General features: G+C 50.5%; 3 protein-coding genes across 10 annotated transcripts; 1 reads left to right on the top strand and 2 right to left on the bottom strand.

Moving 5' to 3' along the window:
• Positions 1-4,684: 4,684 nt before the first annotated feature.
• Positions 4,685-5,977, bottom strand: PRR19 (proline rich 19; the record flags this gene model as incomplete). Its single annotated transcript, XM_080703109.1, has 2 exons — positions 4,685-5,157; positions 5,251-5,977. 2 exons carry the CDS (start codon positions 5,975-5,977, stop codon positions 4,685-4,687), a joined length of 1,200 nt encoding a protein of 399 aa, XP_080559235.1.
• A 9,401-nt stretch (positions 5,978-15,378) lies between these two features.
• On the top strand, positions 15,379-18,912 carry PAFAH1B3 (platelet activating factor acetylhydrolase 1b catalytic subunit 3; the record flags this gene model as incomplete). Its single annotated transcript, XM_080703117.1, has 5 exons — positions 15,379-15,456; positions 15,644-15,733; positions 16,412-16,528; positions 16,605-16,727; positions 18,625-18,912. The coding sequence occupies 5 exons, from the start codon at positions 15,379-15,381 to the stop codon at positions 18,910-18,912; spliced, it is 696 nt and encodes a 231-aa protein (XP_080559243.1).
• Positions 18,913-21,671: 2,759 nt separating this feature from the next.
• CIC (capicua transcriptional repressor) lies at positions 21,672-50,027 on the bottom strand (the record flags this gene model as incomplete). Of its 8 annotated transcripts, none has more annotated exons than XM_080703082.1 (20): positions 21,672-22,036; positions 22,119-22,250; positions 22,473-22,604; positions 22,681-22,835; positions 22,934-23,190; positions 23,449-23,774; positions 23,871-24,164; positions 24,265-24,431; positions 24,522-24,643; positions 25,171-25,358; positions 25,452-26,685; positions 26,938-27,041; positions 27,444-27,669; positions 27,761-27,963; positions 29,033-29,198; positions 29,281-29,463; positions 29,559-29,688; positions 29,780-30,014; positions 30,102-30,251; positions 47,240-50,027. In XM_080703082.1, 20 exons carry the CDS (start codon positions 50,025-50,027, stop codon positions 21,672-21,674), a joined length of 7,557 nt encoding a protein of 2,518 aa, XP_080559208.1. The 8 variants fall into 8 exon arrangements, with proteins under 8 accessions (XP_080559208.1, XP_080559210.1, XP_080559209.1 ...); XM_080703084.1 differs by having other exon boundaries at positions 22,681-22,832; XM_080703083.1 differs by having other exon boundaries at positions 23,449-23,771.
• Positions 50,028-70,139: the final 20,112 nt, after the last annotated feature.

The raw sequence follows: 70,139 nt of genomic DNA, 5'->3' as shown, positions 1-70,139 counted from the left end.
GACCTGTGCTATATGGCCAATTGTAGCCAGGAGAAAATGTAAATCTGCTGCCAGATGCTTTTTTTTTTGGGGGGGGGGGTAATTGGAGGTTGGGCCCAGAAGCATTCTACCTCCAAGTTATACCGCCAGCCCATTTTTTTTTATTATTATTTCTTATTTGGAAACAAGGTCTTTAGCAGAGGGCTTCGCTAAATTGCTGGGGCTGACTTCAAACCTGCAATCCTCCTGTCTAAGCCTCTCAAGTACTGAGATTACAAGCCTGCGCCACCACACCTGGCCTTTTTTTTTTTTTTTTTTTTTTTTGGTACTGCGGATGAAACCAACCCAGGGGCATGCTACCTTCAAGCGACACCTCCAACCCTATTTTTTATTCTTTATTTTGAAACAGGGTCTCACTGAGTTGCAAAGGGCCTAAGTAGCTGAGGCTGTCCAAGAACCATGCTCCTCCTGTCTGTCTCCCAAATGCTAGAATTACAAGCATGTGCCACCACACCCAGCTTTTTTTTTCTTTTTAAGAAAAACCAGAAATGCAATTTTTTATTTTATTATTACTATTTTTCGGTACTAGGAATTAAACCCAGAGGCATTCTACCTCTGAATTACACTACCCCCAGTCCTATTTTATTTTTATTTTTGAAACAAGGTCTCACTAGGTTGAGGAGCATCTCACTACTTCCTGTGTTGGGGGGGGGGACTAAGAATTGAATTCAGGGGCATTCTATCTCTGAGCTACACCCTCAGCCCTATTTAATTTATTTTGAAACAAAGTCTAAGTAGCTGAGAGTCTCATTACTTGCTGAGGCTGTCCTTAAACCTGTGACCCTCCTGTCTCAGGCTCCCAAGTACTGGGATTACAGGCATGTGCCACCCAGCCTGGTTCAAAATGCACTTACCCCCAACCCCGCCCCCGCCCCAGTACTGGGGATAGAACCCAGGGACATTCTACCTCCTAAGTACACCCTCAGCCCTATTTTTTTATTATTATTATTCTTTATTTTGAAACAAGGTCTCACTGAGTTGCAAAGGGCCTAAGTAGCTGAAACTGTCCACAAACCCAGCTCCTCCTGTCTCAGCCTCCCAAATGCTAGAATTACAAGCATGTGCCAACATGCCCAGCTTCAAAATGCACTTAAAAAAAATTTTTTTTTCAGTACTGGGGATGGAACCCAGGGGCATTGTACCTCTGAGCTACATCCCCAGCCCTATTTTTTATTCTTTATGTTGAAACATGGTCTCATTGAGTTGCAAAGAGCCTCACTAAGGAGCTGAGGCTGTCTAAGAACCGGGATCCTCTGGTCTCCATCTCCCAGATGCTGGGATTACAAGCGTACACCACCACGCCAGGCTGTACTTTTTTAATAAAGCAAAACTAAGTCGGTGTGGTGGCACAGGTTTGTAATCCCAGTACTTAGGAGGCTGAGACAGGAGGATCACGCAGGTTCAAATTCAGCCTCAACTACTCAGTGAGGCCCTCAGCAGTTTAGTGAGACCCTGTTTCCAAACAAAACCCAAAATAGGTCTAGGAATGTAATCCAGAGGTAGAAAGCCCTTGAGTTCCATCCCCAGTACCATTAAATAAATAAATAAATACATAAATAAATACATAAATAAATACATAAATAAATACATAAATAAATACATAAATAAATACATAAATACATAAATAATAAAGCAAGCAAGCAAACACAACTAAGCCAGGCACATGCTTGTAATCCCAGTACTAGGGAGGCTGAGACAGGAGAATCACCTTTGGGCCAGCCTCAGAAATTTAGTGAGGCCCTCTGCAACTTAGTGAAAACCTGTTTGAAAATAAAACAAAATAGGGCTGGGAGTGTATTTCATTGGTAGAATGCTTCTGGGTTCCATCCCCAGTAAAATACACACACACACACACACACACACACACACACACACACGCAAAACTAGCCATAGTGGTGTGTACTTGTTGTCCCAGCTACTCAGTAGGCTAAGGCAGAAGGATCGTAAGTCTGAGGCCAGCCTTGACAAACTAGCAAGACTTTGTCTCAAAATAATTTAAAAGAGCTGGGCATGGGGCACACGCTTGTAATCCCCGCACTTGGGAGGCTGAGACAAGAGGATCGCACAGGTTCAAAGCCAGCCTCAGCTACTTAGTGAGGCTCTCAGCAACTTAGTGAGACCCTGTTTCCAAATAAAATATTAAAAAAAAAATAGGTCTGGGAGTATAGCCTGAAGGTAGAAAGTCTCTGGGTTCCACCCCCAGTACCACCAAAAAAATAAAGAATAGGAGCTGGACACATACACTATTCCCTGTGTCCACCAGACTAGGAGTCTTTCCAGGGAAGGTCCAGATGTGACTTACTATAGATTCCATTGTGATGTAGGGGTAAGAACTCAATGAAAATTATTTCACATCCATTTGCCCTCCTCCAGGCCTCGTTTATACTTTTGCCTTTTGCTTTATTTTTGTGGTACTGGGGGATTAAACTCAGTGGCATTCTATCTCCAAACTATACCCCAACCCTTTATTTACTTATTTTTTCTGTGTGTGGTACTGGGGGTAGAACCCAAGGGCTTTCTACTTCCGGGCTCTTCTCCCAGACATTTTTTATACTTTATTTGGAAACAGGGTCTCACTAAGTTGCTGAGAGCCTCACTAAGTAGCTGAGGCTGGCTTCAAACCTGTGCGATCCTCCTGTCTCAGCCTCCCAAGCGCGGGGATTACAAGCGTGCGTCACCAGGCCCGGCTCTAATTTATTTATTTATTTATTTATTTATTTATTTATTTATTTATTATTTAATTTTTGGCAGTACTGGGGTTGTAACCCAGGGGCATTCTATTCCCTATGACCCAGCCCTATGTTTTTTTTTAATTCTTTATTTTGAAACAGGGTCTCACTGAGTTGCAAAGGGCCTAAGTAGCTGAGGTTGTCTGCAAACCCAGATACTCCTGTCAGCCTCCCAAGTACTGGGATTACAAGCGTGCGCCACCACGCCTGGCTACTCCAACCCTTCATTTTGTGTGTGTGGTATCGGGACTAGAACTCCAGGGCATTCTACCTCCAAGCTACACCCTCAGCCCCATTTTATTCTTTTTTATTTTGAAACAGGATCTCAGTAAGGCCTCAAAAAGTTGCTGAAGCTGGCCTTGAGTCTGCAATCCTCCTGTTCCAGCATCCCAAGTACTGGGATTAAAGCATGTGCCATCATGCCTGGCTCCTATTTTGTGTTTTTGTTTTGCAGTACTGGGGATGGAACCCAGGGGCATTCTACCTCCGAGCGACACCCCCAACCCTATTTTTTATCTTTATTTTTTTGTGGGTCTGGGGATGGAACCCAGGGGCGTTCAACCTCCAAACTACACCCCCTGTCCTATATTTTTATTTATTTTGAAACAGGGTCTCACTGAATTGCAGAGGGCCTCACTAAGTAGCTGAGACTGTCCGCGAACCGCGATCCTCAGATCTCAGCCTCCCAAATGCTGGGATTACAAACGTGCACCACCACGCCCAGCTATATTCTTTATTTTTTGAAACAGGGTCTCACTGAATTGCAGAGAGCCTAAGTAGTAGTTGAGGCTGTCCTTGAACTGCAATCCTCCGGTCTTAGCCTCCCAAATGCTGGGATTATAAACGTGTGCCACCATGCCCAGCTTCCTATTTTGTTTTGAAACAAGATCTCACTAAGTTGCTCAGGGACTCGCTAAGTTGCTAAGACTGGCCTCAAACTTTCAATCCTCCTATCTCAGCCTAGGAAGTAATGGAATTATAAGTGTTACACCACGTGGCCAGCTTTATTTGCTTTGCTTTTCTTTTTTTTTTTTTTTTTTTTTTTTTGGTACTGAGGGATTTAGCCCAGGGGCATCCTCCAAGCTACATCACGAGCCCTTTTTTTTTTTTTTTTTTAGCTGGTACTGGGGTTCCTGGAAGCCCTTCTACCTCCGGGCTACACTCCCAGACCTATTTTTTACATTTTCATTTTGGAAACAGGGTCTCCTAAGCCAGCGCGCGCGGCTGGCTTTGAACCTGCGCGATCCTCCTGTCTCTGCCTCCCAAGCGCGGGGATTACAAGCGTGCGCCACCACGCCTGGCGAGCCCTTTTTATTTTGATACAGGGTCTTGCTATGTTGTTGACAATCTCACTAAATTGTTGAGGCTGGCCTCAAACTTGTGATCCTCCTGCCTCAGCCTCCCAAATACTGGGATCATGGGAAAATACCACCACACCCAGCTTCCCCTTGCCTTTAATGTTCTTTTCCAACTAACAATGGTCTGTGTCAGCAACTCTATGAGGTTATCATTCCTCCTTGGACTCCCCAACCCTTGAACCTCTGCCAGGTACAACCCCTGGAGCTAAGATTCTATATCCCCACCACTGGAGTCTCATGAGGACAGGTTCTGGGTCTTACTCACTCGGGGGGCCACCATCACCAGAACTCAGAGTTGGGCACCTTGTTGGCCACGGTGGGTGTATGTGTTGGAGTGACTGAAACCCCAAGTTTCTGCATTCTCCTGGCTCCTTAGGCCCCAGGAAGGTGACAAGTGACAGTATCTTTCTCTTCATCTTGGCCACCTAGAACTCAGAGCTAAGGAAAGCTGCTCCCCTAGCTCAGCCATTCACTGAAAATCAAGAGGATCACGAAAAGGTGTTTTATTAAAGTGACTATGAGTATAGGACACCTGCCTCAGCCCTCGCCTCAGTTCCCTCAGTACAGTCTCATGGGTGGAAAGGACCAGGCTTCTGGACTACTCCGAGCCACCACCCACGAGAGGCTGGGCAGTGGGGCAGGGGGGCTGGGGCTCCAATCCAGGGCAGAGTTTCGGGGTAACAGGGGTGATGGTGCCTGAGGCAGCGGCTGAAGTGGGCCAACACCCCAGGGTCTGGGAGGGGGTGGTGTGGCTACAAGCCAGATGCTTTTCAGCAGGTCAAAGGCTGTTGGGGGACCCCCAGCCACTCCGGATGGTGAAGAGAGGGAAGGTAAGGGAGGTGGCCAGGGACCTCCTGGTGGTGCCAGGCTCACCCTGTGCACAGCAGGAGTGCTGGAGGTCTGAGGCACAGCAGAGGTGAACTCCTTTGTCCCTTGCTGCCTCCTCTGCCTCCCTTCCCTTGGGGCCTGCTCTAGGCTGTTGATCCAGGAAGGTGTCATCCTTTGTCTCTCGGGAAACCCAGGCTTGGTCTCTGATACAGAAAAGAAGCATGGAGGGACAGGGTGAGCGATAGCAGAGAAGAGAAAAGGGAGTAGGGGAATGTAGGGGCAAGAGGTAGGCTCACCTGGCAAGGGTGACTGGCAGCCTCGGAGCACCTGGGCAAGGTCAGGCACACAGCCATGGGAGGCCTGTAAGTTTCCCACAATGGCATCCCTAGCCTCCTGTACCAGATTCCTCCTGGGGAAGGCCTGTGGCAGAATCAGCTGGCACTGCAGTTCCCCCAGCAGTTGCCCCAAGACAGGGAGCTCTGAAGAATTAGGTGGGCATGGGCTGGAGCCTTCAAGCATCTGGTTCTCCTTGTGTGGGCCCAAGCCTTCAGGCACCTGGTTCTCCTTGCCCTCTGACTGTGAGGCTGCTTCCTGGCCCCTGACTGGGCTAGGGGAGGGGTTGGTGGGGAGCAAGGGGGTTCCTGGTTCCAAGGACCCACTGCTAAGCAACCGGGCCACGTCCAGGGATTTCACCTCATGGTTGAAGAGACCTCGGTGCTCCCGGCTCAGCCGGCCCTGGGTTATGACCACCAGCTTGGGGGCAGAAGGGGCCACAGGATCCCAGAAAGCCACAGGTGGATCCTGATGTGCCAATGGCCGCCGTTTCCCCACTACAGCCTTGTTCCGTTCCTGTGCAGAAGGGGCCACAGGATCCTGAAAGGCTACAGTTGAATCCTGATGCACCAGTGGCCTCCGGCTCCCCACTAGGGCTTCATTCCGCTCTCGCCTGGTCTTCCTACGGCGGGCACGACCAGGTTTCTCAGACTTCTGGAAAGGTTGAGGGGCTGGCCCACGGGGGTCCATGGTGTCTTGAAAGATAAAAGATAGAACGGTCAGAGCCAGGTGCGGTGGCACATGACTGTGATCCCAGTACTCAGGAGGCTGAGACAGGAGGATCGCGGTTCACAGACAGCTTCAGCTACATACTGAGGCCTTCCATAACTTGGTAAGACCCTGTTTCAAAATAAAGAATAAAAAACAGGGCAGGGGGTATAGCTCGGAGGTCGAATGTCCCTGGGTTTCATAGGCTTGGGGTGTAGCTCAGAGACAGAATGCCCCTGGGTTCAATGCCCAACACCACACACACACACAGAGTATGGTCATCAGATGCAGAAAAGTCAGACTGAACAATTAAATGAGAAAGAGGTGTTTGAGGTGAGATAGGAACACTAGAGAGAAAAGACTAAAGAAAATAAGCAGACAGGAAGCAATTGGAAATAACTTGGCCAGGGAAGGAATCTGAGATGAGACTGAGGTAGTGATGGTTAACAGGAAGAGATATCAGGGAATAGAGAAAGGATAATTGAGAGCAGGGACGTGAGAAAATGATTAAAAGATGGAGGATGGGAACAGGGTCATGAGGCTGGAGGGATCTAAAGACCAGAAAAGGACTTTGGACCGAGAAAAAAATCCAGGAGCTGAGGAGGAGGTTGGGTAGGATGTAGTAAGTGGAGAAGGGCGTCAGAGGAAAAAACGCGGGAGCGCGAGCAACAGAAGTTGGAGAGCCTCAGACACCCTGGGAGGACACCGAGGGGGCTGATGATGGGGGAGGCCGGGGGCCGGGCCAGGCGGGCAGACAGGCCGGAATGAAAGGGGCTGGCTGAGGTGAACTGAAGGAAAGGCAGCTCACCCTCTTCTGTCCTAACGAACCCGCCCCTCACTCACTCCACGTGGCTGTGGAAAGCAATGGTTTCTTTTTTGCCCAACACCGGAGGCTCGAGGCCGCCTCACGCGCTTCAGTCACCGGCACGTTCTTCCGGGCCTCAGGTGCACGACACGCACTATGCGCATGCGCACGCCTCTGATGCCACACACTATGCGCATGCGCACGCCCCTGACGCACTTTGACGTTCACTTTACGTAGTAGAGAGTCACGAGGCCCCCGGAATGCCGGTTATGACCCTGCTCCTCCCAGCCTTATTTATCTTTGAAGTCTCCTGTTCACCAATTGGCTGTGAGGTACCCTAGGCCCGCCCCCTTCCGAATGCTGATTGGTCGAGGTCGCTAATGGCATGCTATCTGGAAGTCAAGATCCAGTGAGGTGCGAGGAGAAGAGCCACATCCCTTCAGTTTCCAAGCCCAGACTTCTCCGTGGGGACTCAGTATACTACTCTCCGTGGGGACTCAGTATACTACGGTGTCAAATATACAAATGTATGGAGCATACTATAGTGTCATATATACCATAGTGATTCAGAACTGGGTCTGAAGCTAGACTAGGTTTAAACTTCCAAACCGAACGTGGCATGGTAGTACCTATGATCCCAGTACTTGGAAGCCTGAGACAGGAGGATCACAGTTCAAAGCCAGTCTCAGCAATTTAGTGAGACCCTGCTTCTTTCTCTCCCTCTCTCTCTTTTCTTTGTGGTACCAAGGAGGGAACTCAGGGGCACTCTACCTCCCAAGCCTTATTTATTTTATTTTATTTTTTATTTTATTTTATTTATTTATTTATTTATTTTTGCGGTTCTGGGGATAGAACCCAGAGGAATTCTACCTACAAGCTACACCCAGCCCTATTTTTTTCTTCTTTATTTTGAATCAGGGTCTCACTGAGTTACAAAGGGCTTCACTAAGTAGCTGAGGCTGTTCGTGAACTGCGATCCTCCTCTCAGCCTCTCATATTCTGAGATTACAAGCGTGCGCCACCACGCCAGGCTACTGACACCCTATTTAAAAATAAAAAGGCCTGAGGGTAGCTCAGAAGTGAAATGTCCCTGGGTTCAATCTCCAGTATCCCCCCCCCAAAAAAAAAAAAAAAACAATTGCCCAAATTGCACATTTGAGCTATGTGACCTTAGAAAAGTTTGTAAATGCTCAGAACCTTGGTTTCCTAATCTGAAAAATTAGGTCAGTAATAGTACCTCTTTCAATTGGTTGCTAGAAGAATGGAATAAACCAATACATCTAACTTGAAACAGTGCCTGATGAATTCAGTGAATGGTTGGAAGCTTTGTTTCTCCCTAATTTATCTGCCTACATTTGTTCCCTCAGATTTTAAAATCAGGCTATGCCAGGATAATCCACATGCCCTAATAAATAATCAACTAACCTGTGTGCCAACAAAAGGGGAGGGGTGACCAATCTTCATTCTCTCAAATCCCATTGAGATACTACTTCTAAAAACCTCCTAGCAGCCAGGCGTGGGGGTGCACACTTGTAATCCCAGCATTTGGGAGGCTGAGACAGGAGCATCTGGGTTTGGGTTCGCGGACAGCCTCAGCTACTTAGTGAGGCTCTCTGCAACTCAGACCCTGTTTCAAAATAAAGAATAAAAAATAGGGCTGGGGGTGTAGCTTGGAGGTAGAATGCCCCTGGGTTCCATCCCCAGTACTAAATAAATAAATAAATAAATAAATACCTCCTAGCTAGCTGGGCGTGGTGGCACACGTTTGTAATCTCAGAATTTGGGAGGCTGAGACAGAAGGATCTTGGTTTGTGGCCAGTCTCAGCTACTACTTAGTGAAGCCCTTTGCTACTCAGGGAGACCCTGTTTTAAAATAAAGAATAAAAGCCGGGCGTGGTGGCTCACGTTTGTAATCCCCGCCCTTGGGAGGCTGAGACAGGAGGATCACACAGATTTGAAGCCAGCCTCAGCTACTTAGTGAGGCTCTCAGCAACTTAGTGAGACCCTGTTTCCAAATAAATTATAAAATAGGTCTGGGAGTATAGCCTGGAGATAGAAAGCCTCCGGGTTCCACCCCCAGTACCACCAAAAATAAATAAATAAATAAATAAATAAATAAGTAAAAAAAAATAAGAAAGAAGGAAAGAAAGAAAGAAAATAAGGCTTGGGATGTAACTCAGATATAGAATGCCCCTGGATTCCATCCCCAGCACCCATGAACAAACAAACAAACAAATAAACAACATAAAAAAACAGCCTTAGCAACTTAGCAAGGCACCTGCAACCCAGTGAGACCTTGTTTCCAAATAAGAAATAAAATCAGGTTGGGCTTGTAGCTTGGAGGTAGAATGGCTTTGGGTTCAATCCTCAGTACCAATAGAAAAAAAAAAAAAAAAAAAAAAAAAACTTGGCCATGGTGGTACATGCTTGTATACTCAGTACTTGGTCAGCTAAGATAGGAGGATCATAGGTTTGCAGCCAGCCTCAGCCACTAAGGCCCAATTTAGTGAGACCCTGTTTCAAAATAAAGAAAAGGAAGCCAGATATGGTGGTGCACATTTATAATTCCAGCATTTGGGAGGCTGTGACGGAGGATCGTGGTTCGCACACAACCCCAGCTATTTAGTGAAGCCCTTTGCAACTCACTGAGACCCTGTTTCAAAACAGGGCTCCGGGTGTAGCTCAGAGATAGAATGCCCCTGGGTTCCATCCCCAATACTGAAAAAAGAAAAATAGAATAGAATAAGGCTGGAGGTATAGCTCAGAAGTAGAATGCCCCTGGGTTCAATCCCCAGCACAAAACAAAAACCAAAACAAAATAAACAGAACAAAAAAATCTTCCTAGCTTGGCACAGTAGAACAGGTCTGTAATTCCAAGTACTTAGGAGGCTGAGACAGGAGGATAGCACAGCTTTGAAGCCAGCCTCATCTACTGAGTGAGGGTCTCAGCAACTTAGTGAGACCCTATTTCCAAATAAAGTACAAAATAGGCCTGGGAGTATAGCCTGGAGGTAGAAAGCCTCTGGGTTCCACCCCCAGTACCACAAAACAAAGTCAGCTGCTGGCAATTTAGCAAGGCCCTCAACTGTTGGGGTCTGCTCAACCGCCTGACAGAACTTCCAATGAATCAGCTACATGTAGCGTCCAGCGCAGGTCTGCAGAACCTCCTGAACTTCCAATGAATGAATCTGCAACATGTAGCGCTGAGCGGATATGGAGGGCGTAACTACTCTTCTTGCCCTCACTAGCCCAATTTGGTAATGTTGAGCCTTATTGGCTCAAATAATGCTTCCGTGCTCGAATAATGCTTCCGTGCTCGTGAACCCCTCGTGCATTGGATAATGATCGGCTACAAGTTATGTGCTTTGCGCATGCAAGGGTGACCTTTAGCTTGATAGGTTAGAATAGTTTCCTGTAGCCGGGCGTGGTGGCGCATGCTTGTAATCCCCGTGCTTGGGAGGTAGAGACAGGAGGATCACGCAGGTTCGAAGCCAGCTGCGCGCGCTGGCTTAGGAGACCCTGTTTCCAAATAAAAATGTGAAAATAGGTCTGGGAGTGTAGCCCAGAGGTAGAAGGGCTTCAAGGAACCCCAAGACCACCAAAAAAAAAAAAAAAAAAAGAATTAAAACTTGGGCAGTGGGTGTAGCTCGGAGGTCAAATGCCTCTGGGTTACATCTCCAGACCCGCAAAAAAAAAAAAAAAAAAAAAAAGTTTCCTGTTGGAAATCCCCCTTGCAGTTTTTTGCTTTAAATTGGGTTGCCTGAGAGAAATAAAGGAGAGATCCTGCTTGACTCGACTCCCGGCTCCTATGTTTCTGTTCAGCCGTCGGCACTCACTTTCCTGCTTGCCCCACCGCTGACGGTAATTACAAGTGGGTGCACACTTGTAATCCCAGTACTTGGGAGGCTGAGACAGGAGGATCAGGGTTCAAGGACAGCTTCAGCTACTTAGTGAGGCCCTTTGCAACAGTGAGACCCTATTTTAAAATAAAGAATAAAAAATAGGGCCTGGCATGGTGGCACACACTTGTAACCCCAGCATTTGGGAGGCTGAGACCAGAGGATCACAGTTCGCAGTCAGCCTTAGTTACTTAGTAAAGCCCTTTGCAACTCAGTGAGACCCTGTTTCAAAATAAAAAATAAAAATAGGGCTGGGGGTGTAGTTCAGAGGTAGCATGCCCTAGGGTTCCATTCCAGTACCACAAAAAAAAGGGGGTTTAGGGGTGTAACTCAGAGGTAGAATGTCCCTGGATTTCATCCCCAGTAACACACACACACAAAAATTACAAATACAATAAGGCTGGGGAGCCAGGCATGGTGGCACATGCCTGTAATCCCAGTGTTTGGGAGGCTGAGACAAGAGGATCTCAGGTTTGAAGCCAGCCTCAGCAACCTAATGATACCTTACTTTGAAATAAGAAATGAAATCAGTCTAGGGGTGGACCTCAGAGGTAGAATGCCCAAGTTCAGTCTCCGACACCACACACACACACACACACACACACACACACACACACACACGGCTAGGAGTGTAGCTCAGACGTAGAATGCCCTGGGTTCAATCTCCATTATCACACAAAAAATAAATAAATTAGGTCGTAGCTGGGTGTGGTGGTGCATGCCTGTAATCCCAGTACTTGGGAGGCTGAGACAGGAGGATCATAGGTTTGAAGCCAGCTTCAGAAACAGTGAGGCTTTCATCAACTTAGTGAGATCCTGCTTCCAAATAAAAGTAAAATAAAATAGGGCTGGGGATGTAGCTCAGAGATAGAATGCATCTGAGTTCAATCCCCAGTACAATATTTTTTATTTTTGTTTATTTATGAAACCCAATGGCATTCTACCTCCAAGCTACAGCCCCAGCCTGAATTTTTATTTATTTATTTATTTATTTATTTATTTATTTATTTATTGTGGTACTGGGGATGGAACCCAGGGGGATTCTACCTCTGAGCGACACCTCCAGCTCTACTTTCTCTCCTCCTCCTCCTCCTCCTCCTCCTCCTCCTCCTTCTTCTTCTTCTTCTTCTTCTTCTTCTTTGGTGGTACTAGGTTTCCTGGAAGCCCTTCTACCTCTGGGCTACACTCCCAGAAATATTTTATACTTTTTATTTGGAAACAGGATCTCTTAAGCCAGCGCAGCTGGGTTCGAACCTACGAGATCCTCCTGTCTCTGCCTCCCAAGGGCGGGGATTACAAGTGTGAGCCACCATGCCCGGTTCCAGCTTTAATTTTTTTATTCTTTATTTTTGAAACAGGGTCTCACTGAGTTGTAAAGGGCCTCACTAAGTAGCTAAAGCTGTCCACAAAACGTGATCCTCCTAGTTTCCGCCTACCAAATGCTGCAATTACAAGCATGTACCAGCACACCCAGCTTATTCTTTATTTTGAAACAGGGTCTCACTGTGTTGCAAAGGGCCTCACTAAATAAAGTGTGTGCTGCCACACCCGGTGTATGTATGTGTGTGTGTGTGTGTGTGTGTGTGTGTGTGTGTGTGTGTATGTATGTATATATATATATATATATATATATATATATATATACATATATTGCAACTAGGGATGGAACTCAGAGACATTCTACCTTTGAACTACATTCCCAGCCCTATTTTTTATTCTTTATTTTGAAACTGGGTCTCACTGAATTGCAAAGGGCCTCACTAAATAGCTGAGGCTGTCTGTGAACCATGATCCTCCTGTCTCAGACTCCCAAATTCTGGTATTACAAGTGTCTGCCACCACACCCGGCTCAATATTTTTATTTTGAAATACAGTCTCCCTAAGTTACAGAGTGCCTTGCTGAATTTTCCTGAACATGAACAGGGTCTTGTTAGGTTGATGAGAGTCTCACAACCTACTGAGGCTGTCACTGAACCTGTGATCCTCCTGTCTCGCTCTCCCAAGTACTGGGATTACAAACGTGTGCCACTGGTCCCAGCCACAAAAATTTTTTTATTGAATATTTAGAATGAATTCAATTAAAAAAATATGAGCCGGGCGTGGTGGCGCACGCTTGTAATCCCAGCATTCGGGAGGCTGAGACCTGGAGGATCGTGGTTCGCGGACAGCCTCAGCTACTTAGTAAGGCCCTCTGCAACTCAGTGAGACCCGGTTTCAAAATAAAGAATAAAAAATAGGGCAAGGGGTGTAGCTCAGAGGTCAAATGCCCCTGGGTTCCATCCCCAGACCTGCAAAAAATAAAAATAAAAAAATAAAAATATAAAAATAAAAATATAAAAATATGATACTAGGATTGAATCTAGACACAGTCTACCTACAAGCTACACACTTAGCCCTTTTTATTTTTAATTATTTTTATTTTTTTATTTATTTACTTATTTTGTAGTACTGGGTATTGAACTCAAGGCCTCATGCATACTAGAGTACTCTACCACTGAACTATATTCCGAGCGCCATTTTTATTTTTATTTTAGTGATACTAGGAATTGAACTCAGGGGAATTCTCCCTCTGAGGTATATCCCCAACACTATTCTTTTTTTTTTTTGGCGGTTCTGGGGATGGAACCCAGGGACATTCTACCTCTGAGAGACGCCCCTAGCCCTATTTTTATATATATTCTTTATTTTGAATCAGGGTCTCACTGAGTTTCAAAAGGCCTCACTAAGTAGCTGAGGCTGTCCTCCCGTCTCCAGCCTCCTGAATGCTGGGATTACAAGAGTGGGCCACCACGACTGGTTTCCCAACCCTATTCTACTTTCTTTTGTTTTTTTTTTTGTTTGTTTGTTTTGTTTTGTTTTTAGTACTGGGGATTAAACCCAGGGACATTCTACCTCTGAGCTACACTCAAAGACCTAATTTTATTCTTTAATTTGAAACAGGATCTCACTAAGTTGCAGTGGGCCTCACTAAGTAGCTGAAGCTGGCTATGAACCAACCTGTGATCCTCCTGACTCAGCCTCCTAAGTACTGGGACTACAAGGATGTGCCACCACGCCTGGCTTATTTTTCTTTTTTCTTTTTCTTTTGGTGGCACTTGGGGTGGAACCCAGGGGCTTTTCTACCTCTGGGCTATACTCCCAGACCTATATTTTATTTGGAAACAGGGTCTCACTAAGTTGCTGAGAGCCTCAGTAAGTAGCTGAGGCTGGCTTCCAACCTGTGTGATCCTCCTGTCTGAGCCTCCCAAGGGCGGGGAATACAGATGTGCACCACCACAAAATAAATAAAAATAAAGACATCCAGCTCTCACAATCCTCCTTTTTGGCCTCCTCTTGAGGTCCCCTGAACCTCCCTAAGCCACAACCCTCACTGCCCTGTGCCTGGATCTGTCTCCTCAGCACATGGACGAGGCCAGGATCTGACCCATTCATGTATATATTCAGCAAGCATTGTATTTGTTGGGCAGCCACTGTGTGCCAGGCCCAATTCCAGGAAAGTGACTAAGGCAGAATATAAACACAATAAACAAAACTCATCTCTATGTCCCAGTGTCAATCTATCCATATGCGATAAATATCTGGAAAGGTTCGATTTGGAGGCTAAAACAAAACAAAACAAAACAAAAATGATAAGAATGACCAGGACGTGTAGGGCAAGGTGAGACCCCCACCTGATCCCACCGGGGAAATCTGAGAAGACATTGACGTCTGAGATTAATTTGGAGCAAGAAAGAAGAGGGTCACGGCCCTGGGTGGCCTTGGCCGTGGATGTAGATTTCTGAGCCCAGACACACCCAGCTGAAGTTGTGGGTAGGCCTCCATGTTTAGAGAGGGGAGCAGAGGCCACAGATCTGCAAGATGATCTATCTGCAGGAGGGGTGCCAGGCTGGACCTGAGTCCTGCAATCATCTCCAATTTCCTTTCTCTTTCTGCACCTTCCACGCAAGTCCTGCGGGTGTCTTGAATGCAAAGGCATGGTGGTTTCGATTTTACGCCATAAAAAAATTCCTGGTGCTCTGAGTGCGGAGCTCACACAGAGCAGACACAGGCTCCCTAGAGCTCCGGCGCTGCCTTAGAGTATTCCATAGAACTGTGCCTCTTATTTTCACGTTTTGCCATTTTTCTTTTCTGTCACCCACATCAGTGGAAAATGGGTGCGTCCGCTACTAGCCAGGTGCGTACTAGCCACCCCCCCCCATAAAAAAAAAAAAGATCCAGGAGTGAACTCGTCCACTCGCTCTCCCCGGTCTCCCACGTGAATAGGCACACCGCCCTGCAGTAGGTGGGCCTTTTTGCACTTTCATCTCCTTACGGCACATGGTTTCTTCCCCCAAGAAAGAAGCTTGATTTTTTCTCTTGGCCGGTAGCTCGCCCTCCCCCCGCCCCGGCGCCGCATGGTCTCGCCCGCCCCTCCCCCAGCGCCGGGTGGGGCGCCGGGCGAGTCCACTGCGCGGCCGCGTGGGGGAGCGAGGCGCCCAATTCCACTCCCTCCGAGAGAGGGTCCCGCCCCTGGAGAGGAGGCGGCGCCCTGAATCAGCCCGGGTCCTCAGCCGCGGTGAGGGCGTCGGGACCGTCCATTGTTGCCTGGAGGGGTGGGAGTGGGCGTGGCGGGGCCGCCCCCTCCCGGAGCTCTCGCGGGCCGGCCTCACTCGCTGACCTGCTGGAGCTGCGCCGCCAAGATGGGCGGAGAGGAGAATCCTGCCAGCAAGCCCACGCCGGTGCACGACGTGCAGGGCGACGGTCGCTGGATGTCCCTGGTGAGCGGTCCCGCCCGGGGTACTCGAGTCCGGCAAGGGGTGGGCGGCTCGAGAGAACCGCTGGTTCGTGCCGTTCTCGCCTTCCAACTGGGGAAGCTGAGGGCAGTTGGGGTCCTGCTGCCCGCAGGAGCAGGGTGGGTGAGGCCTGGAGAGAGTCCCTTGGACGCCCCCTCGTACTTCCCCGCAGCACCATCGGTTCGTGGCGGACAGCAAAGATAAGGAGCCCGAAGTCGTCTTCATCGGGGACTCCTTGGTCCAGCTAATGCACCAGTGCGAGGTGAGGCCTGTCCCCTTCCTCTTGCCCTACCCAGGCCTGTGCCCTCTCTGCTACTTTTAAAGCCCAGACGAGGCACGGGGTACCTATGGCTGGAGACAGCCGAGCACCGAGAATCTCCATTTAAGTGCAGCGACCTGCGGAGAAGGGAATGTATGCCCTGAGTTTGTCACAGAGGGTTTGTGTATACCAAGAGTTAAAACGAGGCTTTCCTAAAGGAGATTGCCTAAGGTGAGGCTCTTTATTGTTTGCTTCTAGGAACGCACAGCCCTATTGGGTTTATACTGAGCTATAATCGTTTTACACAAAGTGAAGGTCAACCGTAATGATGCTTCACAAAAGAGGCTCCGCTCATGATCATATCTTTCCACTAAGCACTTACCACTGTGATGGCTTTTCTCAAGAGAAGGTTCAGTCGCAATGCTGTTGGCTCCATGCATGGCCCAGGCAGACTGGACTTCCGTAAAGCCTTGTTTCTGTAGGGTTTGGTTTAAAGTGAGACTATAATAGGTTTTTGTGAAGTGAGGTTCAAAGCTACTGGGGGTTTGCTCAAGGTGGGATTTAACCACAGTGTTTCCATAGAGCAAGGCTCTTTCATAATGGCATTTGGATAATGCCCGGGTAGAGGACGGTCGGCCATGCTCAGGATGGCCCTGTGTCCACCCCACTTCTTGCCCACAGATCTGGCGGGAGCTCTTCTCTCCTCTGCATGCACTTAATTTTGGCATTGGAGGTGACAGCACACAGCATGTTTTATGGCGGCTGGAAAACGGGGAGCTGGAACACATCCGGCCCAAGGTGAGTGGGAGCTGGGTGGGGAGTTAAAGCACCTTCCGCCTGCCCCTCACCACTGCACGCTGCTCCTCTTTCGCAGATCGTGGTGGTCTGGGTGGGCACCAACAACCACGGACACACAGCTGAGCAGGTGACCGGAGGCATCAAGGCCATCGTGCAGCTGGTGAACCAGAGGCAGCCCCAGGCCCGGGTCGTGGTGCTGGTGAGAGGCTGGGAGGGTGGCAAAGGAAGAATGGTAGGGGTCCGGGACCCCCTAGATGTGGCCCAGCTGGCCCAAATTCTGGGCAGTTTGGCAGAAAGCAGTGGCTTTAGGTAAAATGTCACATGGAAGCTTGCTCTTATCCATGAGTGGTTGTGATTGAGGACATGTTCAGAAACCAATTTGCAGGCCAGGTGTGGTGGCACACATTTGTAATCCCAGCATTTGGGAGTCGGAGACAGTGGACAGCCTTAGCTACTATAACTTAGTGAGGCCCTCTGCAGCTCAGTGAGACCCCGTTTCAAAATAAAGAATAAAAAATAGGGCTGGGGATGTAGCTCAGCGGTAGAATGCCCCTGGGTTCCATCCCCAGTACTGTGGGGAAAAAAAATTAGCGCCCTACCCCTCTTTTCAGTACTCTTTGCAGCCTTTATTATTGTTTTTGTTGCCCTTACCATTGTTGTTGTTGTTATTGTTATTATTTTTGGTACTGGGGATTGAACCAAGGGGCATTCTACTTCACAGCTATACCCCCAGCCCGATTTTAGTTTTTATTTGGAAACAGGGACTCGCTAAGTTGATGTGAGTCTCACTAGGTTGTGAGCCTATGATCCTTCTGTCTTAGCCTCTCAAGGACTGGGATTACAGGTATGTGCCATTTTATGTGCTATTATGCCTGGTCCCCCATCCCTGTGGTTTTTTTTTGTTGTTGTTTTGTTTTGTTTTGTTTTGTTTGCGTTGCTGAGGATGGAACCCAGGGGCATTCTACCTCTGATCCATATTCCCAGGCCTATTTTTTTATTCTTTTTTTTTTTTTTTTTTTTTGCAGGTTTGGGGATGGAACCCAGGGGCATTCAACCTCAGAGCTACACCCCCTGCCCTATTTTTTTATTCTTTATTTTGAAACAGGGTCTCATTAAGTTGCAGAGAACCTCCTAAGTGGCTGAGGCTGTCCACAAACCATGATCCTCCAGTCTCAGCCTCCTGAATGCTGGGATTACAAGCGTGTGCCACCACACCCGGCCCCAGCCCAATTTTTTATGCTTTTTTTTTTTTTTTTGGTACTGGGGGTGGAACTTAGGGGCATTCTACCTCTGAGCAACACCCCCAGCCCTATTTTTTATTCTTTATTTTGAAACATAATCTCACTAAGTTGCAAAGGGCTTCACTAAAGTAGCTGAGGGTGATCCTCTGGTCTCAGCTTCCCAAATGCTGGGATTACACGCATGTGCCACCATGCCAGGCTTAGTTTTAATTTTGAAACAGGGTCTTGCTAAATTGCTGAAGGTCTCATCAAGTTGCTGAGGCTGACCTAGAACCTGTGATCTGATCTTCCTGTCTCAGCCTCCAAAGTACTGGGATCCCATGTGTGCCACCACACCTGGCTTCCAATTAGCCCCTTTTGCTAAAGGGATTACTGGAGATACTGGGATTGTTTAAAAACTCAAATACTCCTTATATAACCAAAAGTTGCTAGGCATTCCTAGGTGAACTTAGGCTTCTTCATTTCTTTCTGGGACATTTTCTTCTCTGAAAAAGGGCAACGTCACAACTTGTCATGATGTGAACTTTTTTGTGTGTGGGGGGCACTGGGTCTGGAACCCAGAGGCATTCTACCTCTGAGCTACACCCTTAGCCTTTTTTTATTTTTAATTTTGAAACAAGGTCTCACTAAGTTATGGAGAGCCTAAGTTACTGAGGCTGACCTGGGACCTGCGATCCTCCTGTCTCAGCCTCTCAATTACTGGGATTACAGGTGTGCACCACCATGCCCAGCTGCTATGCCTAGTGTATTTTGTAGCTGAGAACTTTATGGTGGGGGTGGGTACAGCTTCTCACAGAGAGCAGGGGAGCTTGATGCTGGTAGGAAGTCTCCTTAACTCTTGGTTTTCCTTTTCAGGGCCTGCTTCCAAGGGGCCAGCATCCCAACCCACTTCGGGAGAAGAACCGACAGGTGAATGAGCTGGTACGGGCAGCATTAGCTGGCCACCCACGAGCCCACTTCCTGGATGCCGATCCTGGCTTTGTGCACTCTGATGGCACCATAAGCCACCATGACATGTATGATTACCTGCATCTGAGCCGCCTGGGCTACACACCTGTCTGCCGGGCCTTGCACTCCCTGCTTCTGCGTCTGCTGGCCCAAGACCAGGGGCAGGGCGTCCCTCTGCCTGAGCTCACACCTTAGATATCCTGCCTTTTCACAACATTAAATTCTTCTTCAGTCTCTTTTTCCTGCTTTATAGCCAAGCCTGTCTGAGTACCATCACCATATCCTCACCGTGATCCTTGACCTTGGCAGTTCTATAGGCTGGTTCAAGTTCTGCCTGAGGCAGGCATCACTAATCAATCAGTCTAGGCATTCTGCTTCTTGCAGTCTCAGGTGAATTTTCACTATCACAATAGCATGCTTTAGCTGGGGGTGGTGGTACTTGCCTGTAATCCCAGTCTTGGTGAGACTGGAGGATCACAGGTTCAAGGACAACCTCAGCAAGTAGTGAGACTCTCATCAACTTAGACCCTGTTTTTTTTTTTTAAAAAGCAGTAAGTTGGGCATGGTGACACATGCTTGTAATGCCAGTACTTGGGAGGCTGAATCAGGAGGATTGAGTTCACAGACAGCCTCAGCTATGTAAGGCTCTCTGCAATTTAGTGAGACCCTATTTCAAAAATAAAAAATAAGCTGGGCGTGGTGGCGAACGCTTGAAATGCAGCATTTGGGAAGGCGAAACAGGAGGATTGTGGTTCATGGTTCACAGACAGCCTCAGCCTTAGTGAAGCCCTTTGCAACTCAATGAGACCGTTTCAAAAAATAAAGAATAAAAAAATGGGGCTGTAGCATGGAGCTAAAATGCCCCTGGGTTCCATCTCCAGTTCCGGGGGAAAAAGAAAGAATAAAAAATAGGGTTAGGGGTATAGCTCAGAGGTAGGATGCCCCTGGGTTCAATCCCCAGTACCTCAAAACAAAAAACAAAACAAAACAAAAAAAATAGAAGCCAGGCATGGTGGTGCTCCCCTATAATCCTAATACTTGGGAGGCTGGGACAAGAGGATGGCTGGGTTGTGGCCAGCCTCAGCAACTTAATGAGGCCTCACTTAGTAAGACAGCAACTTAGACTGTTTCAAAATAAAATATAGGACTGGGGGTGTAGTTGAGAGGTAGAATGCCTCTGGGTTCATTCTCCAGGGGGGGGAAAAAAAAAGCCAGGCATGGGGGCACAAGCCTATAATCCCAGTACTTGAGAAGCTGAGACAGGAAGATCTCAGGTTCGAGGACAATCTCAGCGAGTAGTGAGACTGACTGAGACAGTTTCAAAATTATAGTGCTGAGATGTAGCTCAAATAGAATACCCCTGTGTTGACTCCCAGTGCCAAAAAAAGTGTGCTTTAGGAAGGCTCTAGCAATCAGTAAACAATGAGTGAAACCATCTTACCAGCATTTCCTTGTATCAAGGTCAGGCAGAAATTCTGGAAATGTGGTACCCCAACAGTCAAAGCCCATACCAAGCTGCCCGTTACTCCAATAGTTGGAACTTCCTGGCACTGACCCTAGCTTAGGTACCACTTCCTGTGGAGGCTTCCAGACCCTTCCCCCCAATAGCGGTCCCTCCACAATGCCAGTGTGTCTGACTGGCACCTTATCCACAGGCTGAGGTGGGAGAGGTGAAATCCCAAGGTTGGACCTGTCTGCAGTGCTAGCTCTGGCCATGTGGGGGCAGCAGCGGTCACTGAGGACAGCTCAACACTCTTGGCTGGACTGGCCTCAAGTGTCACCTCTAGGTTCCTTCTTGGGAAAATCCTCACTGACAGAGTGCAGCCTTTCTCCCACACTTCATCTCAAACCCTCTCAAGCTTAAGCACATCAGGTGGCTGAGGACGGGATGGTTCCCTGAGCAGCCTCATCCAGAGGAGGGATTCAGCACACAGGGTCCCTCTGATGTTGGGGTAGTCTTTCTGCAGTGCTAGCTCTGGCCATGTGGGGGCAGCAGCGGTCACTGAGGACAGCTCAACACTCTTGGCTGGACTGGCCTCAAGTGTCACCTCTAGGTTCCTTCTTGGGAAAATCCTCACTGACAGAGTGCAGCCTTTCTCCCACACTTCATCTCAAACCCTCTCAAGCTTAAGCACATCAGGTGGCTGAGGACGGGATGGTTCCCTGAGCAGCCTCATCCAGAGGAGGGATTCAGCACACAGGGTCCCTCTGATGTTGGGGTAGTCTTGGAATGCTCCCCCAGTACGTGCTAAGTGCAGTGCTCCTTGGCCATCTGGGGACCAGACTGGTACAGTCAACACCCCTCCCACTTCAAAGTGAGCAGCGACACACAGATGTGTTAAACAGCTTTAATCTCGGTCATTGCGGCTTATCAGCACAGTAAGAAATATTGCACATGATCAACATGTTTTGTTCTGGGGGTGGGGTAAGGGAGGGGGAAATCACCTTCTTAGAAAGTACAACCCAAGTTGGGAGGGCAGAGGGGGTGGGGAGAAAACCCCATGCCTGTGGCAAAGTGCAGGAGCCCCCACCCCCAAACTAACCTGAGTCCAGCCCCTCTGGGGAAAAAAAGGGGTGCATGAACTCCCCCTACTCCACAGGCACCTCCCTGTGGCCCAAGGCCCACGCTACCCTTCAGCTTGCAGCCCTCATGCGAGCCATTCTGCATAAAGTACAAGTAAAAGCTCTGGAGGTCACATACTCCAGGTAACACAGGCGCTCAGTGGAGGGAGACTGTGCCCCTGCTTTCCCTCAGCTGCCCCCCAGCACAGGGAGGGAGCTGTGGAGAAGGGAGTATATACAAGAGGAGCAGGCCTCATCCCGCCCCAAGTCAGAAAGGACGAAATGGCTTTACTGGGGAGGAGGTAAGCATCCTGCCACACCCCATTCCTGCCACCTACATACTGTCCATGTCCTGAGGGGGGTACTGTGGGTCCTGGAATCTCAAGGGTCCCTCACCTGGCTGTGGCAGCTGGGGAGGGGCCTGAGGGTGGGGGAGAGGGCTGAGGGCCCTCCCAACCAGGCTGCCCCGGCCCTGGCTCTGGGGGTGGAGGCAGTGGCGGGGCAGCCTGAGCCATGCCAGAGTCCGGGCCAGGTGAGGAGGGGGCAGGGCCCCCGGCAGGGCTAGGAGTAGGGGCAGGGGTAGCAGCGGTGCCAGTAGGGGGTGGTCCAGGGAGGGGGGCCTCAGCTCCAGGGGTTTGCTCCGTGGGAGTGGCTGCCTGCATGATCTTCTGGCGCACCTCCCGGATCTTCAACTGCAGACAAACCTTGGACGGGAAGATGTCTGCATAGCGGGCCTGAAAAGCTGCTGTGGCCTGGGCTGGGGACAGAAAGAAAGGACAGAGTAAGGTGTGTAGGCAAGTACTATCCAAGTGACCTCCAAGACTCCAAGACACACTCACCTGATGGGAAGAAGCCATGATCCTGAAAGAGCTGCATGACCAGGGCCCGGCGCTGGTCCAGGGTGCGCCGAAGGGACGAGTATGGTACCTTCTCATACTCTAGCTCCCCAAGCACATCCTCAGCCTCTGTACCTGCACAGACACATGGAGCATGCCCTCGGAATTCTTATCACGGGGTTGGGGGGTCGGTAGCAGGGACCCAGCCAAGGTCACATGGTGCCTCAGAGGCCTGCTAGTCTCCAGAACTCACCCTTGACTTGCCGTGCTTCCTCTTAGTAACACCCATCCCACTGCACCCACACTGCCCTCCTGCCACTCTTCCTCCAGACCCTCGGGTCCCCACAGCGCCTGCACCTGTGCGGTCAAAGGTGAAGATATCCCCCTCGCACTTCGCACTCTTGGGGGTGTTAGGCTCCGAGCTGCAGCTGGAGCGTCTCCTCATCTTGCGCTTGGGAGAGGTGGGGTCCTCAGGCGCTGAGTCTAGGTCTGGCCAAACAGAAGCAGGCTCAGTAAAAGAGACCCCAGTCGGCTTCCCCTTACCCAGCAGCCAGTGCTTGCCTACCAGTGGAGTTCTTCCTCTTCTTGCGGTAAGAGCCCAGGATGGCTCTGGGAGAGGTGGCCAGAGACTGCAGGGTGGGTGAGGGCAGCACCTCCTCTGGCCGAAACTCTGGCAGTTCAGCAAAACGCTCTTCAAAGTCCACCTCTGACAGGACCCTGCTGAAAGGCCAGCAGGGTCACCTCCCCTGCCTGGGTTTGCAGCTGCCCCCTCTCCCACCAAACCTCCACAGCCCACCAAGGCCCCCAGCCCTGCTCACTTGTCCACAGAGTCAAAGGTCTTCTTCAGGGGCGGAGGCCGCACCTTCACCTTTTTGCCGGCACTCGCTGCTTCCTTGCGCTCTGGGGTGTCCCCTGCCGCCCTCCCACTGCTGCCCTCGTTGCTGCCACCATTGCTGCCACCGGGGGCTGCAGCTGGAGCTGGACCTGGGCTGGAAGGAGTGGGAGGCTCCCCAGGACTCTCCAGGCCCAGTCCAGAAACACGCCAGTCTGAAGACGAGCTTGGGAATTTACTGGCCTGGGATGTGGATGGGCAAGGAGAACAACACTAGGCTCAGATGCACTGAGGTTATCTAAATGCCGAGACAGCCCCACACACGCACCCTTGAAGAAGACCCAGTCCCTGGCCTCAGGAGGGTCACAACAAAAACCTCAGGGGGAGGAGACAGAGCAGACAAGCAGGAGTCAGAAGCAGGCAGAGAGGAGCAGCAGGACAAAGAGCAGAGTGACAAGAGAGCAGAGCACCAGGGAGTCCTGTGGCCTGCTGGATGCTCACCCCGGTCTCAGAACCCTTGGAGCCAGTCCGTTCTTCGATAGGCAGGGGTGGTGGGGGGCTGGTCCGGGCTGTGGGAGGCCAGGTCTCTGGGGGCGGTGGAGGGGCCGGTGCTGTGGGGTGCCCATCAAGCTCAGACTCTGGGGCAATTGGTTCTCGAGCTGGGCCAGGCTCCAGAGACTGCCGGGGCACGGGGCCAGGCCGCCCAGAGGTACCAGCCTCAAAGGAACCCACAGGAATGCTGGCAATGGCTGCTTTTACTTTCTGGGGGGCCTTTGGACTGGGCCGCTGGGCCTTGGGGGCCACTAAGCTGTAGGTCATGGAGCCTGCTGGTGGGGAAAAGAGCATTTGCTGAGCCAGGCCTGACTGGAGCCCATTCCTTGGGTCTCCCAACTCACCATGCCCTCGGTTGGCCTGACACCCACCTGTGGCACTGGGAAAAGGGCTACTGGGGCCTGGGGTGGCAGTGGCAGGGGCCGGTGGGCCCTTGGGCAGAATGGTGGCAGCAGGTGTGGTGGTACTGGTGGCTACAGTGTAGACCAGGCTTGGGGGGGCCTGGGATGGCTGGGCCAGGGGTGCTGAGGAGGTGGGTGCAGGGCTGCCAGGGTAAAATGCCGTTATGACAGGACCTCCGGGGGCTGCACAGGCTGGAGGCAGCTGAGGGCTGGGCACAGGTGACACGCCCACCTGGCCAGGAGCCAGCAGAGGGGCTTGGCCTGCTAGATGAGAGACAGAAAAGGGAAATGTGACCAAGTTAGGGCCCAAGCTGTTTCAGTCCCACCCTGAGTCCCCAGCACTGACTGTCAGGTCACCCCTCACCTGAGAGCAGGGGCTGCACAAAGGCAGGGCCACTGGGCCCCAGTGAAGTGAAGCCTAAAGCTACCGAGCTCGTGGGCCCATAAGAGGTGACCGTTCCAGCCTGGCTGGATGTAGGACTGGTGCCGAGAGGCAGCGTGTGCCCGCCTGCCGACTGCACGTAGGTGATTCTGCCACAGAGAGGAAAAGGTAAGAGTGACGTTGAGTGGCCTAGCCCCAGCCCTCCCTGGGCCTCTGGGAAAGGCCTCAACTGTGCTCACCTGGTAGAAGAGGGTAACAGGACCTTCTGGGGCTGTGAGGTGGGTCCAGGAAGAGAGGCTGGGCTTAAGGGTGGCACCAGGCCACTGGGTGTGCTCACAGGTACAGGAGTGAGCTGGATGATCTGTGGATAAAAGCACCCCAGGCTGGGGTGAGCTACGACTGCAGAGGGGAGGCAAAAAGGCCTGAGATCTAGAGGGGGGTAAGCAAAAGCTGAGAACTAAGACTTAGGACCAAGCTAAGATGGGAAACATGATTGTAAGAGATAAAGGACACAGAAGGAATGAGGTCCACACACAAAAGACTTGAGGAAAACAGCAGAATACGTAAACGGATTTTTTTGAAAAGGGAGAACAGGGCGTGGTGGCGCAGGTTTGTAATCCCAGTATTTGGGAGGCTAAGACAGGATTGCAGGTTAGTGACCAGCCTGTTAGTGAGACCCTCTGCAACTTGGTGAGACATTGTTTCAAAATTAAGAAAAAATAGGGCTGGGGGTATAGCTCAGAGATAGAATGCCCCTGGGTTCAACACCCAATCTCATACACATACACACACACACACACACAGACTGAAGAAAAAGCAGACACAGAAGCCATGGGATATAGGCACAAACATGGAGCAGAAGAGGGCCCAGAGCCAGAACACCCTTACCTTGCTGGGTGGCTGGGCACCATTCTGCACAGGTACTGAGAAAGGTGGGCTCACCAAGGGTAGTGGCTGGCCAGCCCCTCCACCCCGCACTGACATGCTTGGGGCTGCCAGGGGCACTAGTACCTTCCCAGGCAGCAGCTGGGTTGAGCCACCTGGTGCCGGGGCCTGCACGGGAGAAACTGACTGGGCTGGAAGTTAAGAGGCAAGAAAGGAAAAAAGTTACAAGAAAGCCAAAACAGGGCTGTAGCTCCAATCCTTGTGCTGCCCAGACCAGGCCTCACCTTTAGGGGGCGGGGCGGAGGGCACAGACTGCAGGATGGGGATGCCAGGAGTGGGTGCAGTAGCGGCCAGGACTTTGCCGTTGGTTGAGGTGCCCGGTGGAAGGGTGAAACGGATGCTGGTGGTGGGTGCAGGGCCACCGGGAGCTGCTGCCTTGGTCCCAGGGGCTGGTGCTGAGGCAGGTGCCACCTGAAGCTGCTGGGGCAGCGTGGGCAGGATGTACTGCACCTGGGTGATTCCCCCAGCTTTGCCTAGGGTACCTGGTTGCAGGATGCCCAGGGGTACTGGCCCATTGGGGCCACTCCCAGCACCTGCTCCTGAGCCCACAGTGGACCCACTACCAGGGGCCCCCTGGGCAATAAACTGAACAGCAGGGGGTGCAGGAGCCCCATAGCCTGGGGTGCCCACCAGCAGGTTGGTGACAGTGGCAGGTGCCTTTCCCACAGTGCCCAACAGGGGCCCAGCCACCAAGTGTGGAGCTGGTGAGGTGGCTGCTGCTGACTTCTTGTCCGAATACACTAAGCTAACGCCCAGTGGGGAGCCCCCTGGTACCCGAGACCCAGTGCCCATTTCAGTCCTGGCATTTGCCGTGTCATTTGGAGATGCCTCAGTACGGCCAGAGGCGGGGAAGGGCTTAGAAGCAATGGGCACAGGAGTGCTGCTGACAGGCCGCACCACATTGGTGACCATGGTGGCGGCAGGGCGAGAGAGGGGTGCTGCTGAGGCTCCATAAGCCAGTGATGGGGTTGGGGCCGAGGGCACTCGGGCTCCACTGCCCTCCCGCTCCTCCTTGTTCGGAGGCAGGACCAGTGTCTGCAGGATGTTTCCTCCTCCACTGGGAGGTGCCGCAATGACTGAGGGGCCTGGTGGCTCCAGGCCCCCAACGCTTTCAGGTCTCTTGCGCCGGAAAGAGGCAGGATCCGTTGAAAGAAACCGTGTGGCCTTGGAAGGTGTGGCCGGTCCCCCAGCCCCAGGAGGTGGGGGCCGTAATGAGCCTGCTGTACTGCTCTGACCAGACTCCTGGGCCTTGAAGGGTCCAGAGCCCAGTGAGAAGGAGGTGGGTGCCGAGGCTGAGGAGACACCAGGTGAGGAGGAGGAGGAGGATGGGGTGGAACCATAGCCTTTGCCAAAGGCTGCAGGTGGATCCGGGGGCCCTGGTGGCTCAGGGTCCAGTGTCGGACGGCAGTGAGTAAAGGAGGAACGGATCACTGGTGAAAACACCTTACGGTTAAAGCCCTGGGTTGAAGAGAGACACTCAAGTCAGGAGAGTGCAGGCACCTGGACACCCAAAGCTAGAGGCTCCTACCACCCTGTCAGCCAGGCCAGCCTAATGCACCCCTTTAGCCAGCTGGAGGCCTCAGTTCATCCTGGCTGCAACCCAACTCCCCATGAGTCAAGTAGCTTGCCCTCTCTGGACCTTCATCTCTCTCTTCTCCTCCTAGGAGCGTGATGGTTCGAACAGCACCACGTCTCAGTGCCAAGCCTCACCTTGTTACCCTCTGGGTCCTCCCCAGAGCTATCTCCGCTCTCGCTGTCAGTCACTCGCTCCTTGCACTTGAGATCAATGTCAGTGGTGTTGAAGCCATCATCAGCTGAGGGAGCAAAGGGAACAGCATGAACAAGGCTTGGGACAGGGCTACCCGAGGGAACAGTCTGGAACCTGGGTGCTAGCCTCAGCTCTGCCCCAAGTGGGCAGTGGGTGTTGTCCAAGAGGCTAGTCCCAAGCCCAGAGCTATGTGTACCTGCCCAATGCAGGAGCCTAAGAGTGTGCGAGTAGGAGCATCTAATGCTGTGCATAGGATGCATGTCCTCAGGTCTCCTGCCTATTTGAGAGCTTCCTCAAGTGCAGGGCTGGATGTAGTCGGCAGGGCCAGAACTGAGGACATGCAGTCATAAACAACATGGAAAAGAAGAAATAGAAGGAGTCTAGCAGCCCACCCTCCAAGCCTTAGCTTGCTGGTATCCAGCAGGATTCCGGGCCCTGTGCTGCTCACCAATGACATCATCATCCCCTTCCTCCTCACAGATGACCATGCGTTCCTCATCACTGGTCATGTCCTCACTGGCTGCACGCTGGGAACGAGAGGCTCGGGTAGGAAGCAGTGGAGGCCGCCCACTAGCAGCCAAGGCACCTCCCTCACTAGGGGCTGCAAAGGAGCCTGGAGTCCCATACTGGGTTGTAGGCTTTGGGCCAGAATACGATGTGGGGCCAGACACCATCTGTAGGACAAGTGGCAGGAAAGACTCAGCCAGGACTGCTACTCCTGGGATAACCCTCCCTGCCTGCCCCCTGGTGGTATGCACCCCAAACCTGAGTCAGTTCTTGTAGTGCTTGGCTGTCTACTTCCCCACCATCCAGGCTGTGTACCCCACTGTGGGAGAAGGCTCGGGGCCGGGCCGAGCCAGGTCCCCCAACTGCGTGCAGCCGTTCTGCTCCACAGGAACCACTCCCTTGAGCTTTGGTGTCTGAGCTCAAGAGGGTCTGGGCTGCAACAGACAGGAGCTCAGAGGACACTGTAAATCAGAAGGGGAGGTGGCTGTCAGAGTCAGGAAGCCTCTTGCCAGCACCTACACTGGCCAAATTACCCACAGATATTTCTAGGTACTGGGCAGAAGCAGGCTGGAGTTCCTGGGCCACCTGGTGGGGAAAAAAAAACCCACACACACCCACCAGCCCAGCATCTCCTTCCCACTGGTTCCTGCCTCTGGGGCTGCAGGAAGCATCCCATTCCCTGAGAGGCAAACCTGAGAGTGAGCGAGTATGGAGACTGGCTCATATGATGTTGGACGGCTACCCACTGCCTGTCTCAGCTTTACTTCTCTCACCTCAGAGAGGCAGTAACATCCCCCACCCTCAGAGCTGGACGGTTGTATCTCCAAAATTATACCAAAAAAGTGCCCCAGAGCATGATGAGACATGCCTGTGGTCCCAGTATGTGGGAGGCTGAGACAGGAGGATCGCAGGTTCTAGGACAGCCTCAGCAAGTAGTGAGACTCTCATCAACCTAGCAAGACCTGGTTTCAAAAATAAATAAAATTAGGCTGGAGGTGTAGCTGAGGTAAAGTTCCCTAGGGTTCAAATCCCTAGTACAAAAGGGAAAAAAAAAGTGCCCCAGAACATTGCCAGGCACCTCATATAGATCCGCTCAGTAAGTAGGAGTTCACAGGAATGTTGTGAACTGCAACAGCTGCAATTAGGACCTTGGGAGCCAAACAAGCTGGGGTTTAAATTCCAGCCACTCCATTTCCTAGTTGGTGATTTTAAGCAGTTACTCTGTCTCTCTGAGCCTGTTTCCTCATATGCAAACGGGGTGTGGTTTTGAGTTAGAGAATACATGCCACATAGTGACTGGCATATAGTAAGTGCTCAGTAAATGACAGTTGATGATGCAGTTTCTACTTAGATCTCTAATCTGTATCTCCTGCACTTTCACACAGTAATCGCCATTTCCTTTATGGAGCCTCAAATAAAAGCAACAAAGCAGAGAGGAGCTACTGGGCAGGGGGTAAGCAAGCAAGGGGAATAGCTGGCAGCTCTCAGGGAGAGAGGTGGCAGGGTGGGAGAGCCAAGGGGCTGACTAACCCCCAGGGGCAGCGGCAGTGCCCGTCTCCGACATGCTCCGCTCCCGCGGCTCCTTGTGCCCTCCTGCCAGCCCCAGGCTCGTGGGCTTGGCCTCTGAGCTGGACTTCTTTCGGTCCTTGTTGCACCACTTCCAATCTGGGTGGGCCTTGAAGTGGGCCTCCTTCACCTGGCAGGAGAGGGCAGGGCGACCCTTCACTTACCCGCCCCACCAGAGGAAGTCAGGAGGAGCCAAGAGGAGGAGGCATTACCTGGAAGGCCAGGTCATGGTACTTCTGCTTCTCCTTGGGCCCCAGGGCATACCACCACTCGCCCAGGATCTTGCTGACAGTCCGGTTGTCCTGGTTGGGGTGGCGCTGGTGAACAAGGGCTCGGTGCCGCTTACTAAAGATCATGAAGGCATTCATGGGCCGCCTGATATGGTCCTTCTCCCGCTGCAATAAACATAGCCCAAAGCAAGATGGTTAGGACCAGAGAAACAGGCTTGGGTGGCCATGGCGTGAGAGAGGAACAACTGGAAAGGAGGCACCTTATTGGGGCTGCGTCCATCCTTCTCAGAAGACGAATCTCTTTCCTTGGGCAGGGCACTGAGGGACTGGGTCCGACGTTTTCCAGGTGGCAGAGGCAACTGGATCTCAGGGGACATGATGGAGAGGAAGCTGGGGGGAAAGTTTCCAGGGATGGTAAGAGCCAAGTCTCTGGCCACCCCCATTTTTCCCCACCACCCATCCCAGACTGTGGAGCACTCACGCATCATCATGGTCGCTTTCTGTCTCGCTGTCTAGCCGAGGTTCTCCTGGGGGGCCAGGGGCCTCCTCCTCAGTAGTGGGAGGGGGACCCTTACCAGATTCTGCCACCGCCAAAGAATGTGGGGGTCCAGGCCCTGGACTCTCAGGGCACGTGGCTCCAGGGGGCCGCCCAGGGTCAGCACTCCCTGTCCCTCCTGTTGGCTGCTCATGAGCAACAGCTGCTGACTCAGCAGGTTCTGGGGACAGAAAGGTACATCAGAGGGGACCTGGGCCACCCCAGCACCCCCATCTCCCTATCTTCCCACAGGCACCCCCCCCCTTACCTTTGCTCTGATTGGAGGCCACTGGGTGGCTGGCAGGTTGCTGGGCCTCACTTGGCTGCACAGAAGGGTCTGGTTGGCTGGGTGCCAGGAAGGGGACTAAAGAGTGCCAGGGGAACACGGCCACAGAGCGAGGTTCCACATTTGTCCACACTGTGGGAAGGATCCAGGTAAGCCACGCAGCAGTAGAACTTAACCCTGACCCCCAAATGAAGCTCTTCCCCATCTTGGACCAAGCGGCCCCATTCCTCCTTTATACCCCTTTCCCCATTCCCCAGAGCCCCTTGGGCTTATATTTGAGATGACACTCAGAAAACACACACACACACACACACACACACACACACCCACAAAACTATTCTCTGAGGGTCTGGAGATTTATAAAAAAGAAAATAGAAGCAGAGTACTTGATCCCACACACACACCACCACCACCACCACCACCAGCCTGTCATCAGGGAACAGGCCAAAGAACAACTGGCTCCTGCCACAAACCAGGTCAGGCTTGGCTGCCATTCCACACACTGATGCCCCAAGACCTCTATTAGGTCAGGGACCCCACACTTCAATCACATTCTGTGACACATTCTGCCATCTGACACAGCCCCTCACATTGGCCTCACACCTTCTTTTCCCTTCCTGAAGCAGATGGCCTGTCTTACTTGCCCACAAATTCTCTATCCATTCCCCATAGTTTGTGGGGTCTCACACAGTCTGTGTGGTTCCTCTCCTTCCTCCTGCTGCCAGACTCCAGGGAGCCAGACCTTCCCTTCCTGGGCGGGGCCTACTAGTTCCAGTGGCTATCTCATTTGCCCCCTAAAGAGACTTTCAGTGCCCCCAGAGGCCTCCCAGCCTCCCTCTCTCCAAACCCCTGGGCTTATCTTCAACCCAGTGTCCAATCTTCTTACCCAGAAAGAGAGGAGGGTGTGGTAAACTGCTCAGAAAAAAAGGCACAGACAATGGGGCAAAGGAGAGAATTGTTACAAGTCTCTACCCAGAAAAGCAAAAGTGCCAGGTGTTTCCTCCCAGCTATGCACAGAAGACACTTCTCTCACCAAGGGACCTTCCCAGGGGTTCAACATTCAGCCCCTGATCTAGGAGGTAGGAGGCAAGCCTTGGGCTGGGACCCACACTTGTTGGACCTCTAGGGCACTCCCATGGTGGAAGGGGGCTTCCCCTCTCACTGCCCAGCTCCCCGGGGAAGGGGGGGAAGTAGAACCAGCAGAGCATCAGAAGAGAGAGAGGCCCCTGCTAGGGGAGGACGAAGGGAGAAGGGAAACGCCCTAGCCCTGGTCTACATCATTCCAGACAGCCCCCTGATCCAGATCAACCTGACCTGAGGTGACCCCCCCCCCACCTTCAGAAGCCTGGGTTGGGGAGCTCTGTGTGAGGACTTGGCCTCAAGACCCGATTCTGAGACTGACAAAGGGAACATAGCCCTTAAGGAAACAGGGAACAGAGACCAGGAAGACAGCAGTGAACAACACTCAGGACTTAACGACAACCTTGTCCCCTAGTCCTAGGGCCAAAAGCTTGTTGGGTCTTCCAACCCCACTGCAGCCCCTAGAAACCTGACTGTTCGCCTCTTCACAAAGATGCTTCTCATCAGGACCTCCTCACTTTCTGGGAAGTGGGGAAAGAAGGGGCCGAGTAGACAATGGAGGGCAGTCTTTTGGTCCTGCCCCCTCCCCAATGCACTGTATACACTTCAGGTAGCCTAGCCCCTCCCTCTCTCAACAAAGCACACCACACACACTCCAGCCCAGTATGCTTTGAGCCATGCTGCCTCACTCGCTTCCCGCACCATCCTTAGCCCACCACTCAATCAAGGCACCCTCCCCCTCTCGATTCCACACCTTCCATCACCAAGTCTTAGGCAGCTCCTATTATAATCCCGGCTCCAAAACCAGGTACTCTGCACTCTTCGCCTCTAATCACAACGGGCCCGTTCCACTCCATCACTTAAACACCACACCTGTCCCAGGTACACAACACTCCCACTGCTCCGCTACACTCCAACCTGCCGTCACTAACCACTCGGCCCGGATGGGCTCCCTAACTTTCCCCGTCATCCCTTTACTCCGCCTCTACCATTCTCGTACTACAACCCCATCACCGTTACTCCGCGCTTAACACCCCGACACCTTGACCCCTGCATCCCAGAGACCCGGCGCTACTGACCGAACATGCCGAGGCCACGAGAGGCCGCGCCGGACGCGGGCATCAGGGGCCTGTGGGCCGAGTACATGGTCCGGCGCGGGGGGAGCCCGGTAGGGGCTCGTACCTCCTCAGCGACCGACGCCGCGCCGCCCGCAGCCCGCTCCTCGGCCGTCGCCGCTGGGGCCCGGGGGGAGCGGGAGGCCGTCGCCGCATGCCCCCCCCGCAGCCCCCCTCCGGCCGCCCCACACGGGGGTCTCCGCCGGGCGCGCCTGCGCACAGCGTCGCCTGCCTCCCGCCGCCCGGGGGGCGGGGGAGGTCAGCGCGCGCCGGCCCCGCCCCGCCCCCCGGCGCGCGCGGGGGCCGTCACGGGGAGCGCGGCCCGGGGGCCATCGGCGCCGCCCCCTCCCTTTCCCTCCTCCCTCTCGGAGTCCGGCAGGCGGGGCGGGCAGGGCAGGTGGGGCGGGGCGGGGCGCGGCGCGCGTGCGCGGGGGTGGCCCCCTCCCTTCCCAGCTGGCTGGCTGGCTCGCTCCCTCCCTCGAAGCTCCGGCGGGTAACGGCTCTGGCCCCGCGCGCCCCAGCTGCCAGCGCTGCCGCCCCGCCTTTCTGGGTCCCGGGCCCGCGTGGCTCAGCTCCCGGTCGACCTCCGGCCCCAGGCGGGCAGACGGACCAGCGTGCGTTCGTCCGTGCGCTCCGAGCGAGCCCCGCGCCGAACCACCGCCGCCTCCCCGCCCCGCCACTACTACGCGCTCCCCTCCCCCCGTCGCGCCTCCCCCCGCCCCTTCCCCGCTTCCCCCGCGGCCTTCCGCGCAAGCCCGGCCCCCCGAGCGTGAGCCCATTGGCTGTCGTCGCCGCGCGCGGGTCAGGCCCCGCCGCGCCCGCCCCCATTGGCCGCCCCGGGGGAACGTCAGTCATATGCAAATAGGGGCAGGGCGGGGTGGACTCCGGTTGGCCCGGAGCCGGCCGGGGGCGGGCCCGCAGTAGGAGGGTGGCAGGGAGGGCGCACTGCAGTAAAGGCAGTGAGCCAGGGGGCGGTTCGGGGCTCCGCGCTGCGGAGGCCTGAGGTTGTGTGTGGTGCTGTGTCCACTCTGCCCGAGAAACACATTTACGCGGGGCGCGGCCACCCTAGGTGCACACCAGGCCCGGCTGGGCAGATAAACCGCGCAGCGCTTGCGCGCATACGCGCACTTCATAGACACACTTTCATGCCACACCCATTATCCTTACACACCGCATGGGCAACATATGCCCTCCGTCTTACACCCACACTATCACACACACGAAGTCACACCCCCATACACCTGCTCTCACAAATGTACCACCTCACACACTCATGGTCTTTCACCTCCACCCGCCATCATATGAACACACTCATTCTAATCCATCTTCATATTGCCCCTTTCCTATACATCGCGTCGCACATGCCTCATCCACAACATGTTCCCTCATCATACTTCACTAGCACACATGAATCACACAAGCTAACATCCCAGGGGTTAGGGAGATTCTCTGCCTACCGTGTGAGGCGTGTTCATTCCCCATCACAGCAAAACATCCTATCAAATAGACCAAGTATAGCCACTGCTTGTCCACTACACACATACCCACCACACACACCCCACATTCCTCCCACAAAACCACAACACAACCTTTCTACTGCTTGTGATCAACACTCTCTCACAGATAGCATCATTCTGACCTTACACTCTACAGGCACCAACCTTACTCTTATAGGCACCAACTACATTCTCAGTTCAGTACCCAGGCATCAGGTATACAAAGCACTGTAGCTTACCATCCTCATTCAGCTACCTCAACCTGTCTGCCAGCCACCTGGGGCCCTCTACTTAGCAGTGTACGGCAGGGGACCACAAAGCACCACTGGCCACCCCCTCCATACTCTATCCCCAGGAAAGGACCTGAGGGAAGAAAGGAAGCTAACTGGGGCTGCAGTATGCTAGGAACTTGTATTAACTTGTTCACTGAGTCTTCAAGATAATGTAGAGATATGCTTTATTATGCCCATTGTTCAGGTGAGAAAATGAGGCTCAAAAAGACTAAATAAATTGTGCATATCATGCATCCAGGACATTAACAGCCCAGTACTCCAACTCAGTACTTCTGCCATTACTCAAAACCAGACCTCAGAGTAGACATAAATGGAATTCCAGAGCTCCAGGATTATGATCAGTGATAGAGACTGGTGAATTACAGAAAGGTGGGTGGGCACATAGGAAGATACAGGAAGGTCTGGGGCAAAGTGTAGAGAACTTGGGTAACTCAAGAGGGACCCTGGGTCCAGGAGGCAGAAGCTTGGGTTCACACCTGGGCAGGTAAAAGTTGCACAAGCTCAGGTGTCCCAGGCTCCTACACAGGTTAGATCTTTGACAGAAGCAGGCAAACCTTTTCCCAGCCTGCCCTATCCACTGATAGAGCTGAAGGCGTGGAAAGGAGGCAAAAACTGGGTAACTTGATCCCAGAGGGAAAAGGAAGGTCTGCAGCCCTCTGACCTCCAGAGATGGCAGGGCCAGATCCTTGGCTGTGAGCCTGGAGGGGCTACCAGAGGGATTATTAGGTAACTGCCCCTCCTCCCTGTGCAGCCCCAGACTCAGACCCTCCATTACCTCACTGCCCCAGGGACTGCAATGTGAGGCAGAAATCGAGGCTGAAATCAATGTGGCCGCTATCTCCCCACCACTGCCCCCTCCTCTCCCCACCGGTGAGTGAGTCACCTACTGGCAAGTTAACCCTTTCCCTACTAAAATGCAGCTCAGGAACTGAGCTCAGAGGAGTCTGGCTCCCCCTTCTACTGGGGGAGAAAAAGCCAAGCATGGCACAGCAGGGAAAGAGGGCCCCATACATCTGGGAGGACTGCACATCTGGTAGAAGACACAGTGCCCATGCAAAAGGGATGGGAAGAGGCCCCTTTTGGGGCAGGGTACAACCAAGTGGGGGCCCAGCCTGGCAGGGAGGGGCAGGAATCTGGGCGGGAAGGGCCCCCCTGCCCTGGGCACTGGGCCAGCCCTATACTTAGCTTCTATTGTTCAGGGTGGAGGAACCCTGGGTGGAGGTGGACCAGGAGTGGAGGGGAGGGAGCAGGTTCTATCCCCAGACAGCTCTCTCCAGCCATCCCCAACCCTAATTGGGGCCTCCCTCCTGGAAAAGACTGAGAGGGTTCCCCGACCAGGGCCCCAGCCCAGTCTGAGAGGAGGTACACAGCCATCCTTCATTCAAGGCAGGTACTGGAAAGGACTATGATGGCAGTCATCACTAGCACCACCCCCAACCAATTCCACAGTAGGCCTGGCCCTACACAGCTCCCACAGAACCACCCAACCCTGGCCTGGGGACAGGGAGCCGACTGAGACAGGGACAACCACCCCAGTGGTGCAGGCTCAGGCCTGCCTAGATGCCTGGGGCAAGCAGCCAATGCTGCTGACAGACACAGGGACAGGCTGGCTCTGAACTCAGGAGCCCCATTTATTGACCCCGCGAGGCACCGCGCCCCCCCCCCTCCCGTGCCTGTGGCTCCCCACCAAGCGCTGCTCCCCACCCTGCTCTCCTGGCCCGGTCCCGCCTCCGCTCACCACCCTGGTGTCCCCAGCTTCCCTCACCCGCTCTCCACATACACACCCACCCACCAACCCACCCACCCGGGTGGCGTCGGCGACGGCCAGGGTTGCCTGGGGAACGAGCCCAGGATTGGGCTGGCACGGCTCGGCAGGGATGGGGGACTAAAAATAGCGCCAGGGTGAGTCAGTGTGAGTGGGGCTGGGGTAAGCAGGGAGACCAGGAGGGAAAAAGAGGCCGGGAAGAGGTGTGAGGAAAGGTCCCCAAGGGCTGAGAAGATAGGAGCAGGATGGGGTCTTGGGGTAGAAAGGTAGAGGGTGGGAAAGGGGGTGTACAAGCAAAGGAACTTGGAGGGATGGTATGCACCGGCTGAGGGAGGTGCCACCGCCCGGGTGGTGGAGGGGGCGCCTCCCTGCGTTCCCCTCCCCTCCCGGCGCTCACGAGATTTTCCACTCGCCGCCTGGCCCCCAGCCAGCCCCCGGCAGGCCCCACAAAGCCGCTTTGTGCTGGGAGGGCGGGCGGACTCCCGGCCGGCCTGACACCCACGCGGGCCGCGGCGGGGCGCGGGCCAACTGGCACTCGAGCTGTCTGCGGAGGGGGGGTAGGGGGGCGCATCCAGCGGGAAAACCCAGTGGCGCAGGGGTTAATAGTGCAGGGGCAGGGAGAGCCGGCCTTCGCCAATCGGCAGTTGGCGGGCGCGACAGCAGCCAATGGGAAGGCCAGTGGCCCTACACCCGGGACCTACCCCCAGGGGTGCGCGGGAACCCACACCCCTAGGTGCAGAGAGGGCCTGGGCGGGGCCCTCAGGGTGCCCATCTGGATCCGTAAAGCCCTAGGTGTACAGGCTCGAGGGGAGGGTACATCTTGCTGTCAGGAGGTGGCAGGGCATGGAACGCGTCTGCCTTCACATTCAGCCTGTCGAGTGGAGGGGATGGGGTTCCCTGCCCGCGCCATTGTAGGGAGCGGGAACAGGGGGACTGAGTGCGGGCGGAGGAGGCGGCGTGGCGGGCGAGGGTCCAGCCGCCTGCGGTGCAGCCGCTGCCGCCGGTGGTAATGAGAGCCAGACGCCGTCGCCGCCGCTAATGCGCCTCCCTCCCGGCCACTAATGGAGCCATTAATACCCAAGCGCCGGGGGCTCGGGGACGCGCGCACACTCGCTGCCCCCTCCCCTCCTGTTCCCCTGCTGCGCGTGCGCGCGCCTGCGGCCCCACGGTCCGCAACCACTAGGAGGCAGTCTGACCCCTCGCAGCGTCTGGTATTGAGGACTGCTGAGCTGGGGTAATCGAGTCTCTTCCACCAAGTCACCAAGAGTCTCCAGCCCATGCAACCTCACAAACATTCTCTCCTCCCAGGCATGCTCTTCTTCCCAACCTAGGGCCTCCTTTCTCTTCCAGGACAGTCTCCAGGGATCTTTGACACTTCGATTTAAACCTCTTCTCTCCACTGCTCTAAACCTTTCTTGGCTCTATATGGGCCCCAGAGAAGAGCCCCAGCACCTCAGCCTGTCATTCAAGTCTCCATGGCACCCTTCCGTCAAACCTGGGCTCTAACATCAGCTCTAGCCTCTGCTAGCTGCTCGGAGTTCATGCATTTTGATCCCTCCTGGCCTTTGCTTATGCAGCTTAGCCTGGATTGCCCTTTCTTTCACTACTATGAAATCTGCTCATTCCTCATACTGCAGCTCAAATGTCACCTCAAAAACAAACAAAAAGTCCACACCTGAACTTCCCTCTTAAGCCCCATGAACCACTCACTTGTCCCCATCCTCTGGCTTCCCCAAGCTCAATACCTCCCTGGATCATCCTTGTCTGTGTCTATAGCCATCTGCCTTCCCCACCCTCTTGCTCCAGCACTGCTCAGCCCTGGACCTACCAGAGAGATAAGGAAGGAGCTGACTTCTGGTAGTATTGATGGGGTTCACTGAGAGAAAAGGGATATTATAGTAGGAAGAACCTGGATTTGGAAATCAGGAAACCCAGGCTCAACTCTTCTTCTGGCCTCTTCATTGATCCCACCTGCTCAGGCATATTTGGTGGATATTGCCGGGTCTCTGGGCTGGCAAATGTGTCCCCTGGAAGATGGGGGTGGGGGAGACCTGGGTCATGCCCTCTAGCAGGTGGGTGGGCACAGGAGCTGCTTTCCTGCCACCCCCTCACAGCCGGATCTCCTAGCTTGGCCCATACAGCCCCCACCTTCCTGCCTGTCCTGTCTGGGGAACAGGTGTTTGGATGATGGATGGCTCTGCAAAATGGATTCTAATGCTTCTCAACAGATTTGAGGGACAATAGTAGACAATGTGAAGGGGCAAGAAGGGCATCCCAGGCCTGGGCAATCTCCCAACACTCCCCAAGAGGGCAGCAGAAGACCTGGTGCAGAGCAACTACCCAATGACTTAAAAGACCAGATCTGACATGCACAGGGTAGGGTTAGGAGGCTAGGATGGGGGCAGCAAGACTGTCTAAAAAATGGGAGACAGAGCTGGGCGTGGTGGTGCACACTTGTAATCTCAGCATTTGGGAGGCTGAGACAGGAGAATCATGGTTCCCTGATAGCCTTGGCTGCTTGGTGAGGCTCTCTGCAGTTCAGTGACTCTGATTCAAAGAATTAAAAAAAAAAAAAAAAAAAAGCTGGGTGTGGTGGTACATGCTTGTAATCCCAGCATTCAGGAGACTGAGACCTGAGGATTGTGGTTCATGGACAGCCTCAGCTACTTAGTGAGGCCCTTCACAACTCAGTGAGACTCTGTTTCACTAAAATAAAAGACTAAAAAATAGAGCTGGGTGTAGCTTGGCGCTAGAATGTCCCTGGGTTCCATTCCCAGTACCACAAAAATAAATAAATAAATAAATAAATAAATAAATAAATAAATAAATAAATAAAATGAAAGAAAGAATGGGAGGAAGACATCTCCAGAGGCACAGACAGGACTCCAAGAATAGAAGCCAAAACGGAGAAAGGCTGGGTTGGAAGTTCTGACAAGGGCTGAAGTACAGCCAGGGATGGTAGTACATGCTTGTAATTCCAGTTCTTTGGAGACTGAGACAGGAGGATCGCAGGTCCAAAGCCAGCCTCATTAACTTAGCAAGACTCTAAGCAACCTAGTAAGACCCTGTTTCCAAGTAAGAAATAAAAAATTGGACTGGGAGTATAGCTTGAAGGTAGAATGTCTCTGGGTTCAATTCTCAGTAGAAGAAGAAGAAGAAGAAGAAGAAGAAGAAGAAGAAGAAGAAGAAGGAGGAGGAGGAGGAGGAGGAGGAGGAGGAGGAGGAGGAGGAGGAGGAGAAGAAGGGCCACCTAAGTACAGGAAGGGACAAACCCACAAAGGTATAGAGTGCCAGACTCAGAGTCAGGCAGACAGAGAGATACAGACAGACCCAGAAATAGAGACATAGGAACCCAGGGGAAAGAAAGAAGCCTGGAGACAGTCAGACAAGAGGCTGAGAGGGAGGGGCAATGCTTGTCAATAAGGGGAAGCCATGCAGGAAGCTGGGAGCTGGAAGGAAGACCATGCCAAGAATGGGACTGAGACATCTGGCCTCCTGGGCCGGGACTCCAGGCTCTGGGGGGTGGGGTTCCTCTCTTGGGGAGCAGGCGGGAACAGTCAGAGGGAGGTGGCAAAGGCAGCTGGCTGGCCATGCCATGCCCAGAATGTGGAGAATGCCGGCAGCCTGCCCCAGCACGTCCCCCAGCGGAAGCAAATGCCTGGAGGGGGGCAGGAGCAGGCAGGCTGCCCCAGGCCACCCCCTCACACCTGCTGCCCTCTGATGGAGGGTCAGGCCCTGGCACAGGAGAGCAAAAGGACTGTGGTCTCACTATGCCACTTGATGAAGCCTGCCTGATCTGGCCCCAAGCAGGGGTACACCCCAATGTGCCTACCTCCCAAGGGTTTACGGAGGCCTCTGGGAATAGAATGGAAGAGCCAGCTGGCTGGGAACCTGAGGGCACCCTGAATACGTCAGCATGGGTGGTGTCGAAGAGGTGCTGTTCAGAACTGCCAGGACAGGCACTGGACAAGTTCTGATGACCAGGTATCTTCCCTTTCCTGAGCCTTAGTTCTATCCCTGGACAAAAGCACTGGGAAACTTTGCTTCACAACATCTGGTAGAGTTGATGAAATGGCCCCAAGCCATGTGCTCTTTATTGAGCGCATGGTGTATGCTCAATCAAGAAGGGTTATTGTTATCACTATTGCATGTGCTTAAAAGCCTGGCATCTTGAGCTAAACAGCCTGGGCTCAAGTCCTGGCTCTGTCTATCCTTAGCTGGGTGACCTTAAGCAAGTAACTTAACCTCTCTGGGCTATGGGTTCCCAACACTGTCAAAGGAACTGATCTCCTGGGGAAACTGTAAAGACTCCATGATTAAATGCAAAGTAGGGCTCATGAACAGTGTGCCCGGAACAAGCATCCCAGTGCTAAGTCACTACTACCTTTTTTTTTTTTTTTTTTTTTTTTTTGGTGTTAGGGATTTAACCCAGGAACATTCTACTTCTGAGCTACACTCCCTGATCAATTCTATTTTTTTTTTTTTTTTTTTTTTTTTGGTGGTACTGGGGTTCCTGGAAGCCCTTCTACCTCTGGGCTACACTCCCAGACCTATTTTTGTATTTTCATTTTGGAAACAGGGTCTCCTAAGCCAGCGCGCGCGGCTGGCTTCGAACCTGCGCGATCCTCCTGTCTCTGCCTCCCAAGCGCGGGGATTACAAGCGTGCGCCACCACGCCCGGCTCTATTTTTTATTTGGAAACAGGGTTTTGCCAAGTTGCTGAGAGCCTCACTAAGTTGTTGAGGCTGGTTTCAAACCTGTAATCCTTTTGCTTCAGCCTCCCAAGTCCTGGGATTACAGGCATGGGCCACCACACACATTACTGGCTCATTCCTATCTTTTGGTGGCAAGAGTCTTGCTGTCTGAAGAAGGGCAGACCTGGTTCAAGGCTGGGCCCTGTCCTCCCTGGCTGGGAAGCCTCAATGAAGACTCTCCCTTGGTCAGTGGCTCACTTTTCCTCATCTGCATGGCAAGAGCTCCTGCGGGACCAGTCCCAGGAGGCTTCAGCAACACTTGCAGCAGCACAAACCCTCCCACAGAGCAGCACTGAGGGGTCACCTGAGACAATGCTACGGGGGCAGTGTTGGGGCTGCAAGGGGTGGCGGGAAGGGGATGGTTAAAGACCTTCTGTTCAGTTTTCTCATCTGCTTAAAGGTAGAAATTCTTGCTATTCTCATAAACCTATAACAACAGTGGGGGCTAGGGATGTAGCTCAGTAAGTGCTTGCCTAGCATCCTCAGGACCTTGAGGTTTGACCCACATATGTGTATATGTACACAGACACACACACACACACACACACACACACACACACACACACACCAATCATAGTGGCTCATGCCTATAATCCCAGTATTCCAGCCATTATTTAGGAGGCTGAGACAGGAGGATTACAGATTTGAAGCCAGCCTCAGCACTAAAGTGAGAGCCTCGCCTCAGCAATTTAGCAAGATCCCATTTCAAAAAATAATAATAATAATCAGGGCATGGTGAGACACACTTGTAATTCTAGTACTTGGAAGGCTGAGATAGGAGGATTGCAGGTTGGAAGCCAGCCTCAGAAACTGAGGGAAACCTTGTTTCAAAAATAAAAAGTAGGCCAGGCATGGTGCACCCTTGTAATCCCAGCATGCAGTTCACAGACAGCCTCAGCTACTTGGCCCTTTGCAACTCAGTGAGACCCTGTTTCCAAAATAAAAAGACAGCAGGGCATGGTAACACACACTTGTAATCCCAGTACTTGAAAGGCTGAGACAGGAGGATCATGCAGGTTTGAAGCCAGCCTCAGCTACTTAATAAGGATCTCAGCAACAAAGTGAGACCCTGTGTCCAAATAAAATATAAAAATAGGACTGGGAGTATAGCCAGGAGGTAGAAAGCCCCTGGGGGTTCCACCCCCAGTACATCAAAATAAGTAAATACATAAATAAGTAAATAGACTAAAAAATAGGGCTGGGGTATAGCTTAGAGGTATAATGCCCCTGGGTTCTATCCCCAGTACTGAAAGAAAAAAAGAAAAAGAAAAAAAAGAAAAAAGAAGTTGCTTTGGGCATGGTGGCTCATGCTTGTAACTCCAGTACTTGGAAGGCTGAGACAGGAGGATTATAGGTTCAAGGACAGCTCCAGCTCCAGTAAGTAGTGAGGCTCACATCAACCTAGAAAAACCCTGTTTCAAAAATAAAAATAAAGCCGCCGGACATGGTGGCGCACGCTTGTAATCCCCGCACTTGGGAGGCTGAGACAGGAGGATCACTCAGGTTCGAAGCCAGCCTCTGCTACTTAGTGAGGCTCTCAGCAACTTAGTGAGACCCTGTTTCCAAATAAAATATAAAATGGGTCTGGGAGTATAGCCCGGAGGTAGAAAGCCTCTGGGTTCCATCTCCAGTACCACCAAAATAAATAAATAAATAAATATAAAAATAAAAATAAAGCCGGGCGTGGTGGCTCACGCTTGTAATCCCCGCGCTTGGGAGGCTGAGACAGGAGGATCACACAGGTTCGAAGCCAGCCTCAGCTACTTAGTGAGGCTCTCAGCAAGTTAGTGAGACCCTGTTTCCAAATAAAATATAAAATAGGTCTGGGAGTATAGCCCAGAGGTAGAAAGCCTCTGGGTTCCACCTCCAGTACCACCAAAAATAAATAAATAATAATAATAAATACAAATACAAATAAGAGTCTGGCATGGTGGTACACGCTCTTAATCTTACCACTTGGGAGGCTGAGACAGGAGGATCGCACAGGTTCAAAGCCAGCCTCAGCTACTTAGTGAGGGTCTCAGCAATTTAGTGAGGCCCTATTTCCAAATATAAAATAGGTCTGGGAGTATACCCCAGAGGTAGCCCCTGGGTCGCACTCCCAGGAGTCACAAAATAAATAAATAAATCCCCAGTACCACAAAAACAAAGTTAGAGTAAAATAGAGAATCCAAGGATGGTGTTGGATGCCTGTAATCTCAGTACTTGGAAAGCTGAGACAGGAGGATGACAGTTTCATCAGCCCCTAAAAGTAGTAAGACTTTCATCAACCTATAGAGACTCTGTTTCAAAATAAAAATAAAATAGGTCTACAAGTGTAGCTTGGAGGTAGAATGCCTCCAGGCTCAATCCCCAGTATTCCAAACAAACAAACAAACAAATAAATAAATAAATAAACAAACAAATAAATAAATAAAATTAGGGCTGCCCTCGGTTCAATCCCTAGTCACACACACACACACACACACACACACACACACACGAAATAATAAATCCAACTGGGCATGGTGGCACATGCTTGTAATCCCAGTACTTGGGAGGCTGAGACAAAAGAATTGCAGGTTCATGGCCAGCCTCAGCTACTAAGTGAGGCCCTCTGCAACTTAATGAGACCTTGTTTCAAAATAAAGAAGAAACTGGGTGTGGTGGCACACGCTTGTAATCCCCACTCTTGGGAGGCAGAGACAGGAGGATCGCGCAGGTTCGAAGCCAGCCGCACGCGCTGGTTTAGGAGACCCTGTTTCCAAATAAAAATGTAAAAATAGGTCTGGGAGTGTAGCCCGGAGGTAGAAGGGCTTCCAGGAACCCCAGTACCACCAAAAAGAAGAAGAAGAAGAAGAAGAAGAAGAAGAGGAGGAGGAGGAGGAGGAGGAGGAGGAGGAGGAGGAGGAGGAGGAGGCGGCGGCTGCTGCGGCGGCCGGGCATGGTGGCGAATGCTTATAATCCCTGTGCTTGGGAGGCGGAGACAGGAGGATCGCGCAGGTTTGAAGCCAGCCTCTCTGGCTTAAGAGACTCTGTTTCCAAATATAAAAAATAAAATAAAATAGGTCTGGGAGTATAGCCTGGAGGTAGAAGGGTTTCCAGGAACCCCAGTACCACAAATAAATAAATAAATAAATAAATAAATAAATAAATAAATAAATAAGAAAGAAAAAATAGGGCTGGGGTATAGCTCAGAGGTAGAATGTCCCTGGACTCAATCCCCAGTACCGCAAAATAAAATAAAATTAAAAAGTAAATCCAGCACAGTAGTGCATACTTATAATCCCAGTACTTAGAAGGCTGAGACAGGAGGATTGCAAATTTACAGCTAGTCTCAGCAATTTAGCAAGGCCCCCGGCAATTTAGTGAGATCTGGTTTCACATTAAAAAATAAAATAGGGCTGGGGGTGTAGCTCAGAGGTAGAATACCTGAGTTCAGTCCCTAGTACCACAAAGTAAATAAGTAAATAAACAAATTAAAAAATAAAAAGGCGCCGGGCGTGGTGGCGCACGCTTGTAATCCCTGCATTTAGGAGGCAGAGACAGGAGGATCGCGCAGGTTCAAAGCCAGCCGCGCGCGCTGGCTTAGGAGACCCTGTTTCCAAATAAAAATGTAAAAATAGGTCTGGGAGTGTAGCCCGGAGGTAGAAGGGCTTCCAGGAACCCCAGTACCACCAAAAATAAATAAATAAATAAATAAATAAATAAATAAATAAATAAATAAATAAAAATTAAAAAAAAGGCTGAGGGTGCAGCTCAGAGGTAGAAGTCCCCTTTGTTCAATGCCCAGTACTGTCCCCCCTCCAAATCAACTACAAGAGCAAATGCAAACAGTGTTGGGGAAGGGCTGAAGCACACAGCTTACAAATTCAGCAAATGAGCACGAGGGGCAGGCACATCTCCTGTGCCCAGTGCCTGTGCCCTGTGCCCTGTGCTGTCTCTGGGACACAGGCCTGGCCTCGGGGCTCTATGAGGGCAGGGCAGGGCCTGGTTTCATTCTTTTTTTTTTCTTTTCTATTTTTCAGAACTGGGGTTTGAACCCAAGGCATTCTACCTCTGAGCCATACCCTCAGCCCTGTTGTTTTGTTTTGTTTTTTGTACTGGGGATGGAACCCAGGGGCATCCTACCTCCGAGCTACACTCCCTGCCCTATTATTTATTTATTTATTTATTTATTTATTTATTTATTTATTTATTTATTTTTTTGGTGGTAATGGGGGTAGAACCCAGAGGCTTTCTACCTCCGGGCTATACTCCCAGACCTATTTTGTATTTTATTTGGAAACAGGGTCTCACTAAGTTGCAGAGGACCTCACTAAGTAGCTGAGGCTGTCCGCAAACCGCAATCTTCCAGTCTCAGCCTCCTAAATTCTGGTATTACAAGCTGTGCCACCACACCCAGCACTATTTTTTATTCTTTATTTTGAAACAGGGTCTCACTGAGTTGCAAAGGGCCTCACTAAGCAGCTGAGGCTGGCCTCAAATCTTGATCCTCCCGTCTCAGCCTCCCAAGTGCTGGGATCACAAGTGTGTATCTCTACTCCCGGCTTATTCTTTATTTTGAAACAGGGTCTCACTAAGTTGCGAAAGGCCTGACTAAGTAGCTGAGGCTAGCCTTGGATTCTCCTGTCTCAGCCTCCCAAGTACGGGGATTATAAGGGTGCTACACCACACCCAGCTGGCCTGGCTACATTCTGAATTGGCCCCTGACCCTCCTGAAGCCACAGCAAGTCAAACCCACACCTTCCTTCTTCCAGGATCACCCTGTCTTGGTCTTAAGAACTCAAACCTACCCTCCATGGTGCATCTGTGTTGGCAACTGTTCAAAACCTTCAATGGCTCCCTAGGGCTCTCAGGATGAAGTTCGCAATTCTTCATGGCCCTCTCCAATCTAACCCTTGCTCACTAAGCCAGTTTGCACATCCCAACATTCACCCACCTTCCAGAGCCCTACACTTCACAGATTCAATGCCCTGCAATTACCTTCCTCTGCCTCAAGGTCTTGGCGCAAACTCCTTCTTCTGCCTGAAGGTCCTCCTGCCTGCCTGCTTTGCCCCACTTCCCTCTGTGCCCTTCAGGTTTCAGTTCTCGGGGCCCTGGTTCCTCCTCCAGGAAGCCCTTCCTGGCTTTCCGGGCTGGATGAGCATCATGTCTGAGCTCCCACAGCCTCCTGGGCTTCCCTCACCTCATTCCTGACCACTCTAGCTATCACTGTCTAGAGACAGGTCTAGGACTGTGAGCCATCCAATGCCAGAGCTATGTCTTCTGCACCTTGCAGCAGAGGGTAGGACAGAGAGAGACACAGAGGGGACCTGTGCAAGCAATGGATACGTAAATAAATGAAAAGGTGTTAGGGAATGGGCTGGTGCTCCTAAAGGCCCAGCCCAGCCTAGGCCCCTGGCTCCCAACACCTCTCGGACCCAGCCTCAGCCTTCCAGCCACACCGGCCTTGGCTTCTCCCTCCTATGCTAACTCCTTCCACCTTGGAGCCTTCCTCCAGGAGGGTCCTCCACACTTGCGGTTGCTGTTTTAACTCTTGGCTTACCCGCCCTATCCTGAGGCTGCCAGAGTGGATTTATACCTGGAGCACACTCCAACTCCCCCAGGACACTGATCATGCCTATGAGGTTTATGGGTCTCCAGCTCTGGGCCTGCCACTGCCTGGCAGAGGGCCTGTTAGAGCCTGGGTCTTTCCACCTGTAACCCAGCACTACAATCCAGTGGTCATGAGCCAGCCCACCCTGATTTGAAGGGTGACTCCAGGTTTACTAGCCATCTGACCCTAGGCAAGTCATTAACCTGGCCTCAGTTTCTTCTTGTTCTTTTTTTTTTGGGGGGGGGTACTAGGGATTGAAGCCAGGGACATTCTACCTTTGAGCTACATCTCTAGCCCTTTTTATTTTTTTACACTGTTTCACTGAGGGTCTCTCTAATTTGCTAAGGCTGGCCTCAAATCTGCAATCCTAGCTGAGTATGGTGGTACAGGCCTATAATCCCACTACTTGGGAGGCTGAGACAAGAAGATCGTACTTTACTGAGTTAAATTCCCAGTACCATATACACACAAAAATAACCCTGAAATCCTCCTGTCTCAGTCTCCCAAGTACTGAGATTACGGGCCCATGCCACCATACCCGGCTCTCAGTTTCTTCCAAACAAGCATAATCATGGCACCCACTTGTTGGGTTGTTGTGAAGACAAAATGAGTTAACATTTGAAAAGGGTTTTGAACAGGGTATGTGTGGTGAGTGCTCTGTTATGGGGTGGGTGTGAAAATTTGGTGAGATAACCTACATGCAGTGCTTATCAGAGCAATATCCCTACCCAGTCCCTCAACTCATGGGAGCTGCCACAAGATTACCACCACTCTTACCCCATCAGCCCCACAAGGGCCCAACCTGAAGTGTACACTCTGCAGAGGCTTGCTGATTGATGGACCCTCCAGAGTGCAGTCCCCCATAGGCAGCCTCTGGAAATACCACATTAAGCCTCAAAGTCCAGTCCCTTGCCTCACATGAGTTTCTGCGGCACCAGGAAGGCTGGCCTCTCTGTGGACCCTACCAGTGTAGGCAGCTAAGTCAAAAGGGTCCTGGTTCAAAATGAGCCCTTGCCTGGCCCACCCACCTGCCCCCCTACCTGTTCCAGGCCGGCCCATGATAACTTCCTTCTTGGGGGCAGGATGGCTGGTATAGCTGCTAGGCACCAGGACAGGCAAAAGGGCAGCAGGTGAGGGGTGAAAGGCCACTGGCTGGAAGGGTGAAGAAGCCAGGCCAAAGGTGGGCATCGGCTGGGCCACAGCAGTCGGTGCGGCTGGAGGCACGGTGATGGGCACAGGGGCTGGCAGAGGTGGGGGCAGGCCAGGCTTCCCGCTGGCCACCCCGGGGGGCACTGGGGTCTCACGGCAGCCCCGCCCAGGCCCCCCAGCCCGAGTCTCACCGGCAGTGCCCACCTCCCCAGGGAATTTGGAGGGCAGCGGCACATCAGGGTTACGGACAATGACGGGTGAGTCCCGCTGAACAGCTGGAACCCTGCGCACCGAGGGTCCAGGATCCGAGGTCAGGCCAGCAGGTGGGGGCAACAGCAGCAGCGGTGAAGGCTGGCGGGAGCGAGAGAAGGGCACGGCGGGCGACACAGCCCGGAAGCCAGCCGGTGTGGAGGGTGTAGGTGTGTGGGACACAGCGTCTACACCAGAGTCTAAGCTATCGCTCTTCGGGAAGTCTGGGGCGGCTCCTCCACCCCCTGTGCCAGGAGCCCCCAATGCCCCTGGGTGGGGCAGCAGCTCTGTCTTCCGCCGCCCGGGGCTGATGGGCACAGTAAAGGTCAGGTTGGTCTGGAAGGTGGGCAGGATGCCAGAGGAATGGCGCTCTCGGGGGGCAGGTGGTGGTGGGTGGGAGCCCAGGTCTGGTGGCGTCAGAACACCTGCCTTAGGGGTGCTGGCACTCAGATGGCGACTGCGAACGGCGGTGCGCTGGATGACAGGCGAGGCATTGATGGGGCTGAAGTTGGCAGGGCGGAAGCCGAAGAGTGGTGAGGGTGAGGGTGACGGGGCTGGGGAGAAGGGAGACTGTGTGGAGACGGGGGAGAAGGAGGGTGTACCCGAGCGCGAGCTGCCCAATGACACTAGCATCACAGCTGCCTCACACTCGTCGAACTCAAAGCGAGACAGGTCAGCAGGGGCCACCAAGCGTGGGCGTGAGTCTCCCCGGGCTGCCACGCTACTGGCCTCGCTGTCCCGCGATGTCTCATCACCCCAGTCAAACTCGGTGCTGCCTTCACGGGCTGCCACACCAGCGGGCCGCCCAGCCCCGCCTGGCCCACCATCTGCCAGGCCCTCCATCTCCTTGGTTCGCATAGACAGGTGGCGTGAGCAGTAGCCCCGCCGCTGCGACTCCTTCATGCAGCCATCTCGGGAGCACAGCCGTCGCCACTGCTTGCCATTAAACTTCTTTCGGATTCCATTGGGTGTGCAGACCACGTCACCCTTCTTGTACTTCTGCTGGGCGGCCGTCAGTGGGGTGCGGGCCCGGGCTGCAGGGGCAGCCCCCTTCTCAAGTGAGGCCACACTGCTACTCCGGCTGCCACCCTGGCTCCCCTCTTGGCAGGGCGAGGGCTGCTCACCAGGGCGACCTGGGCCAGCGAAGGCTGGGGACTTAGGGGGTGGTGACAGGAGCTGGGGTGGGGGAAGTGGGAGCAGGGCTGGCGCGCCCAGGGTGGATGGGTGCTTCTCCTCACCCTCCTCACAGTGAGCCCCCAGGTTGCCCCCAAAGCTGATCTTGGAGACCTCAGCATCCTCGGGTTGCTTGGGGTCCAGAGCAGCAGGGCAGGCTGGCGTGGCCCCAGGCTCAGCCTGCTCTTCCTCAGGGCCTACAGAGGGCTTCCTCAGCAGGGCCTCAGGCTCCCAGGGGGGCCGCAGCAGGCGCAGGCTGGCGCGGGCCACCCACACGGCCTCCTCAGGCTCACGGTGCAGTGGCTGTTGGGGCTGTGGTAGGGTGCCTGGTGGACCCAGCTGGGAGCCTGAGCCAGGGCCAAGGCGGACCTTGTAGGCAGCTGGCTTAGAGGCCACCTCTACCACCACGCCCTCTCGGTAGGCGGCCACTCCGGGCTCCACACAGGTACAGACAGCAGTACCCACCACCAGTGAACCTGGTGGTGGTATGGCATCCAAAATCACATCCACACTGCCACCTGGCACCCCCTCATAGAAAGTCAGGGCCCGGTCACCAGGGAACTGAACGCCGAGGTCCTGGCTTCGACGCACCTGGCGCACCACAGCAGGCAGGAAGAGGCCATCACCACGTCGAGCCAGCACCCGCTGTGACCTCAGCTGCCGCAGGTCATAGCTACTACTGGTGCCACTGGGGGGCCAGGGGCCTGGACCACAAGCCTCAGTGGGCTCATCCTCCAAGTCAGCTGAGTGCTCACTGGCCGTGTCAGTGGAGGAAGAACGGGTGGAGGTGGGTAGCCGTGGAGGCACACCCAGGGTACTGGCCTCCTCAGGGGTCCGCTCTTGCTCTTCAGGGGCCCCAGCCACCCCACTGCTGCCAGCCCCATGCTCCTCCACATACTTCTTTTTGGGTGCTCGAGACTTGAATGTGGCTGTCTTGCGGCTGAGAGAGGGCTCCCAGCGGCCTGCCTCCCCATCCCCTTTGGGGTCCTCAGCTGGGCCTGGGGCTAGGTCGTTGGGGTGCAACTCTGGGGGTGGTCCCTCAGCCCCAGGGCCCCGTTCAGCCTCCTCCTCCTCGCCTTCTTCAGCCTCTTCTCTCCCTGGCTGCTGCAGTGGCTGTGCCTCATCATCCTCGTCTTCTGGCTTGTCACCCTCTCCAGCCCCTCGCCTCCTCAGAGCCTTTGCCCTGGTGGCTGGTGGGGACTTGCTGCCACTACCAGGACCTGAAAGGCCAGTACATGCCTTCTTCATTGGCTTCATCTTTTATCCACCTGCAATAGGGAGGAACAGACAGGGATCAATGAAAGAAACTCAGGAAACCCCCAAAGACCCAAGACCCTAACCCAAGATTTCCCACTTACTGAGCTCACAGCCTCAATTCCACAGTTCCCCAGGCCTTCTACTTGGCTGCCCTCAACTCATGAGGGGCCCTGGTCAGCACTCAGACACAGACAGGCACTTGCATCCCATGAGCATAACATTCTGGCTCTTTGGAGAACACTCACATACACCTGCTCTCTCTGCAAAGGACAGAGACCACACATACACATGCCTGACTGTCCCAGGGGGATGTGAGGAGCACCAACAGTTCACAACTATGGAGCACTCACTCTGTCTAGAACCCTGTGCTAAGCGTAACTTTACTAACACATTTCTTCCTCCAACAGCCCTCTGAAGCAAGTGCTACTCTCAGCCCCATTTTTTTCTTTCTTTCTTTTTTTTGCAGTATTGGGAATGGAACCCAGGAGCATTCTACCTCCAAGCTATACCCCAGCCCTATTTTTTATTCTTTATTTTGAAACAGGGTCTCACTGAGTTGCAAAGGGCCTCACTAAGTAGTGGAGGCTGGCCGTGAACTGTGACCCTCCTGTTTTAGCCTCCCATCAGCACCATTTTATATTTGAGGAAACAAAGGCACGGAGAGATTAAGCAAATTGACCAAGATCATACAGCTAGGAAATGGCACTGCTGAGGGTCTGAACCCAGGCCATCCACCTCCAGAATCTGTGGTCCTGACCATTTCAGTGCAGTGCCTGTCACATGATCCAGAGGGCGCGGACAGTCTCGCTGTCACCATGCAGAGGACACACTTAAATGCACACATGTACATAAGCATCAGGCCATAGAAAGGGAGGGTGACTGAGCTGTGATGTGAGCCTCTCTGTCCCCCTAGCTTCTCTCCGCCCCTTTGGGCAGCCTGGCATGGCAAGGCATTGTGGGAAGGAGAGGGTAGCTGAGTGTCCTAAGGGACAACTGAGGTGCTCTGCATCTCAGACCTTCCAGGTACAACCATCTCCCCAGATTCTGGCTGGGAGCAGGCAGGGGCATGTCTGAGGCAAGAGCTCATACCCAGCACTGCCACAGAGCCGTGCACGAGTACACGTACAGAGACAAGCACACATACGTCATCACACAGTGGGACATAGAGCTGCACCCCAGTGTCTCTCTGTCCCACTGGATGGGAGCCTGCCCCTCCCCCAACAACACCCAGCATGATACCCATAAGCTGAGTCCCCCTTTCTGGTTTGCATGCATCCCCTCCCTGGATAGGCTGTTTCTGGCAGGATAGCTAAATTGACAGGCCCCCAGACCCTTAAAATGCCCTCCAACTCCAGGTGGGGATAAGTAGGATAAGGTCAAAGAAAGCAGGACAAGCCTAACAAGCCAACCTCACCCACTTCCTGAACAGTCGTTACTGCCCGCCCCCTTTGAAGCTGCCCTGAGAAAAGAAAAGGGGAAAAAAACTTTACTCTGAAGTCACTTTGAGAACCTGAGAGACAAAAGGGGGGCCTCTAAGATGGCTGTGGGGCTCAGGACCAAAAGTAAAAACAAAACAACAACAACAAAACAAAAAACAGAGGAACCTCCAGAGTCCACAGGCTCCCCTGACCCTATGCTCTCCTACGTGGTGCCTGTTCTTCCTGGGGACCCTGAAGTCCCAGGCCTGCCTTTCCACAGGCCAATCTGGGGGTCCTCATAGGCAGAGACTGGAAGACTAGGAACTGACACTCAATTACCCAGAACCTGGGCAGCCATCACCACCTCTTCCCCACTGACCTGCTAAGCCACAGTTCTGGGGACTGTCATCTGGCTCAAGTTCTGACCAAACTCAAACCTTTGGATACCCCACCCAAGACCTACAAGCACACTGCTGGACACCTCTAGACCCTGCTGCCTAACCCAGTCTCTTCACCCTGAAGCAGAGTCTCTTTCTTTTCCTCAGGGCCTACCCTCTTCCTGTCCCCTCCTCTCTGAAAAACTCCCACGCAGGGTCCTGTGGCCCCTCACCTCCCTCAGAATCTAAGTACTAACTCCTGAGGCCCTGGCTCTTAGGGGGTCTTATGTCCTTTGCTTCCATCAGCCGTCCTGGCACAGCTTCTATGCCACCCTCTCTCTACCATCCCATCTTCTCACTACCTCTACCTCTCTCCTCACAGGCCCTAGGCCCCCTCATCTGCTCCCCCTTCCCTGTCACCCCCCCCCATTTACCTCTGTCACCTATTCCTTCCAGTCACTCTCCTGTCAGCCATCTCTGGATGTGACACCTTCTCTCCCCATCACCCTTCCTTGTCACCCCCTCCAACTCTGTTTCCTCCCTCTCCCTGTCAACCTGATCTAGTCCTGTCACCCCTCCATTCCTGTTACCCTTTCTCTGCCCACCGCCCCCTCCCCCAGTCAAACCTTTTCTGTCACCCTCCTCCCCAGCACTTCCTCCACTCCTTTTCCTCTTCCCACCATTCCGCCAACCCCTTTGCCCCCTATACCCACTTCCCGTCTCTGCCACCTGTCCCCCCTCGACCCCCAGCCCCCCCGGAACCCCCCCGCCCGTGTCAACCCTGGCCCCGCCCCTCACCTCGGACTTGGTGGGGTTTCGGGGCGGGGGGCCACGGCCCCGGCTTGGTCCGGTCCTGTCCCTCCCCGCCCCCCCTCCGGCTCTCCCTCTCGATTCTCCCTTTTTTTTTTACTCCAACACACAAAATGGTGAATGGACCTGCAACAGCTGGAACAACCAGCGAATCAGCGGCCACAACCCCGCTGACCGGCGCCGGCCTAGTCCAATAGATATTCGTAGCCTTGTCGGCTCCGCCTTTAAACGAGGAGCGACGCTCGCAGCAACCAATCGCGCCCTTTTGGCAGCGCTAGGGGGAGGGGCCAAAATCCAAGGCCGGCCTCCCTCAGGGACCGACACCAACCTGAGCCTACGACCGCCTGATCGGCCTAGGGCCCTGCCCCACAACATGTGATGGACACTAGTCTTGACCAATTACAGGACATCTTAGTGCCCAGTGACAAATACAGTACCCAGTCACCATGCATCCTAGGCCGGAACCCAACCTCTGTTAGGGACAGTAGCCAATTAACTTAGAGAAGGAGGGGCTAAGGGGCAGGCTGTCCAATAAGCAAGCTTGGAAGGCGTGGCCCAGACGTTTGTTGACCGGCTTGTCGCAATTCCTGCTGGGAATAGTAGTCTTCTTACGTCTCTGGCCCGCAGTCGACAGTACAAGGCAGACTACAACTCCCATGTGACAGAGTGCCCACAGCTCCAAAGAACCCGGGCGAGGAGAAAAAGTCGGAAAGGGCAGTTCCTCATGAGTCTTGCTGGACACCGGGAACATCTTAGACCCAGGGCCCCGACTCACCCGGTTTCCCTGCTCTGGCGTCGCCAGTGGCTCCTCTCAGCGGCGGCTGTAGCGGCACGAGGGGGAGGTGCGAGGAGCAGCCAACCGCCACCGGCGAACTCCGCAGCCAATCAGCAGCGGGCTGGGCGGTGCAATGACCTCACCGGTTCTACTCTCTTACCCCTCCCCCACGTGGTTGTTGCTGCCGGTAGCCAGAGTAGGGAAGTTTGGAGTGGGGGGATGGGAGGAAAACTAGTGATGTCACCTTCCCCCTGCTTGATTGGCTATCGAGTGGCTAGGAATACGTCCAATCAACGATCTCGAAAAGTCTGGCGCGGCCCCGCGGAAAGCCTTGTTGCCACCGGGCGAGGAGAGAACGCGCACTTGTGGGGTGGCGCGCCCTGCAGTGTAGGCAATGCGCTCCGACTGGGGCTTAGGAGCCCTGGAGACAAGTCACCTACTCCAAGACTTTGACATTTAGGACAGCGCAGTTTTCTGACAGCTCCACTAGGGATTGCATAGATGGGACCACAAGGTAGGGAAATTAAGTGCTTCGTGGAGTTTTATCTGAGAACTTATCTGAGAACTACACTGTGGGTATTAACACCTGGAGAAGGGAGATTTTTTGAAGGTCGTGGAATGGGTGTCACACTGGAGCTGAGGAGAAGGGGATGTGCTATGCCCTCAGTAGTGGATGCCTACTGCTCAGATATGGTGTTCACACCAGATGTGAACCGTCTACGTGTATCTATACACTTCATACCAGATGTGAACCGTCTACGTGTATCTATACACTTCATATCAGGACCAAGGCGATCAAGACACACCAGTTGTAAAAAAAAAAAAAAATACTAGCTTATTGCACGTCATACTATCCAGGTAACACTGGCACTACTTGTGAAAGAATATCATGGAGCTGGGCGTGGTGGCACTCACCTGTGATGCCAGTGGAAGCCTAAGACAAGAGAATTACAGGCTGGAGGACAGCCTCAGCAATGTAGGGAAATTCTCAGCAACTTAATGAGACCCTGTTTAAAAATACAAAGGGCTAGGGGGTGTAGCTCAAAGGTAGAATGTCCATGGGTTCAATACTCAGTAACACATAAACAAAATACCATGGCATATGGCTAGTTCAGATTGGGCATGAAATAATTACCGGTTTCCAATGGGGTTCACTAGCCGGGCATGGTGGTGCACGCTTGTAATCCCAGCATTTGGGAGGCTGAGACCGGAGGATTGCGGTTCGTGGATGGCCTCAGCTACTTAGTGAGGCCCTCTGCAACTCAGTGAGACCCGGTTTCAAAATAAAGAATAAAAAATAGGGCAGGGGGTGTAGCTCGGAGGTCGAATGCCCCTGGGTTCCATCCCCAAACCCGCAAAAAAAAAAAAAAAAAAAAAAAAAAGAATCAATGGGGTTCACTGAGTATGGAAGAGAGTCACATATCCATGGAAAGTTCTCTTGGTCCACAGAGATTAAGAAAAATTTAGCTGTCCACAGAGTTTACACTAAGAAGAAATTTTATACTATTAGTTACGCTATTATATTGATAACACTGTGTGTGTGTGTGTGTGTGTGTGTGTGTGTGTGTGTTACTTGGGATTAAACCCAGGAACATTCTACCTCCAAGCTACACCCCTTTTCCTTTTTTTGTTGTTGTTTTTGAAACAGGGTCTCCCTACTTTGCTGCTAGATTTGTGACATTATTGAGGCTGTCTTGGAACCTGCAATCCTCTGGTCTCAGCTTCCCAAGTCCTAGTATTATAGCCTTGTGCCACCATACCTGGCAATTATACAATCTATAACTATATTCTATAGTGTTATTTCTAGCTTAACATTCTAAAAGATAGTTCAGAGCTGGTGTGGTGGCACATGCTTGGAATCCAAGTATTTGGGAGGCTGAGACAAGAAGGATCGCAGGTTTGAGGAGAGTCTCAGCAAGTAATGAGACTTTCATCAATGGAGACCTTGTTTCCAAATAAAAATAAAATAAGGCTGGGGGTGTAGCTCAGAGGTACACTGGCCCTGTTCAATTCCCAGTCTCTCTCTCACACACACACACTCACACACAAACCAGTTCAGAGCCGTGCCTGGTGGCTCATGCCTGTAATACAAATATACCAGGGAAGCTGAGACAGTGGGCTCACCTGTGATGGGATCACAGGCCAGGGCACAGAAATTTAACGAGATCCTCTTCCTACTTATTTTATTTAATTTTATTTTCAGAACTGAGGATTGAACCTCGGTTCAATCCCTAGAATCACAAGAAATATAAAATAATATTTAAAAAGATAGTTCAGAGCCGAGTGAGGTGGTGCACGCCTGTAATCACGACTTGGGAAGCAAAACGGGGGGACTGCAGGTTCATGGCAGCCTCAGGAAGTAGTGAGACTCTCATCAACCTATTGAGACCCTGTTTTAAAATAAAATAGGAGACCAGGCATGGTGGCGCATGCTTGTAATCCCAGCATTCAGGAGCCTGAGACTGGAGGATTGCAGTACAAGGCCAGCCTCAGCTAATACCTTAGCAAGGCCCTTTGTAGCTTAGTGAGACTCCATTTCAAAAAATAAAAAATAAAAAATAGGACAGGGGGTGTAATTTGGAGGTCAAATGTCCCTGGGTTCCATCCCTAGACCCGCAAAAAAAAAAAAAAAAAAAAAAAATTTTTTTTAATTATGCCGAGCAGGTGGCGCACGCTTGTAATCCCAGCACTTGGGAGGCTGAGACAGGAGGATCATGCAGGTTCAAAGCCAGCCTCAGCTACTTAGTAAGGCTCTCAGCAATTTAGTGAGGCCCTGTTTCCAAATAAAATATAAAACAGGCCTGGGAATGTAACCCGGAGGTAGAAGGCCCCTGGGTTTCATCCCCAGTACCACAACAAAAAAATTAAAAATTAAAAATAGGACAGGGGGTGTAATTTGGAGGTCAAATGTCCCTGGGTTCCATCCCCAGACCCACAAAAAAAAAAAAAAAAAAGAATAAAAAAATAGGGCTGAGGGTATGGCTCAGAGGTAAAATGCCCCTGGGTTCCATTCCCAATATAAAGAGAGAGAGAGAGAGAGAGAGAGAGAGAGAGAGAGAGAGAGAGAGAGAGAGGTTCACACGGCTCACTTGGGTAGACTACTGAGGAGGGGCTCGTGCTGTGGTAAATGCTGGAGGCAGCACAGAAAGTCCCCTGTGCAGCAGATGTGAACCTTCTATGTTAATTTTGTCATGGATCCAGAGGAGATTACACCATCCACGGGGAGGCTCCTCACACTGGGCAGAAGTTCACACTGTCCACAGGAGCTGAAGAGATGTTTCGGGGAGATTGCCATTGATCAGGAGGCTTCATAGTCTGCAGTCAGTTCACAATAGATGTAAGGGAGAATCAGATGGGATAGGGATTTGTACTCTCTCTGAAGGAACTCATGTTGCTTAGGGAACTGTGCTGTAGTGAAAGGGGGTATCCACTGTCACTTGCAATATATTTATGATATTTTTATAATGTCCACTGAAGGATCCCCACTGCTTGGATAAATTAGGTCAAGCATGAAGGAGAACTGTCAGGAGGAGTTCACACTAAGGCCTATTTTCCCTAGAGTAGAAGAAAGGAGTGCACAGCTGTACCCTACACCTGGGAAATAAAGTATAAAATAGGTCTGGGAGTATAACGGGGATATAAGAGCCCCTGGGTCCTACCCCTAGTATCAAAAAAAAAAAAAAAAAAAAAAAACTTCAGTCAAATCCCAGCTGGAAACCTGGTGTGGTAGCACATGTCTGTAATCCCAGTACTTGGGAGGACAGGACTGAAGGGTCATAGGTTTGAGGATAGCCTTAGCAATTAGTGACACTCTTAACAACCTAGAGAGACCCTAATTCAAAATAAAAATAAAGCCGGGCGTGGTGGCACACACATAGTAATCCCAGTACTTCAGAGGCTGAGACAGGAGAATTGCAGGTTTTCTGACAGCCTCAGCTACTTAATGATGCCCTCTGCAACACTGTGAGACCTGGTTTCAAAATAAAGAATAGCTGGGCATGGTGGTGCACGCTTGTAATCCCAGGAGGCTGAGACCGGAGGATTACGGTTCTTGGACAGCCTCAGCTACTTAGTGAGGCCCTCCGCAACTTAGTGAGACCCTGTTTCAAAATAAAGAAAAAAAAAAAAGGGCTGGGGATATAGCTTGGAGGTCAAATGTCCCTAGGTTCGATCCTCAGACCCACAAAAAAAATTAAAAAAAAAAAAAGAATAAACCAGGCGTGGTGGCTCACACTTGTAATCCCAGCATTTGGGAGGCTGAGACAGGAGGAACTACAAATTACAGACAGCCTCAGCTACTTAGTGAGTCCCTTTGCAATTCAGTGAAACCCTGTTTCAAAATAAAGAATAAACAATAGAGCTGGGGGTGTAACTCGGAGGTAGAATGCCTCTGGGTTCCATCTCTAGTACTGGGGAAAAAAAAAAGGGATGAGGGTATAGTTCGGAGGTAGAATGCCCCATGGTTTCATCCCTAGTACTGTAAAAAAAAAAAATATATATATATATAGGGCTAGGAATATAGCTCAGAAGTAGAATGCCCCTGCATTCCACTCCCAGTACTGCAAAAAGTAAAAAAAAAAAAAAAAAAAAAAAAAAAAATTGAAATAGAAATAAGGAGCCAATTGAAATAGAAATAAAGAAATAAGGAGCCAGGTATGGTGGCGCATGCTTGTAATCCCAACATTCAGGTGGTTGAGACTGTAGGATCGGGTTGACAGACAGCCTCAGCTACTTAGCAAGGCCCTTTGCAACTCAGTGAGACCCTTTCAAAAATAAAAAGACTAAAAAATAGGGCTGGGGGTGTAGCTTGGAGGTACAATGCCCCTATGTTCCAACAGTACCACAAAATAATAATAATAATAATAATAATAATAATAATAATAATAAATTGAATACTACAAAATAGGGCAGGAGGTATAGCTCAAAGGTAGAATGCTCCTGGATTCCATCTTCAGTACCTAAAAAAAATTTAAAAAATAAATAAAGACAGGCATAGTTGGGCGTGGTAATGCACACTTGTAATCCCAGTATTGGGGAGGCTGAGACAGGAGTATCGCAGTTCGCAGCCAGCCTCAGCTACTTAGTAAGGCCCTCCGCAACTTAGTGAGACCCTGTTTCAAAATAAAGAATAAACCAGGCACAGTGGCGCACCCTTGTAATTCCAGCATTCTGGAGGCTGACACTGGAGGATCATGGTTCAGTACAGCCTCAGCTACTCAGTGAGGCCCTCTGCAACTTAGTGAGACACTGTTTCAAAATAAAGAATAAAAAATAGGGCAGGGGGTGTAGCTCAGAGGTCAAATGCCTCTGGGTTCCATCCCCAGACCCTCAAAAAATATAAAATAAATAAATAAATAAATAAAATACAAAATTAAAAAATACTAAGGACAGGTGTGGTAGCACATGCTTGTAATCCCAGTACTTGGAAGGCTGAGACAGGAGGATCACACAGGTTCAAAGCCAGCCTCAGCTACTTAGTGAGGCTCTCAGCAACTTAGTGAGATACTGTTTCCAAATAAAATATAAAAAATGTAGCCAAGAGGTAGAAGGCCCCTGGGTTCCATCGCAGTACCAGCAAAAAATAAAAAATAAAAATAAAAATAAAATATAGGGCTGGGGTTATAGCTGGAAGGTAGAATGCCCCTGTGATCAATCCCCAGTACCACATAAATAAATAAATAAATAAATAAATAAATAAATAAATAAAATAGGGCTAGGAGTGTACCCCTGGATTCAATCTACGGTACCACAAAAAAAAATAAAAATAAAAAAAGGATAAACCAAGCATGGTGGTATATTCCTGTCATACCAATACTTGGAAGGGTGAGACAGGAAGATTGCAGGTTCAAAACCAGTTTCCGTAATTTAGTTAAACTCTCAACAACCTAGAAAGACACCCTTTTTCAAACAAAACAAAGCCAGCTGTGATGGTACAGAGTTGTAATCCCAATACTTGTGAGACTGAGACAGGAGAATGGAAGGTTCAAAGCCAGCCTCAGCAACTTAGTGAGGTTCTCAGCAACATATCAAGACCTTGTTTCCAAGTAAAAAAAAAATAAGTCTAGGAATATAGCACAAGTACCACAAAATTAAAAAGAAAGGGAAAAAAAAGGAAAAGAAAAGAACTGGGAGAGTAGCTTAGAGATAGAATATTCCTAGGTTTGATCTCTAGTACCACAAAATAAGGTGGGGGAATAACAGGGCTGAGGCTGTAGCTCAGTGGTAGAGCAATCGCCAGTCATGAGGATGAGGCCAGGATTCTATCCTCAGAGCTGTCAAATAACAATAATAACAACAACAATAACAATAATAACAGCCGGATGTGGTGGCATACACTTGTAATCCCAGTACTTAGGAGGCTGAGACAGGAAGATTGCAGGTTGATGGCCAGCTTCAGAAATGTAGTGCGGCCCTCTGTAATTTAGTGAGACCTTGTTTTGAAATAAAAAATAAAGTCGGGTGTGGTGGTAAACACTTGTAATCCCATTTGAGATGCCCATGGTTCGTGGACAGCCTCAAGCTGCTTAGTGAGGCCCTTTGCAACTCAGTGAGATACTGCTTCAAAAATAAAGAATAAAGACTTCCGGGAAGATGGCGACCGAGAAAAGCGGGGCTTAAGAGTCCCGCTAACAACCAATCTCCATTACCACAAAAAGAGCGCCTTTCATAGCCAGAAAACACCATCACCAGAAAAACAAAAAAAACCACCAGGCTCCAGAGAGAAAGCGGACTGAGAACAGAGCTCAGGGCCACAGAGGAGACACACGAGCCCGAGGACGCGGCAGCAGCGCCATACTGCCGGCGGCAGCGGCGAACTCAACAGACGGCTACAGCAAGCCAGGTGAGCCGCTGCAGAACAGCCAGGCGGGATCTTTCGGCGCAGACAGCATTTAAAGCTCCCAGTGGCTGAGCTCAGCACACGCTGCAGGGATTCAGAGTGGAAATCAAAACCAGAGAAGAAAAAATATGCCAGCCTCATGGCTGAGGGCGTGGCAGAGGCGCCATATTGCCACCGGCGGCGGCAGCAGCAGTGAATTCACCGAGTCCAGTAAAGCTACATCTGCGTAATCAAGAACAGTGAGTCAAATTGCGGGCCACAGAGGAGAAATCCCAGTACTGTGCCTCCTGGGACTTGACCCAGTGAGGGAGTGGTGGTGGCAGAGATATCACACAATAGGAGAGCGTGCAACCTGGCACCCCCCATAGTTTAAAGCAGCCTCTATCGACTCCCTGGGTCGGAGACTCTGTGATACAACCCAGTAAAGGAGTAGTGGGGTCTGAGATACTACTGACTCGAGATCCAGAGTACCTTAAGTGAAACCATAGTGACCCAAGGGAAGAACCCAGAGAAGGCACAAACCTCCGAAATCATGGGAAAGAGGAATAACACTGGAGTAATGAATGTGCACAACCCCACAACATCAGAACCTGATAAAACAGAAAATCAGAGATTTCTAGAAGATCAAATCAGGAAAATAACTGTAGAAATAATAGAGGTGCTTCGAAAAGAACTCAGAGAGAGCCAAAAAGAGATAAAGGATGCAATTAATGAAGTAAAGGCCTCAATTCAAAGCACAAACAACCGATTAGACCACATGGAGAACAGAATCTCGCTCTTAGAAGATGAGCAATCCAAAAATGAATGCATAGTTTCTAATCTAGAAAAAGATATCCAACAGCAGGAATCTGACATTGAAGAAATATGGGCCCATCTTAAGAGAGCTAACCTAAGAATAATTGGAATAGAGGAGGGAAAAGAAAGTGAAACCAAAGGGATCAACAATCTCTTCAAGGAAGTAATAGCAGAAAATTTTCCAAATATAGAGCAAGAGGTTGATACACAGATCCAGGAAACTTATAGAACTCCCTTTAGACAGGATCGAAGAAGAGGATCCCCACGCCATATAATTGTCAAAATGACCAATGTGGAAGCCAAGCAGAGAATCTTAAAGGCAACAAAAACAAAGGGCCAACTGACATTCAGAGGCAAACCAATTAGAATCACTCCAGACTTCCCAAACCAAGTCATGAGAGCCAGAAGGGCTTGGAGTAACATATTCCAAACTCTGAAAGAAAACAACTTCCAGCCAAAAATTTCCTATCCAGCAAAACTTTCTATCAAATTAGATGGAGAAATAAGAAGCTTCCATGACAAACAGAAACTGAAGGAATTTATGTCTTCAAAACCAGCGCTAGAGAAAATACTCAAAGAGATTACCTACAAAGAAGAAATAGGTAACACTCACCAGAACCAGAGAAACAAGAGTTTCCATCCAACAGACAACTAAGATTGGTTATCTGTGGAGATTCATTATTTATGTTAGTCTTTTACCTATCTCTAAGTTGTATTGTTTGCCTTTATTGTTGTTAATTTTTAGGATTTCTAGTTGGAATATTAATATACCTTCAGATATAGCATTTGGAAATATTTTATCCAATTCTATTAGTAACTTTTAACTCTGTTTACATTGTCTTTGGATATACAATATTTTCTTTTATTTTTTAGGGAGTTTGTATATTCTTCTGTTGCCTGTGCCATTGAAATCATATCCAAGAAATCACTGCCAATTTCAATGTTGTGAGGTTTTATGACCCAGATTTTCTCCTAAAAGTTTATAGTCTTAAGATTTATCTTTAGGTCTTTTATCTATTTTGAGTTAATACTTGTATATGGGATTAGGTAAAGGTCCAATTTTATTCTTTTCAATGTAATTATTATTTTTCAACAACATTTAGTTAAAAGATTATTATTTCCACCACCAAATGTTCGTGGAAACCTTGTCAAAAATAACTTGACAATATAGGGAAGAATTTAGCTTTAGGCTTGTATTTAACTCCAATGGTCTATATATCTGCCTTTAGAACAGTACTACACTGTTTCAATTATTGTAGCTTTATATGGTTTGAAATCAGAAAATATATATCTGCTAGCTTTGTTCTTTTTCAAGATTGTTTTGGGTATCTAGAATTCATATTCCATATTAGGATAGATTTTTTTCTAAAAAATAAATATATAAATATATGATAGTTTCCTCTAAAAAAACAGAAAAAAATATGCTCTAGTAAGAAAGAAAGCCAAAAGAAATATTGAAATGCTATCTTTAAATCATCAAACACTTGGTATCAGACAAATGAAACTGTTATGTGAGATTATCATTTCTAATTTTGGATAAATTGCTATAATACTAGATGTCCACCACTAAGCCAAGCATGGGAAGGAGGGATGGGGAGAGAATGGGGTGGGGATCGGGTGGGGGCTGACTGGGCGATGTGTGCATGTATGTCTACAAAAGTTTGTATCCCACTATGATGTATGAATACAGTGCACCAATAAAATAAAATTAAAAAAAAAAAAAGAAAAAAAAAAAAAAAGAATAAAAAAATAAGCTCGTCGTAATGGCTCACGCTTGTAATCCCAGCATTTGGGAGGCTGAAACAGAAGGATCATGGTTTGCGACCAGCCTCAATTACTTAGTGAGGCCCTCTGCAACTCAGTGAAAACGTGTTTCAAAATAAAGAATAGCTGGGCATGGTGGCGCACGCTTTTAATCCCCGCGCTTGGGAGGCTGAGACAGGAGGATCACACAGGTTTGAAGCCAGCCTCAGCTACTTAGTGAGGCTCTCAGCAACTTAGTGAGACTCTGTTTCTAAATAAAATATAAAATAGGTCTGGGAGTATAGTCTGAAGGTAGAAAGCTCCTGGGTTCCACCCCCAGTAACACCAAAATAAAAAATAAAAAAATATTTAAAAAATAAAGAATAGCATTTGGGAGGCTGAGACTGGAGGATCGTGATTTGCAGACAGCCTCAGCTACTTAGTGAAGCCCTTTGTAACTCAGTGAGACCCTGTTTTAAAATAAAGAATAAAAAATAGGGCTGGGAGTGTAGCTGGGAGATAGAATGAGACCCTGGGTTCCATTCCAGTACTGGAAAAAAAAAAGAAAGAAAAGAAGAAAGGAAGAAAGAAGGAGAAAGAAAGAAAGAAAGAAAGAAAGAAAGAAAGAAAGAAAGAAAGAGAGAGAGAAAGAAAGAAAGAGGGCCGATGGTATAGCTCACAGGTATAATTCCCCTGGATTCAATTCAATTCCCCTAGATTTAAAATAAATAAATTAATTAATTAATTATTAATAATAAAATAACCTAATGGTATAGCACTGTTTGTTTGTTTTTCTTTTTTTGCAGTACTGGGGATGGAACCTAGGGGCATTCTGTGAGCTATACCCCCAGTCCTATTTTTTATTCTTTATTTTGAAACAAGTTCTCACTAGGTTGCAGAGGGCCTCACTAAGCAGCTGAGCCTGGCAGTGAACCTGTGATCCTCCTGCTTCAGCCTCCCAAGTACTAGGATTACAAGCCCGGGCCACCATGCCTGGCTTCATAGCGCTGTTATGAAGATGTAGCGAATGGGTAGGTGCCATTGCTTAAAAAAATATAGAAGCCGGGCGTGGTGGTGCACACTTGTAATCCCAGTACTTGGAAGGCTGAGACAGGAGGATCGCACAGGTTCGAAGCCAGCCTCAGCTACTTAATGAGGCTCTCAGCAACTTAGTGAGACCCTGTTTCCAAATAAAATAGAAAATAGGTGTGGGAGTATAGCCCGGGGGTAGAAAGCCTCTGGGTTCCACCCCCAGTGCCACCAAAAAATAAATAAATAAATAATATAATATAGAGAGAGTTATCATGTGCAAAATTATATATGTATTAATGCATTAGTGGTGCTGGATATTGAATCCAGGGGTATTTAACCACTGTTATATTGCCAACTCAGTTTCTTTATTTATTTATTTATTTTTTTGGTGGTACTGGGGTTCCTGGAAGCCCTTCTACCTCCGGGCTACACTCCCAGACCTATTTTTACATTTTTTAAATTTGGAAACAGGGTCTCCTAAGCCAGCGCATGGGGCTGGCTTCGAACCTGCGCGATCCTCCTGTCTCTGCCTCCCAAGAATGGGGATTACAAGCGTGCGCCACCATGCCCGGCCTATTTTTTTCCATTTTTTAAAAAATGTTTTTATTTTAGCCGGGCGTGGTGGCGCACGCTTGTAATCCCAGCATTCGGGAGGCCGAGACAAGAGGATCATGGTTCGCGGACAACCTCAGCTACTTAGTGAGGCCCTCTGCAACTCAGTGAGACCCTGTTTCAAAATAAAGGATAAAAAAATGGGCAGGGGGTATAGCTTGGAGGTTAAATGCCTCTGGGTTCCATCCCCACACCCCCCAAAAAAAAATGTTTTTATTTTGAGACAGGATTTTGCTAAATTACTGAGACTGAGTCGAACCTGGTGACACATGCTTGTAATCTCAGTATTTGGGAGGCTGAGATAGGAGGATCAGACAGCCTCAGCTACTTAGTGAGGCCCTTTGCAACTCAGTGAGTCCGTTTCAAAATAAAGAATAAAAAATAGGACTGGGGGTATAGCTCAGAGGTAGAATACCCTTAGGTTTCATTCCTAATAGCTCAGAGGTAATATGCCCCTGAGTTCCACCCCCAGTAAGGCCACAATCAATCAATCAATCAATCAATTAATAAGCAAGCCAGCCAGCCAGGCGTGGTGGCACAGGCCTGTGATCCCAGTTCTTGGGAGGCTGAGACAGGAGGATTGCAGGTTTGAAACCAGTCTCAGCAATTTAGTGAGACCTTGTCTCAAATTGAAAAATAAAATAGGGCTGGGAGTGTAGCTCACTTATAGAAGGTTCCTGGGTTCAATCTCCAGTACCATAGAAAAAGAGAGACAATCTTTACTCTGATTTGTACACTACACAGTATATTCAATATACTGAAATTTCACATGGTACTCTATAAATATGCAATTTTAATGTTCTTTTTTTTTTTTTTTTTGGTCTTTTTTAGTGGTACTGGGGATGGAACCCAGGGGTATTCTAGCTCCAAGCTACACCCTCTTCCCTATTTTTTTATTATTTATTTTGAAACAGGGTCTCACTGAGTTGCAAAGGGAATCACTAAGTAGCTGAGGCTGTCCACGAACCACCATCCTTCTGTCTCAGCGACCTGAATGCTGGGATTACCAGCCTGCGCGACCATGCCTGGCTTGGTTTTTTGTTTGTTTGTTTGTTTTTGTTTTTTTGCAATACTGGGGATTGAACTCGGGCATTCCACCTTCAAGCTACACCTCCAGCCCTATTTTTTATTCTTTATTTTGAAACAGGGTCTCACCTAGTTTCAGAATGTCTCACTAAGTAGCTAAAGCTAGTCCTGAAACCAGATCCCCCTCTCTCAGCCTCACAAGTACTGGGATTACAAGCATGTGCCACCATGCCTGGACCCAGCGGTATTTTTTTTTTTTTTCATGTGTGTGGTACTGGGGAGGGAACCCAGGGGTATTCTACCTCCGAGCTACACCCTCAGCCCTATTTTTATTTTGAAACAGAGTCTCACTGAGTTGCAAAGGGCCTCACTAAGTAGCTGAGGCTGTCCCTGAACCACAATCCTCCTGTCTCAGCCTTCCTAATGCTGGGATTACAAGTGTGCACCACCACGCTTGGCTCCCAGAGTTATTTTTTATTCTTTATTTTGAAACAGGTCTCACTAAATTGCAGGTGGTCTCACTAAGTAGCTGAGGCTGGCCATGAACCTGCAATCCTCCTGTCTCAGCCTCTCAAGTACTAGGACTACAAACATGCACCACCATGCCCAGCTTTTTTTAATTTTTATTATTATTTTTGTTATTGTTGCTGTTGTTGTGGTGGTCCTGGGGATGGGACCCAGGGGCCACCGCCTCCAGGCTACACCACTGACCTATTTTATATTTTAATTGGAAACAGGGTTTCACTAAGTTGCTGAGAGCCTCACTAAGTAGCTGAAGCTGGCTTCGAACTGTGCGGTCCTCCTGTCTCAGCCTCCCAAGAGCAGGGATTACAAACATGTGCCACCATGCCCAGCTCTTTTTTTTTTTTTTTTTTTGTGGGTCTGGGGATGGAACCCAGGGGCACTGTACCTCCGAGCTACACCCTCTGCTTTATTTTTTATTCTTTATTTTGAAACAGGGTCTCACTAAATTGCAAAGGGCCTCACTAAGTAGCTGAGGCTATCCACAAATTGTGATCCTCCAGTCTCAGCCTCCTGAATGCTGGGATTACAAGCGTGCACCACCACGACCGGCTTTTTTTTGTTGTTTTGAAACAGGTTTTGCTAGATTTTTGGGAGCCTCTCTACTTGCTGAAGCTGTCCTTGAAACTGCAATTCTCTTGTCTCATCTTCAAAAGTACTGGGGTTATTGATTTGCATGACCATGCCTGACTGCCAGTGCTCGCTCTTTCTTTCTTTCTTTCTTTCTTTCTTTCTTTCTTTCTTTCTTTCTTTCTTTCTTTCTTTCTTTCTTTCATTTTGTGGCACTGGGGATTGAATCTGGTTGCATTCTACCTCTGAGCTTCACCCCAGCCCTATTTTATTTTTATTTGGAAACAGGGTCTCATTAGGTTAATAAGAGTCACTACTTATGAACCTACAATCTTCCAGTCCCAACCTCCGAAGTACTGGGATACAAGTGTGTGCCATATGTCCTTCCCTTCTCTCTTTCTCGATCTCTTGCTCTCTCTCCAGCTCGGAGGTAGAATGCCCTTGGGTTCCATCCCCAGTAAAAAATAAATAAATAAATAAATAAATAAATAAATAAATAAATAAATAGAGAAAGAAAAAAGAAAGAAAAATAAAAGGGTCTCACTAAATTGTGAAGAACCTCACTAAATTGCTGAGGCTGGTTGAGAACCTATGATCTTCCTGCATCCATCTCTCAAGTACTGGGATTATTACAAGCGTGATGCCTGGGTTATTTATTCATTTATTTATCTATTTGCCATACTTGGGATTGAACTCAGGGAGCATTCTACCCTCAATCTACACTCCCAGTCCTATTTTATTCTCTATTTTATTATATTTTTTCAGTATCGGGAATGGAAGCTAGGGGCATTCTACACCCCCAGCCCTATTTTTTTTTTTTTTTTTTTGGTACTGGGGATGGAACCCAGGAACATTCCACCTACAAGCTACACCCCCAACCCTATTTTTTTTTTTTGAAGCAGGGTCTCACTGGGGTTGCAAAGGCCTCATTAAATAGCTGAGGCTACCCTTGAACCAGGATCCTACAGCCTCAGCCTCCCAAATGCTGGGATTACAAACCTGTGCCGCCCCGCCTGGCTCACAGCCCTATTTTTCTTTCTTTCTTTCTTTCTTTCTTTCCTTCCTTCCTTCCTTCCTTCCCCTTTCTCTCTCTTTCTTTCTTTCTTTCTTTCTTTCTTTCTTTCTTTCTTTCTTTCTTTCTTTCTTTCTTTCCTATTTTGTGGTACTGGGGATAGAACCCAGGGCCTTTCTACCTCTGGGCTATACTCCAGACCTATTTTATTTGGAAACAGGGTTTCACTAAATTGCTGAGAGCCTCACTAAGTAGCTGAGGCTGGTTTTGAAACTGAGCGATCCTCCTGTCTCAGAATCCAAGCACTAGGATTACAAGTGTGCACCACCATGCCCAGGAGTTCACTAAGTTGCAGAGGACCTCATTAAGCAGCTGAGGATGGCTGTGAACCACAATCCTCCTGTCTCCGCTTCCAGAATGCTGGGATTACAAGCGTGCCTCACCACATTTGGATTCCTACTTTTTATTCTTTCTTTCTTTAATTTCCTCCTCCTCCTCCTCCTCCTCCTCCTCCTCCTCCTCCTCCTCCTCCTCCTCCTCCTCTTCTTCTTCTTCTTCTTCTTCTTCTTCTTCTTCTTCTTCTTCTTCTTCTTCTTCTGTGGTACTGGGGTTCCTGGAAACCTCTTCTTCTTCTTCTTCTTCTTCTTCTTCTTCTTCTTCTTCTTCTTCTTCTTCTTCCTCCTCCTCCTCCTCCTCCTCCTCCTCCTCCTCCTCCTCCTCTTCTTCTTCCTTCTTCTTCTTCTTCTTCTTCTTCTTCTTCTTCTTCTTCTTCTTCTTCTTCTTCTTCTTCTTCTTCTTCTTCTTCTTCTTCTTCTTCTTCTTCTTCTTCTTCTGTGGTACTGGGGTTCCTGGAAACCCTTCTACCTCCAGGCTAAACTCCCAGACCTATTTTGTATTTTTATTTGGAAACAGGATCTCTTAAACCAGAGAAGCTGGCTTCAAACCTGCTTGATCCTCCTGTCTCCGCCTCCCAAGCACGAGAATTACAAGGGTGCGCCACCACACACCGGGCTCTTTTATTTTATTTATTTTATTTTATTTATTTTTTTGTGGTACTGGGGGTGGAACCCAGGGGCTTTTCTACCTCCAGGCTATGCTCCCAGACCTATTTTATACTTTATTTGGAAACAGGGTCTCACTAAGATCCTCACTAAGTAGCTGAGGCTGACTTTGAACCCGTGCGATCCTCCTGTCTCAGCCTCCCAAGCGCGGGGATTACAAGGGTGTGCCACCACGCCCAGCTTTTATTCTTTATTTTGAAACAAGGTTTTAATAAGTTTCAGAGGGCCTCACTATGTAGCTTAGGATGGTTGTGAATATGCAATTCTCCTGTTTCAGCCTCCCAACTACTAGAATTACAAGTGTGCCCCACCACCTCCAGTTTATTCTTTCTTTCTTTCTTTCTTTCTTTCTTTCTTTCTTTCTTTCTTTCTTTCTTTCGATACTAGGGATGGAACCCAGGAGCATTCTACCTCCAATCTACGCCCCCAGCTCTATTTTTTAATTTCTTATTTTGATTTTTTTATTTTTATTTATTTATTTATTTATTTATTGTGGTTCTGGGGATGGAACCCAGGGGCATTTGACCTCCGAGCTACACCCCCTGCCCAATTTTTTATTCTTTATTTTGAAACCGGGTCTCACTGAGTTGCAGAGGGCCTCACTAAGTAGCTGAGGCTGTCCGCGAACCGCGATCCTCCGGTCTCAGCCTTCCAAATGCTGGGATTACAAGCGTGCGCCACCATGCCCGGCTTCTTATTTTAAAACAGTCTCACTAAATTGTAGAAGGCTGAGGCTGGCCCCGAACCTACAATCCTCTAGTCTCAGCCTCCCAAGTACTGGGATTAAAGCATGCATCAACATGTCCAGCTTTTTATTTTTTATTTTGAAATTGGGGTTTTCTGCCAGGTGTCATGGTTCATGCTTGTAATCAGTTTTTGGGAGGCTGAGACAGGAGGATCACAGGTTCACCACTAGCCTCAGGAGGCTCTCTACAACTTAGTGAGACCTTGTTTCAAAATAAAAATAAAAAAGCCAGGCATGGTGGCACACGCTTATAATCCCAGCATTTGGGAGGCTGAGACCGGAGGATCGCAGTTCGCGGACAGCCTCAGCTACTTAGTGAGGCCCTCCACAACTCAGTGAAACCCTGTTTCAAAAATAAAGAATAAAAAAATTGGGCAGAGGGTACAGCTCGAAGGTCAAATGCATCTGGGTTCCATCCCCAGACCTGCAATAAATTAATTAATTAAAATTAAAATTAAATAATAAAATATAGCTGGGGGTATAACTCAGAGATAGATTCCCCTGGGTCTAACCTCTAGTGTGTGCACACACACATACAAACACACACAAAATCGGTTTTTTTCTAGGTTGCTAAGGGTCTTGCTAAATTGCTACTGCTGTCCTTAAACTTCCAATCCTCCTGTCTCAGCCTCCTGAGTACTAGGATTACAAGTGTAACTATGTGTGGGACTCTTTTTTCTCTCTTTTGTGTGTGTGTGTGTGTGTGTGTGTGTGTGTGTGTGTTACTGGGGATGGAATCCAGGGGCATTTGACCTCTGAGCTTCACCCCCAGTCCT

The sequence above is a fragment of the Muscardinus avellanarius genome, assembly GCF_963383645.1.
Source record: "Muscardinus avellanarius genome assembly, chromosome: 10".
Classification (NCBI taxonomy): domain Eukaryota; kingdom Metazoa; phylum Chordata; class Mammalia; order Rodentia; family Gliridae; genus Muscardinus; species Muscardinus avellanarius.
The sequence above is the reverse complement of the archived record's forward strand: the minus strand, read 5'-3'. Positions and strand labels throughout refer to the sequence as shown.